The sequence below is a fragment of the Rattus norvegicus genome, chromosome 8 (assembly GCF_021556685.1).
Source record: "Rattus norvegicus strain SHRSP/BbbUtx chromosome 8, alternate assembly SHRSP_T2T, whole genome shotgun sequence".
NCBI lineage: Eukaryota > Metazoa > Chordata > Mammalia > Rodentia > Muridae > Rattus > Rattus norvegicus.
This window is the reverse complement of record NC_141541.1, coordinates 44,117,095-44,189,183: the sequence shown is the minus strand read 5'-3', so window position 1 is coordinate 44,189,183 and position 72,089 is coordinate 44,117,095. Positions and strand designations below refer to the sequence as shown.

Below are 72,089 nucleotides of genomic sequence, written 5' to 3'. Positions count from 1 at the left end.
AAGGAAAAAGAAAAATGCCATTTTGTAGCTCACCCTAATGTGTACCACTTAGTAGGAGACTTTTTAATATATATATATATATATATATATATATATATATATATATATATATTGCCATCAAAGTCTTGTAGATAAATTCTCTGCTATATGCATCTTAACTGGGCTCATATTCTCATAGACTCCCTAGATATTGAATCATCATGATATAATTCTTCAGAAATTTTTGCTGTTATTTTGTAATTCGATTTTTCTTTCCTTCCATTTCATCAGTTACATAATGATCATAATAACTTTTACATTATTATTTCTGTGACCTTTAACGCTCACATATGTTTCATAATACATAAGCTGATTTTAAGTGTTAGAATATGTAACTATTCCATTTCTTTGTGACAGAGATCCCATACAGAAAGAGATAGCGATACATGGGAGGGGAGAAGGAATGTAGGGAGGGAAGTAGTATTTTCTGGTCTTGTGAATCAAACTTACAAATGCAACAAGTATGCATGGTATTAATATCCCTTAAACCCAGATGTGATTCAAAATTCCACAAGTAAGCATCATTTGTTTTTTAATAAAAATAACTGTGAGACAGGGAAAATGAGTTAGACGTTATTATGGCAGTATTAACTAAGAATAAATAATAGAACATTAAAAAATAACCACAGATACAATTCATATATTGGAGGAAAGAGTAACAATTTCAATTTTACTCATGAAAAATTTCAATTTGATGATCTGTTCTCATAACTGTGGAGTCTAAGAAAACTGACAGAGAATTAGATCTAATAAATGCTCAGATAACCATAAAAATAAACTCTCATTTAAACAAATCACACCACTCCATTACAAACTTGGAACTAAAATTCTTAATACAAAATGTTAGCACATTCTTAATGTATATCCCACCACCTCTATGTAGTGTATATTATAGTTAGGTAGATGGGCTGTGGAGCAGAATTCATTCATTATCTCCTATTCAAATCTCATATCTGCCACTTAGCAGTTGAATATGCCATTTAACATGTACATAAACTCCTCTGTGTCTCAGTTTCCTTATTAGAAGATAAAGCAATAACAGTAGCATCATGGATTTAAGGGAATTTAAAAAACAGTCCTTAAATAAAGATTCACCCTGTCTAGCAAACACTAACTGGATAGGTAATAACTGTCATTACTCTTTGTATATTTCTTGTTTGTTCAATGTGGTTCCAATTTTTTACTGCATATAATATTTCCTATATGATTACTGGATATATAAAAATAAATAAAGGTAATACAACATTTAAAAAGAAACTGCTAACAAAGTAACTTGAAAATTACTGAAAATGTGACCATTGTGTTGCCTCCTATCTGTGTGAATGAATCTGTAGAAAATGAACTCATCAAATAATGAAATGCATCTTCGAAATTATTGCATGGTAAAAGGCCAATAAAGAAACCAATTTAAGATAAAGAATATAGGCCCATGGATTTTCGTGGAAAGAAAATATACGCAAAAGAAAGTAGAAGGTAGTGTTGTCCTTCAGAATACTAAGGTAGCAGAGCACAATGTTAAGCTGGGATAGGCAATGGACACCACTTTGAATTTGATTCACAAATGAATCAGCGGATTTTTTCCAAACAGAGAATGGTCTCATGCAAAGTAACACTGCATAGTGAAAGGAGAAATGAAAGGGAAACAGCAGACTAGTAGACACAGATCTAAGAGAAATACCCTTGGGTAGATCAGTTGGTAAGTCTTTCATTGGTTCTCCTCCTAGAAAGTTTGACATCTTTATTCCTCAGACTATGGATGAGAAGATTCATCATGGGTACCAAAATCTATCTTATTAGAAGAGATGTATTTAAGTGTCCTCTAACCAAAGAAATTATAAATACTGAACAACCTAAAAACCCTATGTACTCAGAGTTGATCAGGAGACTGAATACATTGGAAAAGAAAACTTAGAATGTCACAAAAAACAAAAATCGAGTTAACAAAACTCTTTACCCAGGGAAGAATGAGGAATGGAGATTTCAGGTGCCATGGTCATTCTGCCCTTCGGTAGCTCCATTTTTAATACTGACCAAAGCCTAGACATCTTGGTGTCTGCAATAGAAGACAGGCTCAGTTTAGTTTTGCTGCTTCAATAAATTTCATCATTGTATGTAGAACTCTAAGACGTTTTGAAAGTAAAATTGCTAAAGAGAAAAAACTGACTGCTAAATAATTAATAATAATTAATTATTATATAATTTATTTGAAGAAAAATTTTTCTAGTGATAACTAACTCTGATGAGTCTGGAGTTGCTCAGAGATTCACTAGTAAAAATAAAAACAAATTTATTTTTAACAAAGAAGAGTCTTTTATTCAAATTTGGGTCAGATAGGGTTGTGCCTGTAACTCACAAATCCCATGATGTAGTGCCGATGAACATGAGAGCGGGTTTATAAGGCGGTAGAACATAAGGTTACATTCCACTTATGTACAGACATACACCCTGCAGTCTGCAGTTTCCATTTTGTTTACAGAAATGCATATATCTTTGCCTAAGTACACCCACGGCTTTTAGCAAACATAAGGCTTGCAGGTGTCATGCTTGTCTTGAGTGAGCAAGCTTTTGTCACAGAGGCAGAAGCAACAGTTCATACTGTGATGATTATTGTGAAAAACAAGTTTCCTTAAATTACACAAGACCAGAATGTTCTTAGCATTTCTTAACTTTCCGTCTGTCCTTAGGCTAGTAGGGCTTTTAGGCTAGAGGTAGTTTTCTTTTCCATATCTTGTAATCACAGTAATTTAAAATTAAAGCACAATTTTAGCTATCTCGTTCCCCCTTAGTTATATCCTGAATCAAATTACTGAATTTGCAGTAAGTACCTGTTCATTATGGTGTTTAATAACCATAATTTAATGGCCCCCTTTGGGAATTTACATATCTGCTTAAGGCATTAATGACTCAGTGGTCAACAGGAATCATGAGAATCAGAAGTGCTAGGTGCCTTGAAATAGCAAACAACATAATTCTTAGCCAGGAGGGATCTGAAAATAAGAATGGCAACCAATTGCTTGCCTCATTTTAAGTCTTTTCTCTGTGAATGATGGGTTTGTTATTGTTGTTGTTGATGATGATGATGATGATGATGATGTTGTTGTTCTGGTTATAGTTCTGGTTGTTTGTTTTATTTGGAGGTGTTTTGTTTTGGTTTTATTTAGTTTTGTTTTTTTCCATGGAAGATTGGTTGTTTTTGTTTTGTTTTGTTTTGTTTCATTTGATTGTTAGTACAGCCTAATTATTTCTATTGATTCCTGAAGAATTTGTATGATACAACAATTGTCCCTTAAAGCCAAAAAATAACCTGCTTGTTCTGCTATCCTACCAAATTATAAAACTACTTCAGCTAATGAAGCAATCCCTTGATAGACCTTAGTCTATTTGGTTTTAATGGATACTTTCTCAATAAGGATGGTGCTTGGAGGCCAGCACAAGTATTCCATGGTAGTCCAATAATCACTAGAAGTAGCCATTTGTCCCCTGTGCTGGGGAGAATGGAAATTACTTCTCTGGTGGAGGGAAAATTATTTCATTTGAACTTACCATTCCAGCCTTTTTGTTAAGGATAAGGAATAATGTATTCTGTTCTGTTACTGCTTCTCAGCAGAAATTGGGATGTCCTTGTTAGGGCACAGGAAGCCAGAAATGTTAATCAAAGGCAATGGGAAATTTTTCAAAAGCTTCTAGTTCACTGATACAAATGAAGAGACAAGGAAGAATCGCCTTGAGCAGGTTTACATCAGCTTTTAGCAAGTCCAGTTCTCTCTAGTTTTAGAAGACTTCCTGGGACTGGTGGGGTGCAGATCACTTTACAGCTGATTTCTGCATAGTGTCAATCACCTGAATGAAAATCTACCAGGACATAAATAGACTAAGGAACAAGTTAAAGTTAAGGGACTTAAATGCAAATCTTAGATCCTGAGCATCCTCCTCAGGAATAGAAAATATTTGGGGAGCTTAGGTTATTGATTGACATGACAGGAACACTTATGTGGAGTATGTCTGACTTGTGACAGGTGGACCCAAGTTGTGATACCTGAAACTGACAAGAGATCTGTGAGACAGGTTCAGTTCTGGGCACCATCAGAAACCAGAACTGTCTTGTCCCAGACTGCTCCTGGGTTTGTGTGTCCTGAGGCTACCAGGCGGGTTGGTCAGAGCAGAAGAGTTGGTCTTTCCTCTGCTCTCAGGTGTGTTGGTGCCCCTTGTGACTGGCTTTCAGCTCTGGGCACAGGCAAAACCAGAAGGCTCCTGCCCCTCACTGCTGCTAGTTTCCTGTATTCAGATAGTACTAGGCAGGGTTCTCTTGGTCCAGGAATGTGAGCAGAAGTGGCAGTGTTCCCTGAGCTCCCAGGATTTTCAGCACTGCTGAGAGTCCAGCTCTGTCTCCCAGGGGATTTGGGTACAGAGAGCTGGGGGACCAGGTCAGCTCTAGGCACAGTCCAATAGGTTGTCATTTTTTTTCTTTATTGGATTTTTTTACATTTTTTTACATTTACATTTCAAATGTTATTCCCTTTCCCGGTTTCCCATCCATAAGCCCCCTCCCACATTCCCCTCCCCTTCTATACGGGTATTCCCCTTCTCCAACAACCCCTTCTTCCCACCTCCCCACCTTAGCCTTCCCCTCCACTGGGGGGGTCCAACCTTGGCAGGACCAAGAGCTTCTTCTCCCACTGGTGACCAACAAGGCCATCCTCTGCTATATAGGCAACTGGAACCATGTAGTCTTTGGGTAGTGGTTTAGTCCCTGGGAGCTCTGGTTGGTTGGTATTGTTGTTCTTATGGGGTTACAAGCCCCTTCAGCTCCTTCAATCCTTTCTCTAACTCCTCCAATGGAGATCCCTTTCTCAGTTCAATGGTTTGTGGCCAGCATTCACCTCTGTATTTGTCATTTTAAGGGATAATGTGGAAACAGTCATAGTTTTAGATAGGGAGGAAACTAAGTAGAGAGCACAGACTCAGGGATTTCTCTCTTTCTTTTCCTCTTCTCTACCATTTCCTTCTTAGGTAAAAGGAAGGGTTTGAAAAGAAAACAATGGGATGAGTAGTATTATAAGAAATTAGATAAGTGCAGATGGATTACTAAGTTGCTGTTAAGTGAAACATTTTATAAGCATAATCTTACATTGACAGAAATCTTTATATTCTGAGACAGAATTGAAGATATATTTTCTTGCATTTGTAGAGAATTTATATATTGATACAGGCTTAAAGTTTTCATTAGCATAAATCTTTGTACATTGATCCAAAATTTAAAATTAATTTTGTTACTCTTAGATAGGCATTGTGCCTATACAACTCATTTAAGAATGTATGGCTTATTGGCAGTACATCTAGATTTAGTAATGCAAATTAAAAATCATACAGTACACTCATAGTAATATTAGATTCTGATTTAATTACATTAAAGTGTTTTCAGGATTATTTAAACAGTAAATATCTAAGTATAATCAATGTTTAACAATTCAGTTACATAGATGATAGGTAGATAGATAGATAGATAGAGGATCTTCACAAGCATCAGAGGTTCACAAAATATGGCATTTAAAATTATTTTATTAGTAATAGATCCTTTGACTATCAGAAATGTCTGCTACTGACAGTATTCCAATCCTATTTCAAAGAAGATACTGAGCATCATTTCTTCCAATTTGAGTCATTTCTGTTGTGGCAAGCTAGCTACTAGGTAAGAAATACCCTAATTTCATCTACAGACAAAATGCTGTCCAAAAAAGTACTAATGGCGTGAAGTGGTGGGCTGCTAAGCTCTGCCAAAATGAGGTAAGCTATCCTTCATAATTCCTTCTTCTCTTTAGGTCTGTCAGACAGGTGCTCTAATGCACAGTCAGCTGTCTATGTAAATTGTATAAGTTTTGGAAGCTATGTCTTTGTTCTTCCTACATATTCAAGTAATATTTAATTCCTTCTCAGATTTCTGATGGGGTTGAAGATTATAGTCTTATAATTGAACTTAAGTTATTTAGCAATAAAGAAGGTGTTCTAGATTTGAAAGGATGGCTTTCAGATAGTTTTACAAGTTAGAAATCAAACTTCATTAAGGTACAGAATTGCAAACTTTTTAAGTTAGGATAGAAGATAGAATAATTTATCTACATTGTCAAATGTGATGCACTGAATATTATAAGTGTATATACCACTTTACAATTTACATAATTATCATAATTGTGATCAATGAAAAGAGCCATTTTAATTGGACAAAAAGGGAAAAGTGTAGCTGCTGTATTACAAATGCTAATTATGCTTCCCAAAAAATTACTTGCAGGAGAGTGTCTGTAAATAGGTTCTGGGAACCTGCCCCTAGTTGGTTCTGATTGGTAAATAAAGAAGCCAACAGCCAACAGCTGGAACAGAAATAAAATCTTCATGACACATAATAATCAAAACACTAAATATACAGAACAAAGATAGAATTTTAAAAGCAGCAAGGGGGAAAGGACTAGTAACGTAAAAAGTCAGACCTGTTAGAATTAAACCCGATTTCTTATCAGATACTCTAAAAGACTGAAGGGCTTAGGCAGAATTCTTGCAGACCCTAAGCGACCAAAAATATCATCCCATACTACAATGCTCAGCAAATTTTCAATTACCATGCACATAAAAACTAAGGTATTCCATGACAAAACCAAATTCAGACAAGACCTTTCCACTAACACAGGCTTACAGAGGATGCCCAAAGGAATTTTCTAACCCAAAGAGGCTAGCTGTACTTAAGAAAACACAAGAAATAAAAAACTTCACACCACTAGAAGCAATAAAAAAGAAACACACACACACACACACACAGAGAGAGAGAGAGAGAGAGAGAGAGAGAGAGAGAGAGAGTTAACCACCACCACCTTCAACATAACAGGCAATAACTACCATTGGTCATCACCATCATTGGACTCATTTCCAACTTAAACAGCTAACAGAATGGATATATAAACTGAATTCATCATTCTGCTGAATACAAGAAACACGTCTCATCAACAAAGATAGTCATTATCTCAGTGTAAAGGGCTGGAGAAAGGTGTTCCAAGCAAATGGGCACATGAAACAAGCTGGAGTAGGCATTCTAATAATAAACTCATCAAAAGAAAAATCCACCAAGAGACATCCTAATTCTGAATATCTGTGTCCCAAATACAAGGGCAACTACATTCATAAAAGAAACATTGCTATAGCTTAAACTGCACTTGAAGCCATACATTAATGGGGGAGACCTCAACACCCAACTCCCACCAATGGCCAGGTCACTGAGACAAAAACTAAGCAGAAAAATAGCAAAGCTAACAAAATTTATGATTCAAATGTACCTAACAGATGTCTATAGAACATTTCATCCAAACATAGGAGAAGATACTTTCTTCTCAGCATTTCATAAAACCTTCTCCAAAATTGACCATATCAGTCGCAAAGTAAACCTCAACAGATACAAGAAGATTGAAATATCCTTATGCATCCTATCACGTCAAAATGGATAAAGGCTAGACTTCGACAACAACAGAAACAACAAAAAGCCTACATATTCATGAAAATAGAACAACTCAATGATCATTGGGTCAGGTAATAATTAAATAAATGAAAGACTTTCTAGAATTCAATGAAAATGAGGGCACAACGTACCCAAACAAAATAGAAGCAGCGCTAAGCGGAAAGTTCATAGCACTAAGTGCTTTCATAAAGAAATTGGAAAGCTCTCAAACCTAATGAATTAAAAGTATATCTGAAGGCTCAAAGAAAATAGAGGAAACACACCCAGGAGGAATAGATGGCAGGAAATAATCAGACTAAGGGCTGAAATTAATTAATTTGAAACAAAGAGAACAAGACAAAAATCAATGGAACCAAGACATGGTTTTTTGAGAAAATCAACAAGATAAACTCTTAGCCTAATTAGATAAAAGGTAGAGAGATAGAGAATTAACAAAATAAGAAATAAAAAGGAAGAGATAACAATGGACACAGAAAATTCAAAGAATCATTAGATATTATTTCAAAAGCCTGTATTCCACAAAGTTAGAAAATTGAAATAAAATGGATGATTTTCTAGACGGATACCAGTTACCAAATCTAAATCAAGATCAGGTCATCTATCTGTATGTTGTTGTAAAAATATAAAAAATAAAAATCGGTAATGTCTTTTACCTTGCAAGGTCTGCACTGCGGTGCCCCAAGATAGCTGCTAGATATCTTGGCGGAAACACATCCCAGCCGCACACTTTCCTACACTCAAACCCTCACATAAAAGAACACACAACACAATAATCTTAGATCCAATTGATAAGATATAATTGCCCATTTAAACATACAAAGCCCGGTACCATCCATCCCTTGAGAACATTAATAACAACCTGTAAATACACAGAGCAGAATCTTTTTTTTTTAATCTTTATTAACGAGTATTTCTTTTTTACATTTCGATTGTTATTCCCTTTCCTGGTTTCTGGGCCAACATCCCCCAACCCCTCCCCCTCCCCTTCTATATTGGTGTTCCCCTCCCCATCCTCCCCCCATTACCGCCCTCCCCCCAACAATTGCGTTCACTGGGGATTCAGTCTTGGCAGGACCAAGGGCTTCCCCTTCCACTGGTGCTCTTACTAGGCTGTTCATTGCTACCTATGAGGTTGCAGCCCAGGGTCAGTCCATGTATAGTCTTTGGGTAGTGGCTTAGTCCCTGGATGTTCTGGTTGGTTGGCATTGTTGTTCATATGGGGTCTCGAGCCCCTTCAAGCTCTTCCAATCCTTTCTCTGATTCCTTCAACCGAGGTCCCGTTCTCAGTTCAGTGGTTTGCTACTGGCATTCGCCTATGTATTTGCTGTATTCTGGCTGTGTCTCTCAGGAGAGATCTACATCCGGTTCCTGTCGGCCTGCACTTCTTTGCTTCATCCATCTTATCTTAACATCACCTGCCATGGCTTCTCCCCCTCTCCTCTCCCCTGTCTCCTCCTTTCTCTTCAGTCTCCTCCTCTTTCTTCAAACTTCTCTCCTGCCCATCCTTCCTTCTCCTCCAATGACAAGCCTCCTTCTATCCTGTACCTTCTATCCTGTACCTGTACTTTACAAATTCAATGGGGAGAATGTTCTGGTGAAGTCACCTGATTCCTGAGTATGTGACTAGGCAGCTGTCTTTGGGGCAGTGGAATTAGCATCAAAATATAGATAACTTCAGGGCAAACCACAACATCTGTATAGTCCTGTAATCCCAAAGGAATTAATAGAAGCAGTCATTTTTTAAAAAGTAAACCAACCAAAAAAGAGGAAGGCAGGCAGGGCCAGATGGTTTTAGAGTAGAATTCTACAATACTTTCACAGAAGAGGTATACTAATACTCCTCAAACGATTCCACAAAATAGAAACAGAAGGAACTCTGCCACAATCATTCTATGAGGCCACAGTCATTCTGTTATCTAAACCACACAAAGACTCAACAAAGAAAGAGAATTTCATACCAATTTCCCTTATGAAGTTTAATGCAAAAACAATCAATAAAATTCTTGCAAAATGAAACCAAGAACACATCAAAGACATCATCCACCTTGATCAAGTAGGCTTCATCTCAGGGATGCAGGGGTTGTTCAATATATAAAAAATCTACCAACATAATCTAGCGTATAAACAAACTGAAAGGAAGAAAATGATTGTTTCACTAGATGCCAAAAAGGTATTTGACAAAATCCAACACTTCTTCATGATAAAACTCTTGGAGAGAACAGGTATATAAGGGGCATACCTAAAAACAATAAAGGCAATATACACAAAACCAATAGCCAACATCAAATACATGGAGAGAACCTTAAGGCATTTCCACTAAAACCAGGAATAAGACAAGGCTGTTATCCATGCTCTCCACATCTCTTCAAAATAATACTTGAAGTTCTAGCTAAAGCAATAAGACAACTAAAGAAGACCAAGGGGATACAGATTAGAAAGAAAAAAGTCAAAGTATCTCTATATCCAGGTGATATGATACTATACATAAGTGAACCCAAAATTTCTACCAGAGAACTCCTTCAGCTGATAAACAACTTCAGCAAAGTAATCTTTTCAAAGCTATATTTTCTTTTTTTTAACCTTTTATTGATTTTGTGTGTGCTCTGTGTGTAAGGTTCACTCCAGTCCCACTCATCTCCCCATTATCCTGTTGTTGCCCTGTGTCATGGAGATCCTTCATCTTTGAATCAGCAGGCCTTAGACATGTTCCAGCACTTCAAAAATGATGGAGATTTTGGGGTTGGTCAACTCAAAGTCCTGGATCTAAGCTAGTCAGTTGCCCACCTCTCCCATATTAACACCACCAGGAGGAGCTTTCCAGGACTGCTCCTGCTAACCCTCCCAATGATGCCTCTTGCATGAGGAAAGGGCAGCTCTTTGACTCTCATACACTTAGGGCTAGCTCCCCAGTACAGAGGCCTCTGGAGACATCACCATTGTGCTGCCCAGTCCAGGCACAGGCCCACTCTCCCAAGAGCTGTGGCTAATGAAGGCTAAGCCAGCCCTCCTACTCTCACACCCTTGGGATTGACTCACTTGTGTCTTCACTATCAGGGCAAGCTCCACTACATTCCCAAGTACGATACAGCCAGTGAAGAGCAGGGTTAGCTCTTCTGCTCTCACAGGTGCCTCAGATAGCAAGAAGCAAGGGGATAGAGGAGACAATCCCCCAACCCCAAGTCAATCTCACTACAGATGAGTGGCAGGGGTGGTTAACACCCACCACTAGGGCCAACAAATATTTCCAATTTAAAGACTCAGCAAAAGGATGTCAGTACCTGCTAGTGACTATCAGGCTGACAGAAGAAAAAAAAAACTGGTCAGAGGCAAGCATCCCTAAGCTAAGATGACCTGGGCTGATTTGTTTCATGAGACAGCTTCAGCTTCTTTCATTTTCTTTCCTACTTGGTTTTTCTTCTAGACCACCTTTAAATGGATTCCTTAGGTCTAGTCCTCTGTGTCCTGAAAACATGTATTTCGATTACCGCAGGTTTATATCTGGCCATAGCCATCTATTTAAAATAAAAAACAGAATTAGTAAAATTACTAGAAGAATCTCTGCATATAACAAACCAGTGAAGTTTTCAGACCAATTGAATTTGAGGATATTCAAGGACAAACATTTGGTTTTATCCATGGCAATATTCAAAGATAAGTCTAAAACCCAGAAGACATGTTACTTAGCCTTTTTAAATAGAGTAAAAAGAATTACTGAACATAGTAAACAAAACCTCACTTATATTGCCATGTTTGAGAAATAAAAGTATTAAAGACGTTTACTTACGTCTTTAATTACCCTCTTTAAAGTTCTTTCCTAAATGTGACTGATTGTTCTGGTATTTGAGTGAAGAACATTGCAAAGTTTAAAAAGATAAAATTGCCAGGTTTGTCCCACCTGTATTATTTATTTATTTTTATTAACTTGAGTGTTTCTTATTTACATTTCGAGTGTTATTCCCTTTCCCGGTTTCCAGGCAAACATCCCCCTAATCCCTCCCCCTCCCCTTCTTATTACGTGTTCCCCTCCCTGTCCTCCCCACATTGCACCCTCCCCCCACCAATCACGTTCACTGGGGGTTCAGTCTTAGCAGGACCCAGGGCTTCCCCTTCCACTGGTGATCTTACTAGAATATTCATTGCTACCTATGAGGTCAGGGTCCAGGGTCAGTCCATGTATAGTCCTTAGGTAGTGGCTTAGTCCCTGGAAGCTCTGGTTGCTTGGCATTGTTGTTCATAAGGGGTCTCGAGCTCCTTCAAGCTATTCCAGTTCTTTCTCTGATTCCTTCAACAGGGGTCCTGTTCTCAGTTCAGTGGTTTGCTGCTGGCATTCGCCTATGTATTTACTGTATTCTGGCTGTGTCTCTCAGGAGCGATCTACATCCGGCTCCTGTCAGTCTGCACTTCTTTGCTTCATCCATCAGGTCTAATTGGATGGCTGTATACTTATGGGCCACATGTGGGGCAGGCTCTGAATGGGTGTTCCTTCTGTGTCTGTTTTAATCTTTGCCTCTCTATTCCCTGCCAAGGGTATTCTTGTTCCCTTTTTAAAGAAGGAGTGAAGCATTTACATTTTGATCATCCGTCTTGAGTTTCATTTGTTCTAGGCATCTAGGGTAATTCAAGCATTTGGGCTAATAGCCACTTATCAATGAGTGCATACCATGTGTGATTTTCTGTGATTGGGTTACCTCACTCAGGATGATATTTTCCAGTTCCAACCATTTGCCTACGAATTTCATAAAGTCATTGTTTTTGATAGCTGAGTAATATTCCATTGTGTAGATGTACCACATTTTCTGTATCCATTCCTCTGTTGAAGGGCATCTGGGTTCTTTCCAGCTTCTGGCTATTATAAATAAGGCTGCAATGAACATAGTGGAGCACGTGTCTTTTTTATATGTTGGAGCATCTTTTGGGTATATGCCCAAGAGAGGTATAGCTGGATCCTCAGGCAATTCAATGTCCAATTTTCTGAGGAACCTCCTGACTGATTTCCAGAATGGTTGTACCAGTCTGCAATCCCACTAACAATGGAGGAGTGTTCCTCATTCTCCGCATCCTCACCAGCATTTGCTGTCACCTGAGTTTTTGATCTTAGCCATTCTCACTGGTATGAGGTGAAATCTCAGGGTTGTTTTGATTTGCATTTCCCTTATGACTAAAGATGTTGAACATTTCTTTAGGTGTTTCTCAGCCATTCGGCATTCCTCAGCTGTGAATTGTTTGTTTAGCTCTGAACCCCATTTTTAATAGGGTTATTTATCTCCCTGCGGTTTAAATTCTTGAGTTCTTTGTATATTTTGGATATGAGGCCTCTATCTGTTGTAGGATTGGTAAGTATCTTTTCCCAATCTGTTGGTTGCTGTTTTATCCTAACCACAGTGTCCTTTGCCTTACAGAAGCTTTGCAGTTTTATGAGATCCCATTTGTCGCTTCTTGATCTTAGAGCATAAGCCATTGGTGTTTTGTTCAGGAAATTTTTCCAGTGCCCATGTGTTCCAGATGCTTCCCTAGTTTTTGTTCTATTAGTTTGAGTGTATGTGGTTTGATGTGGAGGTCCTTTATCCACTTGGACTTAAGCTTTGTACAGGGTGATAAACATGGATCGATCTGCATTCTTCTACATGTTGACCTCCAGTTGAACCAGCACCATTTGCTGAAAATGCTATCTTTTTTCCATTGGATGGTTTTGGCTCCTTTGTCAAAAATCAAGTGACCATAGGTGTGTGGGTTCATTTCTGGGTCTTCAATTCTGTTCTACTGGTCTATCTGTCTTTCTCTGTACCACTACCATGCAGTTTTTATCACTATTGCTCTGTAATACTGCTTGAGTTCAGGGATAGTGATTCCCCCTGAAATCCTTTTATTGTTGAGGATAGTTTTAGCTATCCTGGGTTTTTTGTTATTCCAGATGAATTTGCAAATTGTTCTGTCTAACTCTTTGAAGAATTGGATTGGTATTTTGATGGGGATTGCATTGAATCTGTAGATCGCTTTTGGTAGAATGGCCATTTTTACTATATTAATCCTGCCAATCCATTAGCATGGGAGATCTTTCCATCTTCTGAGGTCTTCTTCAATTTCTTTCCTCAGAGTCTTGAAGTTCTTATTGTACAGATCTTTTACTTGCTTGGTAAAAGTCACACCGAGGTACTTTATATTATTTGGATCTATAATGAAGGGTGTCGTTTCCCTAATTTCTTTCTCGACTTGTTTCTCTTTTGTGTAGAGGAAGGCTACTGATTTATTTGAGTTAATTTTATACCCAGCCACTTTGCTGAAGTTGTTTATCAGCTTTAGTAGTTCTCTGGTGGAACTTTTGGGATCACTTAAATATGCTATCATATCATCTGCAAATAGTGATATTTTGACTTCTTCTTTTCCGATCTGTATCCGCTTGACCTCCTTTTGTTGTCTGATTGCTCTGGCTAGAACTTCAAGAACTATATTGAATAAGTAGGGAGAGAGTGGGCAGCCTTGTCTAGTCCCTGATTTCAGTGGGATTGCTTCAAGTTTCTCTCCATTTAGTTTAATGTTAGCAACTGGTTTGCTGTATATGGCTTTTACTATGTTTAGGTATGGGCCTTGAATTTCTATTCTTTCCAGGACTTTTATCATGAAGGGGTGTTGAATTTTGTCAAATGCTTTCTCAGCATCTAATGAAATGATCATCTGGTTTTGTTCTTTCAGTTTGTTTATATAATGGATCACGTTGATGGTTTTCTGTATATTAAACCATCCCTGCATGCATGGGATGAAGCCTACTTGATCATGGTGGATGATTGTTTTGATGTGCTCTTGGATTCAGTTTGCCAGAATTTTATTGAGTATTTTTGCGTCGATATTCATAAGGGAATTTGGTCTGAAGTTCTCTTTCTTTGTTGGGTCTTTGTGTGGTTTAGGTATAAGAGTAATTGTGGCTTCATAGAAGGAATTCGGTAGTGCTCCATCTGTTTCAATTTTGTGGAACAGTTTGGATAATATTGGTATGAGGTCTTCCTTGAAGGTCTGATAGAATTCTTCACTAAACCCGTCTGGACCTGGGCTCTTTTTGGTTGGGAGACCTTTAATGACTGTTTCTATTTCCTTAGGAGTTATGGGGTTGTTTAACTGGTTTATCTGTTCCTGATTTAACTTCGGTACCTGGTATCTGTCTAGGAAATTGTCCATTTCCTGTAGATTTTCAAGTTTTGTTGAATATAGGCTTTTATAGTAAGATCTGATGATTTTTTGAATTTCCTCTGAATCTGTAGTTATGTCTCCCTTTTCATTTCTGATTTTGTTAATTTGGACACACTCTCTGTGTCCTCTCATTAGTCTGGCTAAGGGTTTATCTATCTTGTTGATTTTCTCAAAGAACCAACTTTTGGTTCTGTTGATTCTTTCTATGGTCCTTTTCGTTTCTACTTGGTTGATTTCAGCTCTGAGTTTGATTATTTCCTGCCTTCTACTCCTCCTGGGTGTATTTGCTTCTTTTTGTTCTAGAGCTTCTAGGTGTGTTGTCAAGCAGGTGACATATGCTCTCTCCTGTTTCTTTCTGCAGGCACTCAGCGCTATGAGTTTTCCTCTTAGCACAGCTTTCATTGTGTTCCATAAGTTTGGGTATGTTGTACCTTCATTTTCATTAAATTCTAAAAAGTCTTTAATTTCTTTCTTTATTTCTTCCTTGACCAGGTTATCATTGAGTAGAGCATTGTTCAGTTTCCACGTATATGTGGGCATTCTTCCCTTATTGTTATTGAAGACCAGCTTTAGGCCGTGGTGGTCTGATAGCACTCATGGGATTATTTCTATCTTTCTGTACCTGTTGAGGCCCGTTTTTTGACCAATTATATGGTCAATTTTGGAGAAAGTACCATGAGGAGCTGAGAAGAAGGTATATCCTTCTGCTTTAGGATAGAATGTTATATAAATATCTGTTAAGTCCATTTGGCTCATGACTTCTCTTAGTCTGTCTACGTCTCTGTTTAATTTCTGTTTCCATGATCTGTCCATTGATGAGAGTGGGGTGTTGAAATCTCCTACTATTATTGCGTGAGGTACAATGTGTGTTTTGTGCTTTAGTAGGGTTTCTTTTACATATGTAGGTCCCCTTGCATTTGGGGCATAGATATTTAGGATTGAGAGTTCATCTTGGTGGATTTTTCCTTTGATGAATATGAAGTGTCCTTCCTTATCTTTTTTGATGACTTTTAGTTGAAAATTGATTTTATTTGATATTAGAATGGCTACTACAGCTTGCTTCTTCTTACCATTTGCTTGGAAAGTTGTTTTCCAGCCTTTCACTCTGAGGTAGTGTCTTTCTTTGTCTCTGAGGTGTGTTTCCTGTAGGCAGCAGAATGCAGGGTCCTCGTTGTTTATCCAGTTTGTTAATCTATATCTTTTTATTGGGGAGTTGAGGCCATTGGTGTTGAGAGATATTAAGGAATAGTGATTATTGCTTCCTGTTATAGTCATATTTGGATATGAGGTTATGTTTGTGTGCTTTTCTTCTCTTTGTTTTGTTGCCAAGACAATTAGTTTCTTGCTTCTTCTAGGGTATAGCTTGCCTCCTTATGTTGGGCTTTACCCTTTATTATCCTTTGTAGTGCTGGATTTGTAGAAAGATATTGTGTAAATTTGGTTTTGTCATGGAATATCTTGGTTTCTCCATCTATGTTAATTTAGAGTTTTGCAGGATACAGTAACCTGGGCTGGCATTTGTGTTCTCTTAGGGTCTGTAAGACATCAGTCCAGGATCTTCTGGCCTTCATAGTTTCTGGCGAAAAGTCTGGTGTGATTCTAATAGGTCTGCCTTTATATGTTACTTGACCTTTTTCCCTTACTGCTTTTACTATTCTTTATTTTGTGCATTTGGTGTTTTGACTACTATGTGACGGGAGGAGTTTCTTTTCTGGTCCAATCTATTTGGAGTTATGTAGGCTTCTTGTATGCTTATGGGTATCTCTTTCTTTAGGTTAGGGAAGTTTTCTTCTATGATTTTCTTGAAGATATTTACTGGTCCTTTGAGCTGGGAGTCTTCACTCTCTTCTATACCTATTATCCTTAGGTTTGATCTTCTCATTGAGTCCTGGATTTCCTGTATGTTTTGGACCAGTAGCTTTTTCCGCTTTACATTATCTTTGACAGTTGAGTCGATGATTTCTATGGAATCTTCTGCTCCTGAGATTCTCTCTTCCATCTCTTGTATTCTGTTGGTGAAGCTTTTATCTACAGCTCCTTGTCTCTTCTTTTGGTTTTCTATATCCAGGGTTGTTTCCATGTGTTCTTTCTTGATTGCTTCTATTTCCATTTTTAATTTCTTCAACTGTTTGATTGTGTTTTCCTGGAATTCTTTCAGGGATTTTTGTGACTCCTCTCTATGGGCTTCTACTTGTTTATTTATGTTTTCCTGGAATTCTTTTAGGGATTTTTGCGATTCCTCTCTGTAGACTTCTACTTGTTCTCTAAGGGAGTTCTTCACGTCTTTCTTGAAGTCCTCCAGCATCATGATCAAATATGATTTTGAAACTAGATCTTGCTTTTCTGGTGTGTTTGGATATTCTGTGTTTGCTTTGGTGGGAGAATTGGGCTCCGATGATGCCATGTAATCTTGGTTTCTGTTGCTTGGGTTCCTGCGCTTGCCTCTCGCCATCAGATTATCTCTAGTGTTGCTTTATTCTGTTATTTCTGACAGTGGCTAGACTGTCCTATAAGCCTGTGTTTCAGGAGTGCTGTAGACCTGTTTTCCTGTTTTCTTTCAGCCAGTTATGGGGACAGAGTGTTCTGCTTTCGGGCGTGTAGTTTTTCCTCTCTACAGGTCTTCAGCTGTTCCTGTGGGCCTGTGTCTTGAGTTCACCAGGCAGGTAACTTGCAGCAGAAAAGTTGGTCTTACCTGTGGTTCCGAGGCTCAAGTTTGCTCGTGGGGTGTTGCTTATGAACTCTCCGCGGCGGCAGCCACCAGGAAGATCTGAGCCGCCCTTTCAGGGAGCTTCCGTGCACCAGGGTTCCAGATGGCGTTTGGTGTTTTCCTCTGGAATCAGTAATGTGTGCAGAGTGCAGTCTCTTCTGGTTTCCCAGGTGTGTCTGCCTCTCTGAAGGTTTAGCTCTCCCTCCCACGGTATTTGGGTGCAGAGAACTGTTTATTGGTCAGTCCCTTCAGGTTCCTGTGGTGTCTCAGGTGCAGCGGACCTGCTGCTCCTGGGCCCTCCTCTACGGGAACCCAGAGGCCATATACAGTTTCCTCTTAGGCCAGGGATGTGGGCAGGGGTGGGCAGTGTTGGTGGTCTCTTCTGCTCTGCAGCCTCAGGAGTGCCCACCTGACCAGGCAGTGAGGGCTCTCTCCCAAGGGGTTTGGGAGCAGAGACCTGCTGCGGGCAGGGATCCGCCGGTTTGGGACTCCCCTCAGTTTTATTTTTAATCCTTGTATATAAATGTTTGTAGGTACAGTTTATTAAACATGAATTCATTTTATGTGTCTAAAAATGCTGAGGTTTTACTTTACCCTCATCTATTATTTTTATTCTACTTTTATTTTTATTATTTCTAGAACAAGATTTATCATTCAAAGAAAAATCTTAATCCAATATGTCTTACAGACTTTTTATTGGCTCCTTAATTGTCTTATAGCACATAGTCACCCCTTAATCAAGATGGGGGGAAGTTACATAGCTGTTATTTATAAACATTATTTAAAAAAGGAAGAGTTGAATCAAAGATATATATATATGTATATATATATATAGTATATAGTATATGAGTAGTAGTAATGAGGGTTACCTATGTATAGATTTTCAATTATCAACCCCTTTTTATAAGTTTAAGCTAACTTTTTGTTATAGGTTTTACAATTTTTTTTTGCCATACCCAGTGAACTTATAAATCTTGAAGTACAGAAAGTTTATACTACAGTCTTACAAGCCTTGAGATACAGTTTTACTTCAGAATAAGTATTGGAGAATTAAATGAAACCAAACCTGTGAGGAGTAGCAATAATCCCCACTGGGAATAGTCTACCTTACAGCACACAGGGTTTTCTCCTGTGCTGTTTGGTTTTTCTCTCCTTGTCGCAAAGTCAAGTGGTCCACCTGACATCAAACATAATTTTGGAAGAAACGTTTAAACAGTCATACTTGGCATTGGGTAGGAGTGAAAGAAGCTATTTGCAAATTCCAGAACCAGCTTTTCAATAAAGCACAACAGCATAAGGAGACATTTTAATATTCTCCATACCTATAATACATCTGAATCCCTGCAAAACTGAATCCAGTGCCCTAGCCAGGAGTCAGAGATAGAGAAAAGGGTGTGCTCAGAGATAAGACTGAGTTATCCAGTAAAGCGCAGCAGACAGGAGCAGAAAGCAGAGTAGGAAGCTCAGAGAGAGCACATCACTGAGGTTCTGTTTCCTATGTCTGCCTGTAACTGGAAAAGACCAATAAGGACATAGAAACACATATAAGAGACAGAAACGACTAATTACAACAGAGAGATCGCAGTTTGTCCAAGTTTTATGAATGGAAGATTTTGACACTTTGTTTTTATTTTCTCAAGAACAATAAGCAATCTACTCAACATTGCAACAGAATTACTGGCATGCCAGAAAACACAGGGCTAGCAAACAGAAGTTTAACAAAACAAAAGGTTTGTGCAGTCAGAGAACACCATACAAAAACAAACAATTGGTGACCACCTTCATTTATATATACAGCAGTCAAGTTTCATCTCAGCTTTTCTATGGGTCCCTCAAGTATGGGTCTCCCAGTTTCTCAGATTCCATGCCAGGAGCCCTCAGGGAACCAAACAATGGGAGTGAGCTTTGTCCAGGCTGAACCGCTGACAGGATAATTAACTCTGGGTCCAGTTTTTCCTCAATTCAACCACATTCCTGCTTCAGTCAGTGCCCTTACACCTCTAGCTCTTTTCCACATTCTAGGCATGGAGAACCTGCCAGTGGTTTCCCCAAGCACTGAGTCTCTCTGAGGCCCCCAGGTGGAAGTCTGAAGGGACCCAAGAGAGGTCAGAAAAATTGGCAGCTCCAGCAAATGCCCAGATCTCATTGGGACCTCAAAATATTATGGTCTGGGTGCTGGCCAGACTGAAGAAGGAAGAATACATTTTAACAAAGGGCTTTTGTTCAGATACTGGCTGGCCAGGGCTATACATTCTAGATTACCAGTGTGGCACTAAGCCACACAAGACAAGGGTTTATAATGGCTATGAGACATATGGTTACATTCCACTTATGTGCAGACATACATGCTGCAATCAGGAGGTTACATTCTGTTGATGTACACACATGTATCTTTGCCTAAGTGCAGCCATGTCTACGCGCAATCACAGCTTTTAGCAGATGGCAGGTTTCCTGGTTGTCTTGAGCAAGCAAGATTTGTTTACAGAAGCAGAGGCATTGGTTAACATTTTGACCATTATTGTGACTTTCCTTAAAATTGTACAAGAATGGTCATTAACATTCTTTAAGTTTCCATCTATCCTTGGGTCTTTCAGGATAGAGGCAATTTTGTTTCATAGATCTCTTAATCACAGTAAGTTAAATTTAAAACACACTGTTAGCCATCACACAGTAGTAAACTTTCTTATTCATATTATTTCCAATGAAGACATAGCAGGTTCATTTATTATATACCTGCCCTCAAGTTCATGAGGGAAAAATCTGCTATAAGTTCACATATCTTGAATGATCTAAATTACTGTTTTAGAGCAATGGAATCACAATAAATTCACCACCTTCTATTTATCAAACTGCTTTATGACTATGAGAAAAGACCAAAGTGCAAAGAACAGTCTCCCTTCTTCAGTCTTTTCTGAGAAACTAAAACTTTTAAAATGGTATCTTTTATAAATCATCCAAGAGGGTTGTTACTAACTAATCTTGTGAGACACTGTTTCTAAAACTACTGAAATCAACATTTAGTGTCACAGCTATTTAAACTTTGCTAATGTGCCTATTTGAAGTGGTGCTTAAGATGTATCCCTGTGGTAGGACACTTGCAAAGCATGAAAGAGAGTCAGAATACAATCCCCTCAAACACCCTAAAAATAATAAAATAATAAAATAAATATGTACATTTAATAAAAAGTCTCTTGGTTTTTCAATTTCTGAATGGAATATTGACCATCATTTTATACATAAATCCTCACGATTTTAAAGGCTGTAGGAAATTGTACTGGTACATGGTAATTCGAATGTGTTTTGGTTTTTTTGTTTGTTTGGTTGGGGTTTTTTTGTTTTTGTTTTTCTTTTTTTTGTTTTTTTGTTTTTGTTTTCAATACTGAAAAAGATACCTTTGCTTCTAGAAAAATACAGATGATAGGTGAATCATGCTTCACTTTCTTTACATTTGAAATTTCCATAATAATTAATGTAATTTACAAATTTGTTAAAAAATTGGATTCTGCATTATTCTCACCTCAGTGCTTTAAAATACTTATGTTTAGTTTCCTGCATCTTAAACAAACAAACAAACAAAACCTGTGAGTCTAATCCAGTTCTCAGGAATGTAAGCAACTGACAACTTTCACCATTAAGGGTAAGAAATTAATGTGGACATTCAGATCCCCATCACAAGAGAAGTGGGTCATTTTCTTCTCCAGCTTCAAGGAGACAAATAGGCTATTGAGCACACCGCACCCTCAAGCAAGTATCTTACAAAGGATGCCTCTATACCTGTCCTCTTTGAGTAAGGAAAACTGAAGACCCACCCTTTCGGTAGGTTTCCCTCCTTCCACTATTGGACAAAGAGGGATATGATTTCTCCGTGATTTCCTAGAGTGTTATCCATCTCCAATATTGGGGAAAATAACCATTACTGCAAGAATTCTCAATCAAACTGAAATAAAAACTATGAGACAAATCCAGAGCCTCAGAAATGTCAACAAATATTCTGACAGTGAACTACTTCTCCAGTCAGCTCCATAGCTGTAACTTTTACATATCTTATGATTTACATTGATAACAAAAATAGATTCTACTCAGGTAAAAATGCTTTTCCTCAAAGTTTTTCTCAATGCAACATGGACATCCTTATTCCTTATACTATAGATAAAAGGATTCAACATCGGGCCCACAATGGTATAAAAAATGGTTGATAATTTATCTTCATCATCCACAGATGCACTAGGAGGCTTAAGATACATGAACGCTGCAGCTCCAAAGAAAAGAGAAACAGCTATGACATGGGAGCCACACGTACTGAAGGCTTTTGACCTACCTTCTGCAGAATGGATGCTGAGGATGTTGGAAAGGATCAAGGTGTAAGAAATAAAGATAGTCAGGGTGGGAACTATCACATTGACACCCACAACAATGAAAACCACCAGCTCATTGATTGAAGTACTTGTGCAGGAGAGTTTCAGGAGAGGGGGTATGTCACACATGTAGTGATTGATGATGTTGCCATCACAGAAGGTGAGTCTCAACATGCAAACTATGTGGGCTAAGGCACCCACAAGCCCCATCACACACACCCCCACTGTCATCAAGAGGCAGACCTGATGAGACATGGTGACCTGATAAAGCAAGGGCTTACAGATAGCAGCATATCTGTCATAGGCCATTGCTGTCAAAATGTAGCATTCATCAATAACAAAGAAGCAGAAGAAAAAGAGCTGAGTCATGCATTCAGCATGAGAGATTACGTTCTGCTTCACAAAACCCACCAGCATTTTGGGGGTTATGACAGAGGAGTAGCAGAAATCAACAAAAGAAAGATTAAAAAGAAAGTAGTACATGGGGGTGTGCAGGTGAGGATTCAAAACAATCAGAACAATCAAGCCCAGGTTCCCCACCACAGAGACCACATAGATTCCCAAGAAGAGGAAGAAGAGAGGCAACTGGAGCTCTGGCTCTTGTGTCAAGCCCAGCAGGATGAATTCTTTCACTGAAGAGACATTCCCTAAAGCCATTCTTCCCAAGGACATATCTGTAAGAATAGTAAAAAAATATAGCATTAAAATAAAACCCAGCCATTTTCTTTTTTATTGGTTATTTTATTTTATTTATTTACATTTCAAATGTTATCCCCCTTCATGGTTTCCCCTGTGGAAACTCCCTATCCTACCCCCTCCCCCTGCTTCTATGAGAGTGCTCCCTCCCCTACCCACACACTCCCTGCCTCAACACTGTAGCATTCCCCTACAATGGGTCATCCAATTTTCAAAGGACAGAGGGCCTCCCCTCCCATTGATGCCAGATAAGGTTATATATGCAATCTACTACACTAAAGACTAAGAACTAGAATAAGATGTTAAACTCAAGCTCACAGTTCTCTTTGCCTTCTCCCTCCTCTGTTTTATAAGAGTTAAGGCAAAGAAATAATATAAATTTATGGAAGGCACGTCTTTGGGAATAATATGCAGGGAACCAATGACCATTATTGTCTTTGTAGGATCTCAGTTTTCCTTCTACCTTGACAATCCACTCTCTACTTCAGGCTCAGTGGTAATCTCAAAACAGAAAAGAAAAGGCACATCAAAGACTCACTGGGTTGCTCAGGGGAAGTTGGGGAAAAGAAAACCAAGCATCCAATTCAATAATTACCTTTGTAAATGGGGACCTCACAAGTGATATCACTGAAGCTTCTGTCCTCTCAGAAAATGTCATGTACAAATGACAGGGATGAGCTGTAAAGGTGTATAGCCCAGAAAAAAATATTTTCTGTTATTAGGTTTGGCTTTCTGATGGTGAGGGACCTTAATTTCAGATTGGAAAATCCAGAGCTCCCATTCTTCCAGATTCTGAGAAGCCATGTTTCTGGATCATGATTTCTAGTGGTAGATTTTTCTACAATGTCTTCTCTATCACAGAGGTTGGTAATAATAGCACCAACTGATGTCACAAGAGCCACCTGGTAATGACCCAAGGGGGTTTTATGAGTTTGCAATCTTAAGGGCCTGAGTAAAAATTGAAAATGTTATGTTTCCCAGTAATTTACCCTAGAGATCAAGCTTTGCAGCAGTAGTAGTTACAAAGTAGTAAATAGTAAGAGCATTGCTTTATTGGAGATATGCCATATTGTTTTGCTTTGTTGTTATTGTTTGAAATTTTTATACATATATACAATATGTTATGATGAAATTCCCCCCGATTCCATCCACTACAATTCTTTCTCCATTGTCCTGGCACAACTTCCCTCACAACTTTACCTGTTCCTTCCCCTTACTTTTACTTGCCCACTGAATCCACTCAGTACCACCAATATGTATATAAGTGTAGGTCCCTTTGCTGAGTGTAGACATCCTCTCAAGGGGTACATCCTTGAAAAAAGACTGCTATGTTTGTGATTTGATTATTTGTTGGATTTAATGGTTGGGTGGTTGATTGATTGGTTGGTCGGTTAGATGGATGGATGGATGGATGGATGGATGGATGGATGGATGGATGGATGGATGGGTGGGTGGATGGATGGATGGATGGATGGCTGGATGGATGGATTAGAAAACAATATAGGTCATGCTGATTTAGAACTCACTGTGCGGCTCAGGAAGGCCTTGAACTTGTAACTTTCATGCCTTATATGCCTATGTGCAAAATTACCATACATGTCACCACAACTGGCTGTATTTTTATTCATTTGTTTGTTTTTGCTTTTTTTCTCTAGGCTTGTAAGAACATAAATTGGCTGGGCCTAGTGATACATGCCTATAATACTAGCGACTGTGGATACTGAGTTCAAGACCTACCTGGACTCCAGAAAGGGATTATAGTTAGCATATATAACTCACTGAGATCTTGGTTCAAATACAAAAGTAAAAAAGAGGAATGTCTATGCATAATGCAATGATGAAACAACCAATAGCATAGAAGTTCAGTGTTTAAGAGGTGGCACACAAACATTGAAAATTTTATTTCTACCACTGTATCATTTACTTAATTATACCATAAAAAATCATTAAATACTGCAACTGACTAGATGGCTTGAACAAGTGGAGATGATTTCTCACAGCTCTAGAGGCTAAAAGTCCATCATCATGTGTGGGTTCTGTTTCTTCTAAGACTTCTCTGGATTACAGATTCCTGTGCCTTTGCTATGTTCTCACCTGGTTCTTCTTATGTGTCTGTTCATTCTGGATCTATATTTGTCCCCATTTTATTATAAGAACACTAGTCCAATTGATTTAAGGCCCATTTTAACATTGCAAAGTTACTTATATAAGTCTTAAATAGTTACCATCTTTAAGAGCCTCGTACTGTGACTGTCAGTTCATTTTCCCAGGATATGGGACAGCAACAAAAACACCTGCAGGAACACACCTGCATAACAACCACTATTATCCAAGAAAGTGAAGACAGTGTGGAACTGCACTAAGTTGTGTTTCATTTCATAAAGAGACAAAAAGGAGCTGTCAACCTAATATATGAAATCATATACTGCTTAGAATTTTATATAAGGATCAAATCATGTGTATGTATATACTCCTATTCTGTAAATGGCTCAGTAATTTATCCTGTCATCAGAAAAAAGTCTTTAAATATATACACTAGCTTGTGTTTGAGTTTCAGACATATTGACCACACTTGTGTGACTTCTGGTTATCTTGATTTTTTGGGGTATTATTGCTTTGTATTAAATGAGCAAATAAATAAATATTTAAGACTGGTATTATTTCTTCAATAAAATTTGTTCAAAATGAACTCATGAGTACAGGTGCTTGTCTGGCATGAGAATATCCTACATCCAATCCTAATAGTACAAAAAAGTATATTTCCTTAACTATTTTATAATATTGTTTTATTTCTCCATATGCTGATTCATATGTTTTATAATGTGATAAACTATATTTGCATTGTATAATATACTTCAAATTTTTCTTACAACTTGAACAATGTACATGGATCTTATATGAATAAGTATGAATCTTAAATGGCCATGAGTTGACTCAAAGTATGCATTAACATGAGTTCTCCCCTAAATCAATTGCAATAGCTCTAACACAAATAATTATAGTCATATGATTACATAAATACTAGTAATTACAGATATGTTGGAACTTCCAGCAGGCCATCATTAACACCGAAGTTGTAAAGCATGGATTAGTGGTACATGCATATAATCTCAGTGCTCAAGAGATGAAGTTAAGAGGATCATAATTTTATAGCCACCCCGAGCTGCACATTGGTATCTTTCTCTAGGCAAAGCAAGACATAGAGAAAGGTTATTGAGTATCAAGGAAATATTGAGAAAGAGAAGTTATGTGAACAAAAAAAAGCATGCTTATTTATCTATAATATGACAGCATATAGTGTTTTAAATGTGTATCATTTATTTAAAGTGTACCACAGTCTCTATTTAATGTGTACCATAACTGTTTTATTATTAGTTGTCCAGAATATGAAACTTAGAGGGCAAGAGTCAAAACCTGCAGAAGCCAGACTCAAACCCAGACCTATTTCACTGGTGTTTCAATTTGACCCCACTAAATGAGGGCATGAAGAGATAGGATCAAGGAACTCCCAACTAACACCATGTAGAGGGCCGCAATAACATTCGCCACCACTAGATGGCGCCGGCTTCCACTGTGCCCCATGTGGAAGGCCAGGATAGCCTCCGCCATTACCCCCTTTCAGGAAGTTAACTGTGCGCATGTGCAAGAGTGCCTTCGTGCCAGGTCTTTGCCCACTCTGGGGCGTGCCTTATAAGGTCATGGGTAAACAACCAATCAGGTGTGGATGCGTCGCACTAGGGTGTTTATAAGCGCGCCATGTTGGCGCGGCGGGCGCTTCCTCTTCTAAGATTAATAAAGTTGGTCACAGTAAGGATTTCTATGTACCCGCGTATTTCTTGCTGGCAGGAAGTCACGCGCGGGACAACACCAATTGCTATTTCACCTAACATTGATCAAATATTGACCCACTCTCTCCTATAATTATCATTAGACAGGAAGACAAGAATAATCATCCTATCCAATGAACATGAAAGCTTTTTCTTTAAGACTTGTTATGAATTATACTACAAATTGTTCATGGAAACTTAGATTAGTTATATATGAGCATAAATTGAGCCTCACAATAAAGAAGAAAGAAAAGGCTTTCTGTTGTTTGATATCACCAAGATTTTTATTGCGCTTATTTACATCCATTATTTTCCCTTGCAGTGTCTCAGTTCAAGTCCATATGCACATCCTTTGGCTTAAACTTCTCCCATACCAAAGCCATTCCTCTTCCTCATCAAGATCCTGCCACCTCCTCAGAAAGAGCCCCAGCAAAAGAACAGAAAACAGTTATTCTCAGTACAGTTGCATTCTTCCAAGACTTCTTGCATCGTTCCTTCCATACAAATTCAAAGATACTAACATTAATATTCTGTACCCTTCTGAGATCACAAGTATCATAAGCCTTCTAAACTATATTATTTATTGGTTATTTTGTTTATTTACATTTCAAATGTTATCCCCCTCCTTCCCGGTTTCTCCTCTGAAAACTCCACATTGCACTCAGCCTATGCCTGCTTCCACAAGGGTGCTCCCTCATCCACCCACCCACCCACTCCTGCCCCACCGCCCTATCATTCTCCTACACTGGGGCATCAAGCCTTCAGAGGACCAAAAGTCCCTCCTCCCATCGATGCCCAACAAGGTCATCCTCTGCTACAAATGCGGCTGGAGCCATGGGTTGCTCCATGTATACTGTTTGGTTGGTGGTTTAGTCCGTGGGAGCTCTGGGATGTCTGGTTGGTTGATGCTGTTGTTCTGTGAGATTACAAACCCCTTCTGCTCCTTCAGTCATCTCCCTGACTCCTCCGTTTGGGTCCCTGTGTGCACTCCGACGGTTGGCTGCAAGCATCCACATCTGTATCTGTAAAGCTCTGACAGAGCCTCTCAGGAGACATCCATATCAGGTTCCTCTTATCAAGCACTTCTTGAAATCGACAAGTGTCTGAGTTTGGTGACTGTATATGGGATGGATCCCCAGGTGGGGCAGTCTCTGGAAGACCTTTCCTTTAGTCTCAGCTTCACTATTTGTCCCTATATTTCCTATAGACAGCAGCAATTGTCTGGTCCCGTTCCTCAACGGGGGGGCCATGCTTAACCTCTGAATATGGTCTCTAGATTCTCTCTCCCCTTTGTTGGGTTTTTCAGTTAAGGTCATTCATATTGCGTCCTGGGAGCCTCTTGCTTTTCTGGCAACTGGAACTTTCTGGTGGCTACCCCCCCAGTTCCCCATCCATCATTGATAAACACCTCTGTTCAATTTCCTGACCCTCTGTACGTCTTGCCCATCTCTTCCCACAAGCAATCCTGCCCCCCCCCATTTTCCCCCTCACCCTTTCTCTTTCTCCCAAGCACCTCCCACTCTGGACTTCCTGTGATTATTTTGTTCCCCCTTCTAAGTAGAACTGAGGCAACCACACTTTGGTCTTCCTTTTTCTTCATATGGCCTGTAAATTGTATCATGGGTATTCCTAGCTTTTTACTTAATATCTATTTGTCAGTGAGTACATACCATGTGTGTTCTTTTGTGACTGGTTTACCTCACTCAGGTTAATTTCTAATCCCATCCATTTGCCTAAGAATTTCATGAAGTCATTGTTTTTAGGCGCTGAGTAGTACTCCATTGTGTAAATGTACCACATTTTCTGTATTCATTCTTCTGTTGAGGGGTACTGGGCTGTTTCCAGCTTCTGACTATTATAAGTAAGATTGTTGTGGACATAGTGGAGCCTATGTCCTTGTTACATGTTGGAGCATCTTTTGGGTATATGCCCAGGACTTATATAGCTGGGTTGTCAGGTAGTACTAGGTCCAATTTTCTGTGGAACCACCAGACTGATTTCCAGAGTGGCTGTACCAGTTTGCAACCCTACCTCTTTCTCCACATCCTTGCAAGCACTTGCAGTCACCTGAGCTTTTCATCTTAGCCATTCTGACTGGTGTGAAGTGGATTCTCAGAGTCATTTGGATTTGCATTTCCCTGGTGTCTATGAATATTGAGCACTTCCTTAAGTGCATCTCAGCCAGCAGATATTCCTCAGTTGAGAATTCTGTTTCACTCTGTAGCCCATTTTTAATAGAGTAGTTTGGTTCTCTGGTGTTTAATTTCTTGAGTTTTCCCCTGTGCCCAAGTTTTCAAGGCTCTTCCTCACTTTCTTTTCTATTAGATTCAGCATATCTGGTTTTATGTGCTGGTCTTTGATCTACTTGAACTTGAGTTTTATACAAGGAGGTAAGAATGGATCAATATGCATTCTTCTAAATGCAGACTGCTAGGTGAGCCAGCACTATTTGCTGTAAATGCTGTCTTTTTTCCACTGGTTTTAGCTTCTTTGTCAAAAAATCAAGTTACTATAGGTACATGTGTTCATTTCTATGTCTTCAATTCTTTTCCATTGATTTCCTTGCCTGCTTCTGAACCAATACCATGCAATTCTTATCACTATTGCTGTATAGTATAGCTTTACTCCCCCAGAAGTTCTTTTATTGTTGAGAATAGTTTTCACTATCCTTGGTTCTTTGTTATTACAAACGAATTTGAGAATTGCCTAGATTAAATGTATGATTTTCTAGAGAGATACTGGGTATCAAAGTTAAATCAAGATCAAATAAACCATCTAAACTGACCCATAATCCCCAAGGAAATAGAAGCAGTCATTAGAAGTCTCCCAACCAAAAAAGGACCAGATGGTTTTAGTGCAGAATTCTATCAGACCTTCAAAGAAGATCTAATTCCAATACTTCTCAAACTATTCCATAAAATAGAAACATAAGGAACACAACCCAATTCTTTAAATTCAATAAAGTTACACTGATACCTAAATCACAAAAAGACCCAACGAAGAATATGAACTACAGACCAATTTCCCTTAAAAATATGCAAACAAAAATGCTCAATAAAATTCCTTCAAATAGAATCCAAGAACATATCAAAACAATCATCCACCATGATCGAGCAGGCTTCTTCCCAGGAATGAAGGAATAGTTCAAAGTATGTAATCCACTATATAAACAGACTCAAAGGAAAAAAAATATGACCATAACACTAGATGCTGAAAGGCCTTTGACAAAATACAACAACCATTCAGGCTAAAAGTATTGGAGAGATCAGGAACTCAAGACTCATACCTAAATATAATAAAAGCAATATACAGCAAACCAATAGATAATGTCAAACTAAATGGAGAGACACTCAAATCAATCCCATGAAAATTAGAGACAAGACAAGGCTTCCCACTCTCTCCCTAGCTATTCAATATAGTTCTAGAAGCTCTAGTCAGAGCAATTAGACAACAGAAGGAGATCAAAGGGATATAAATTGGGATGGAGGAAGTCAAGATATCGTTATTTGCAAGTGATATGATAGTATATACAAGCAACCCAAAAATTTCTACCAGAGAGTTCCTACAGCTGAAAAACAACTGCAGCAAAGTGGCTGGATATAAAGTTAGCTCAAACAAATCAGTAGCCTTCTTCTACTCAGAGGATAAAAGAGCTGAGAAAGAAATTAGGGAAAAAACACCCTTCACAATAGTAAAAAATAATATAAAATATCTTGGTGTGACTCTAACCAAGCAAGTGTATGACAAGAACTTCAAATCCCTGAAGAAAGAAAGAAATCAAAGAAGACTTCCGAAGATGGAAAGATCTCCCATGCTCATGGATTGGCAAGGTTAATATAGTAAAGATGGCCATCTTACCAAAAATAATCTACAGAGTCAATGGGATTCCCATCAAAATTCCTACTCAATTCTTCATGGAGTTAGAAAGAACAATTCTTAAATTTATTTGGAATAACAATAAACTATATTTTTAATGTTTGACCAAAATCCAGATATCTTGATGTCCAAAATAAGAAAGGCCCTCGGTTTATATTTGCTTTTTAATAAATTCCATCATTATATATAGATAATTTATGACATGATGAAAATAAAATCATAAAAGGAAAAGTATCAAGTGCCAATAAATGGTGGTAATATAATTTATTTGAGGGAAATACCAGATAACTTTAACGATAACTAGTAAGCTTGTTTAGTCAAATTCTTTGCAATGAAGACATAGAAGGTCCTTATGTTCACATGCCTACCTTCAAGTCCATGAAGGAAAAGCCTAATATAAGCTCCCTGTTTCCTGAATGACCTAAACAGTTCTTCACAGCAGATTCATCAACACCTTACCAAACTTATCTTAGATTATAGAGAAAAGACAAGAGTGGATAGGACATTTTCCCTCAATCCTTGATCTTTTGGAGAAACAAATGACAGTTTCATAATGAAATCAGGTTATTGACTGAACAAATCAAATTATTTGTCTATAGGACTATGGAAATAAGTATCTCTGTGGCTCCATAACATTAAATTTCTAGATGTACTCTAATCAAAGATACTACCATTGTGCTTATGATGTAGTTCAGTGAAAGAATCTTAGTATTAACGACACGCTAAATATGAATAAACATCACACACACACACACACACACAGAGCAAAGATATATAAAAAGGTACATTTTAAAAAATATGATTTCACCATTTCTGAGTATAAGATCATTGAGTATTTTCTACTTATATTCTTGTGATTTCTAAGACTATAGGTTACTGTACTGGTAGATTGCTGCAAAAACTTATTTGTTAAATTTTCAATACTGAAAACAAGTAACATAAGATTTTGGAAAATTACAGAGTAACCTATTCTCTCTTCACTTAAAGGACAGTGGGTCAATCATCCTTCACTGCCTTCTGAATATTTTTTTTACTTCGAAGCTAACATTATTTTAATTGACATAGGTTTGACTAAAATAAGGAGATGAAGATGATGTCAAGATGGGTATTAGTAACTGTTGGCACTCAGAAGCTATATTTCAATTCTCAGTCCTAAAAATCCTACAGAGCAGAATATCAATACTTACTATTTTTGCTGTCAAAATTGCTGACATTCCCAATGAATTTAAGTAGCAGTAGGTACAAATAATTCTCATCATTTGAAAAATCATCTAAAAATTATCACCAGAATAAAGATGAAAGAAATTAATTGTACAAATATCTATGAAATGACAGGGACTGGGAAAGTTCAAATATTATTAAATCTAGACCTCTCTCACAGAACTAGTCAGGAACTACACGAATACGCTTCATATATTGAGTAATTATTAATATGCTTAAGCAACAAAACAAAATTAAACATGGAAACACAAATATTTTCAGTGAAATCTTCATAATATTCTAATTACTTTTGTCAATATTTCCCAAGAATGTTGTATATTATTTACATTTTTTCCTTTTCAGAAAGAACTGGGACATGTATAATTAATTACATAAACCTTTAATAGCTAATTACATATTACAATAAACCAACAACTCTTGTGTGACATTTCTTAGAGAAACAATGGCAAACTTATAATTTACCCCAAATGTGGCAAAAATGATATACCAGGTAAATGATTCTCTAAGTCTAGTCTTATGGATCAATAAAGTTACTAAAGTCACTTCTGGAGCATTGGTGAAATTTTCTCCTAAATTGACTGAATTTTACACAATAGTAAATAATTTTGATTCCATATTCTTACCATAATTATTTGGATTTAGAGTTGTTTTACTTGGTTTTGCCATTGAAACTTTTCAAAACTGTGGTCCAAATCCAAGGCTTTATGCTTCTAAACAAATGCTCTGCCACGAAGTTATTCCTTCAGTACTAGTAAATATGACATACCATAAAGTATTCCTCTCATAACAAGTACAGATTCTTTTTAGATAAAGATGCTTTTCTTCAAGGTTTTTCTCAGTGCAATGTGGACATCCTTATTCCTTAAACTGTAGATGAAAGGATTCAACATGGGGCCCACAATGGTATAAAATATGGTGGATACTTTATCATCATCGACAGATGCACTAGAAGGTTTAAGATACATGAACGCTGAAGCTCCATAGAAAAGAGAAACAGCTATGACATGGGAGCCACATGTACTAAATGCTTTTGATCTACCTTCTGCAGAACGAATGCTAAGGATGTTGGAAAGAATCAAGGTGTAAGAAATAAAAACAGTCAGGCTGGGTATTATTACATTGACACCCACAACAATGAAAACCACCAGTTCATTGGTGGAGGTGCTTGTGCAAGAGAGCTTCTGGAGAGGAGGTATGTCACACATGTAGTGGTTGATGATGTTTCCGTCACAGAAGGTCAGGGTTAGCATGCTACCAGTATGGGCCATGGCGCCCACAAGCCCCATCACATACACTCCCACCATCATCAAATGGCACACCTGATGGGACATGGTGACCTGGTAAAGCAGGGGCTTACAGATGGCAGCATATCTGTCATAGGCCATTGCTGTCAAAATGTAGCATTCATCAATAACAAAGAAGCAGAAGAAAAAGAGCTGAGTCATGCACTCAGCATGAGAGATGATGTTCTGCTTCACAAAACCCACCAGCATTCTGGGGGTTATGACAGTGGAGTAGCAAAAATCAATAAAGGAAAGATTAAAGAGAAAGTAGTACATGGGGGTGTGCAGGTGAGGATTCAAAACAATCAGAACAATCAAGCCCAGGTTCCCTACCATGGAGACCACATAGATTCCCAAGAAGAGGAAGAAGAGAGGCGGCTGGAGCTCTGGCTGCTGTGTTAAGCCCAGCAGAACAAACTCCTTCACAGAAGAGTCGTTGCTGAAGGTCATTCTTCCCAAAGTCATGTCTAAGTGAGAATAGTAAAAATAGTAACATTAGAATAAAATCCTAGCCTTCTCCCACCAATTTCTTTAAAATAAAACTAAACACCAGAATGGAAGAATAAACGCAATGCCATCTGTCTTGGTACTGGTTTTCAATATCTATGAGACTTGTACCAAATGAAACAAAAATATGTGACAGGTCATTTCTTTGGGAATATTATTCAGGGCACTAATGATCATTCTTGCTTCTGTAGCATCTTTGTTCTACTTCTACTTTGACAATTACCTCCCAAGTGATAATCTCAAATGAAGGAACAAGGCACATCAGAGACTTAAAGGCTCACTCAGGTGTACTTTAAGAGGAAAGGAAAATCAAACAAGCAAGTATGCCTTCAATACTTACCTTTGTACATGGGGACCTCAAAAGTGAATTTACTACCCTTTCTTCAATACTCGTATATTGGCAAGTACTCGTGTCATTGGAGAACTGTAAAGGTGTATAGCTCAGTGGGAAAAAAAAAGAAAAAAATTCAATGTTGTTACTACATTTGTTTTTCTGGTGATGAGGAAAATTAAATTTGGACTCATGAAGTCAGACCTGTCATTCCTCCAGATTAAGAAAAGCCATGATTCTACATTATCATTTTTTGGTGGTGGCTTTTCCAAGAATGTCTTCTCCAGTCCTGAGGTTAGTAAATAGTATCTACTGATATCTCAAGAGCCTGCTGATTAGGACCCAAGAGAGTTTTATGTGTTTGTAATCTTGGAGACCTGATTAAAGATTGAAAAGCTTCTGTTTCCCAGTTCTTTTCCCCCAGAGATCAGACTTTGTTGATGTGGATCTTGCAGACTAGTTCAGTACTGATCTCATTGCGATATTGGAGTTAAACAGCTTTGTTTTATTTTTATTGTTTGATATTGTTTGATATATATTTATATATAGTGAAATTTATGTGTATATATATGAAATGTATTTTGACCATTTCACCCCTCATTCCTCCTTCTACAATCCCTCCCCCATTCTCCTTCGACTATCCCTTCATTTTCTCTTTATTCTCTTCTCATTTTTTACCCCTCTAAAGTCCATTCGGCACTGCCACTATGTAATGGTACCTATGGGAGTTTAACTACCCTCTCAGGGGCCATTCAAATTTTTTGAAATCATTCTGGTTCTTCCAGTAACCATCAATCATCAATAGTTTCTTGGCTAGAGATAGAAATTTATGACCATATTCTCCTTCAATGATGCCTGTGATTTGCTTGACTTTATACAGGTCTTATATATTCTATTGCGATCAGTGAACCTGTTGAGTTCCCAAAACATTGTTTTAGTGCATTTATCTATCACCTCTGTCTCATACAATCTTTCTATTTCTATTCACCTTGTGATTTCTGTATCTTGGGTGAAGGGATGCGGGTCATATACGGGACTGAATATGCTCAGATTCTTCATCACTGCCTAGTTCTAGTTATGTATATTTGTGTTACTCATTGTCTCCTGCCAAAAGATGCATCTTTCATGAAGAAGAGAGATTTACTAATCTATAGGTATAATGTATAATGGAAATTTATTAAGAGTTTACTCAGTTTAATACTGTATCCACAGCAGAAAAACAGTCTTAAGTACTTCATCAGGGCCTGTGACCTATCTATTCTCTAGTTGGCTATGAGAACCATGTTAATTCTGTCTATGAAGCAAGCCTGAAATATGAACAGAAAGTGGTTGATTACTCTAACAACACTTATACCAAGTATGGCATAAGAGTGTGTATCCTGCCACTCAGCCTTTATTGTAGCTTTCAGAAGTCACAGCTATGTAAAATTGATTATTACTATTCACCTGTGATGGCATGCCTAGACATTAAGCATTATAGAAGCTAGACAATAAAGATAAAGCTTGTGGGCAGATACAAGATTTATGACTTGAATGTATAGTATCTTCAGCACTATTATCTCGCCATAAGTTATGGGAATAATCAACAACAATGACAATAGTCTGTAATATTGGGTGTAGGGGCTATGAAATACAACTGGCAAACAACTCCAAGAAAGGTAGCCCAATCCTGGCTTTTGGTTTTATTAGACACCTATGGTATCTAGGAGAGACACTGTCTCACGTTATAGAGTAACTTCACTTAAACCTATTTTATTCATGAGAATAGTTTGCAAAGTTTGCACAGTAGTATGTTTACACATAAGTTCTCAAAGATCCTTAATTTAATTATCCCTCCTCAAACTTGATTCTTGATTCTACCCTCCTATCTCCTGTCCTATGTCAATCCTTCCTACTTTGTTATTCTCCAGTCTTCCTTGATATCAGCAGTGCTCTGGATTTACATAATTTTATTCTGGCTGATGTAGAAACTCTCCAAATAGAAGAGCAGGAAAGCATGTCACATATACATGGATTCTCCATTCTTTTGATCACTAGGTGAAATCCTACATGCTTGTTTAGACTATTTTCTTTCATATATATCACACATTCTTCTTAATCTAAGTCCACAATATCAAGGGGATTTTGTTTTCCTTCTTTTTTTAGAAGTTAATTAAAAGCATCATTTTATTTCCCCCCAAATTCTCTAAGTCTGATGTTTCTTCAATTCTGGATGTCTGTACCTGAGCATTCCTTGAAATGCAGATTTTTGGTCCCCACATTGATCTGAATAGAAAACACTAGGGACAGAGCAGAGAGTCTTGGACTCAATTCCCCTGAGACAATGATACAACAAAACCTGGATTCACCTCCCCAACCCTACCACTGAGCTATAAACTATTGTTTCTTTTTTTCTCTCTTCCTTCCTTCCTTTCTTTCTTTCTTTCTTTCTTTCTTTTTTAGATTTTATTTTTATTAGATATATTTCTTTATTTATATTTCAAATGTTACTCCCTTTCCTGGTTTCCTATCCATAAACCCCCATCCCCTCCCCCTTCCCCATTTAGGTGTTCCCCCCATTCACCCTCTCTTACCGCCCCCCCTTTCCAACATTCCCCTGTACTGAGGGTCCAACCTTGGCAGAACCAAGGACTTCCCCTTCCACTGGTGCTCAAACAAGGCTATTCTCTGCTACATATGCAGTTGGAACACTGGGTCAGTCCATGTATAGTCTTTGGGTAGTGGTTTAGTCCCTGGAAGCTCTGGTTGGTTGGCATTGTTGTTCTTATGGGGTTGCAACCCCCTTCAGCTCTTTTAATCCTTCCTCTAAGTTCCCCAAAGTTCAGTGGTTTGCTGCTAGCATTGACCTCTGGATTTGACATACTCTGGATGTGTATCTCAGGAGAGATCTATATCCTATCCCTTTCAGTATGTTTTTAGCTTCATCAATCCTATCTAGTTTTGGTTGCTGTATATGTATGGGCCACATGTGGGGAAGGCTCTGAATGGCCATTCCTTCAGTCTCTACTCCAAACTTTGTCTTCGTATCCCCTTCTATGGATATTTTTGTTCCCCCATTTTAGAAGGGATGGGAGCATCCGCATTTTGGTCATCCTGTGGTCTGTGGATTGCACTTTGGGTAATTCGAGCTTTGGGCTAATATCCACTTATTAACGAGTAAATACCAAGTGTTTTGTTTAACTCTGTACCACATTTTTAATAGGATTATTTGGCTCTCTGGAGTCTAACTTCTTGAGTTATTTGTATATTTTGGATATTAGCCCTCTATCAGATGTAGGATTGGTAAAGATCTTTTCCCAATCTGTTGATTGCCATTTTGTCCTAATGAAAGTGTCCTTTGCCTTACAGAAACTTTGCAGTTTTATGAGGTCCCATTTGTCAATTCTTGATCTTAGAGCATAAGCCATTGGTGTTTTGTTCAGGAAATTTTCCCCAATGCCCATGTGATTGACTCTTCCCCCACTCTTTCTTCTATTAGTTTAAGTGTATCCGGTTTGATGTGGAGGTCCTTGATCCACTTAGACTTAAACTTTGCATAGGGCAAAAAGAATGGATCAATTTGCATTCTTCTACATGCTGACCTCCAATTGAACCAGCACCATTTGTTGAAAATGCTATCATTTTTCCGTTGGATGGTTTTAGCTCCTTTGTAAAAGATCAAGTGACTATAGGTGTGTGGGTTCATTTCTGGGTCTTCAATTCTATTCCATTGATCTACTTGCCTGACTCTGTACCAATACCACACAGTTTTTATCACTATTGCTCTGTAATACTGATTAAGGTCAAGGATGGTGATTCTCCCAGAAGTTCTTTTTATTGGGGGATAGTTTTCTATTCCTGGTTTTGTTATTCCAAATGAATTTGCAAATTGCTCTTTCTATCTATATGAAGAATAGAGTTGGAATTTTGATGGGGATTGCATTGCATCTGTAGATTGCTTTTTGCAAAATGGCCATTTTTACTATATTAATCCTGCCAATCCATGAGTATGGGAGGTCTTTCTATCTTTTGAGATCTTCTCCAATTTCTTTATTCAGAGACTTGAAGTTCTTGTCATACAGATCTTTCACTTGCTTGATTAGAGTTACGCCGAGGTATTTTATGATATTTGGGGCTATTTTTTTTCCTTTTATTTTTTTATTAACTTGAGTGTTTCTTATATACATTCGAGTGTTATTCCCTTTCCCAGTTTCCCGGCAAACATCCCCCTCCCCCCTCCCCTTCCTTATGGGTGTTCCCCTCCCAACCCTCCCCCCATTGCCGCCCTCCCCCCAACAGTCTAGTTCACTGGGGGTTCAGTCTTAGCAGGACCCAGGGCTTCCCCTTCCACTGGTGCTCTTACTAGGATATTCATTGCTACCTATGAGGTCAGAGTCCAGGGTCAGTCCATGTATAGTCTTTAGGTAGTGGCTTAGTCCCTGGAAGCTCTGGTTGCTTGGCATTGTTGTACATATGGGGTCTCAAGCCCCTTCAAGCTCTTCCAGTTCTTTCTCTGATTCCTTTAACGGGGGTCCTATTCTCAGTTCAGTGGTTTGCTGCTGGCATTCGCCTCTGTATTTGCTGTATTCTGGCTGTGTCTCTCAGGAGCGATCTACATCCGGCTCCTGTCGGTCTGCACTTCTTTGCTTCATCCATCGTGTCTAATTGGGTGGCTGTATATGTATGGGCCACATGTGGGGCAGACTCTGAATGGGTGTTCCTTCAGTCTCTGTTTTAATCTTTGCCTCTCTATTCCCTGCCAAGGGTATTCTTGTTCCCCTTTTAAAGAAGGAGTGAAGCATTCACATTTTGATCATCCGTCTTGAGTTTCATTTGTTCTAGGCATCTAGGGTAATTCAAGCATTTGGGCTAATAGCCACTTATCAATGAGTGCATACCATGTATGTCTTTCTGTGATTGGGTTAGCTCACTCAGGATGATATTTTTCAGTTCCAACCATTTGCCTACGAATTTCATAAAGTCGTTGTTTTTGATAGCTGAGTAATATTCCATTGTGCAGATGTACCACATTTTCTGTATCCATTCCTCTGTTGAAGGGCATCTGGGTTCTTTCCAGCTTCTGGCTATTATAAATAAGGCTGCGATGAACATAGTGGAGCACGTGTCTTTTTTATATGTTGGGGCATCTTTTGGGTACATGCCCAAGAGAGGTATAGCTGGATCCTCAGGCAGTTCAATGTCCAATTGTCTGAGGAACCTCCAGACTGATTTCCAGAATGGTTGTACCAGTCTGCAATCCCACCAACAATGGAGGAGTGTTCCTCTTTCTCCGCATCCTCGCCAGCATCTGCTGTCACCTGAGTTTTTGATCTTAGCCATTCTCACTGGTGTGAGGTGAAATCTCAGGGTTGTTTTGATTTGCATTTCCCTTATGACTAAAGATGTTGAACATTTCTTTAGGCGTTTCTCAGCCATTCGGCATTCCTCAGCTGTGAATTCTTTGTTTAGCTCTGAACCCCATTTTTAATAGGGTTATTTGTCTCCCTGCAGTCTAACTTCTTGAGTTCTTTGTATATTTTGGATATAAGGCCTCTATCTGTTGTAGGATTGGTAAAGATCTTTTCCAAATCTGTTGGTTGCCATTTTGTCCTAACCACAGTGTCCTTTGCCTTACAGAAGCTTTGCAGTTTTATGAGATTATTTGGGGCTATTTTAGAGGGTGTCATTTCCCTAATTTCCTTCTCAACTTGTTTATCTTTTGAGTAGAGAAAGGCTACTGATTTATTTGAGTTAATTTTATATCTAGCCACTTTACTGAAGATGTTTATCAGGCTTAGAAATTCTCTGGTGGTACTTTTGGATCACTTAAGTACAGTATCATATCATCTGCAAATAGTGTTATTTTGACTTCTTCCTTTCCAAATTATATTCTGTTGACCTTCTTTTGTTGTCTGATTGCTCTGGCTAGACTTCCAGTACTATATTGAGTAAATAGGGAGAGAGTGGGCAGTCTTGTCTAGTGCCTGATTTTAGTGGGATTGCTTCAAGTTTCTCTCCATTTAGTTTGATATTGGCTACTGATTTGCTATATGTTGCTTTTACTATGTTTAGGTATGGGCATTGAATTCCTGATATTTCTAAGACTTTTATCATGAAGAGGTATTGGATTTTGTCAAATGCTATCTCAGCATCTAATGAAATGATCATGTGGTTTTTTCATTGAATTTGTTTACATAGTAGATTATGTTGATAGATCCACGCATCAGAATATGAGAAGGTCACAGCTCATTTCTCTATATACCAAAGCACAGGATCTATAAAGTCAATGAAAAATGTAAATAATATAGAAGAAAGAAGAAAAATGGAAATTCCCAATTACAGATTGTTCTTTTCAAACCAAAAGAAATACAATAACTGTTCAAATGAATCTCATTTTTTCTGACTCTCCTAATTTACTAATGGATCAAAACTTCCTTAGGGCAAATGCAAAACATGCCACACAGGAAATATATTCTTGGGGTTTCATGGTGATCAGGACTTCCTAATTGATTAAAATATGTACTATATAAGATGCTAAGAACATTTTTGTTTGCTTGGTTTTATTTTGACTTTCTTTTTGTGCTCCTCCTGTGGCATTCATATAGTAAGTTCTAAGTCTATGAGTGCTAGTCAGTAGAAGTGAAGATTCTAGCTGGGTACGGATTATGGATCTCCATGTTCAATAATATAGCTGGTGTTAGAAATAAGATGTCAGGTTGTTAAAGGAAGAGCCTACAAATCTTCACTTATAGATGTTCAGTAAAATGATTCTGGATTCAGTCATACCATCAATATTTGATCCTCACTGGGCCTCGTTCTAGTCATACTGTTGTTGCTCTGTGTCATGGAGATCCAGCAGCTTTGGATCATCAGAACTAGCTCTTTCATTTGTTCTGAAACTTCACAGATTATACATATTTTTGTGGTAAGCCAACTCAAAGGACTGTATTTTGGAGTGGGTCAACTCAAACTCATGGATCTGAACAGTTCATCTCCCCCAAGGATGGGTAGTATCTGAGTTGGTCAGCCTGCTGCTTCTCCCACATCAGCACCACCAGCAGAAGCTCTCCAGTACTGCTCTGACCAACCCTCTCAATACTGCCACAAGCAGGAGGCAGGAGCAGCTCTCCTGTTCTCATGCACATGAGGCCTGCTCGCCTATACTCAGGCATCCAGAGCCAGCTGTACTATATGCCAAGCCCAGGCATGGGCCCCACTTTTCCAAGTTCTATAGCCAGTGACTGATGTGACTACCTCTCCTCCTATAACTTCCAGGCCAGCACTCCTGAATGCCTCAGGTGGATAGGGGTAAGGGGAAAGAAGGCATAATCCCCAAGCCCAAGCCACCTAACTGCCTATGAGTGGCAGGGCTGGCTAAACCAGATACCCACCACTAAGACCAGCAAGTATTTTCAATTAAAAGACTGAATTAGACATGTCAGTGCCTGGGGGGAGGATGGGGAGGGGAACATCCATAAAGAAGGGGAGGGGGAGGGATTAGGGGGATGTTTGCCCAGAAACCAGGAAAGGGAATAACACTCGAAATGTATATAAGAAATACTCAGGTTGGGGTTGGGGATTTAGCTCAGTGGTAGAGCGCTTGCCTAGCAAGCACAAGGCCCTGGGTTCGGTCCCCAGCTCCGAAAAAAAAAATGAAAAAAAAAATACTCAGGTTAATAGGAAAAAAAAAAAAACTGGCCAGAAACAAGCATCCTAAATCCAGGAGGTAAACTTGAATGATTCTTTAATGAGTCGGCTTCTCATTTCATTTTCTACTTAGTTTTACTTCTAGCAATACGTTCTGTTTTGATAATTTTTAAATGGATTCCTTAGGTCTAGTGCTGTGGGTTTTGAGCAGGTGTATTCTATTAACTCAAGTATGTATCTGGCCATAGCCCTCTATTTAAAGTTAAAAACAGAATTAGTAAAATTACTAGAAGAACCTCTGCATAAATCAAACCAGTGACGTTTTGAGACCCTATAAATTTTGAAGATATTCAAGGACAAACATTTTGGTTTAGTCCATGACACTATTCTCAGATAAATCCAACACCCAAAAGACCTGTTGTTTAACCTTTTTAAAATAAAGCAAAAAAAAATATTGAACATAGTAAACAAAACCTCATTTATAGTGTGTTGTTATAAAAATATAAAAATAAAAAAATGTAGTTGTCTTTTACCTCTGCTAGATATCTTTGCAGAAACTCATCCCAACTCGTTGGCGGCCCAGTGTCTCCTGCCGCCGCAAACTTTGCTACACTCAAATCGTCAAATAAAAGAATACACAACACAATAATCTTAGATCCATTTGGTAAGCTATAATTGCCCACTTAAACATACAAAGACCGGTACCAACCATCCCTTTGATAACAACCTGTAAATAGCAGGATCTTTACGTCAGCCTCCATTGTTCTGCCACGACTTCTCCTCCCTCTCCTCTCTTCTCTTCCTTTCTGTTCTAGTCTCCTCCTCTTCCTCCAAACTTCTCTCCCACCCATCCTTCCTTCTCCTCCAATGACAGGCCTCCTTCTATCTTGTACCTGCCCCTCACCTGTATTTTACAAATTCAATGGGGAGGTTTTGGTGAAGTCACCTGATTCCTGAGTACCTGACTGGGCAGCTGTCCTTGGGGCAGTGGAATTAGCATCAAAACACAGATTACTCCTTGGCAAACCACAACAATAGTGCCCAGTTTTAGGAATAAAATTATTAAAGTTTTTTATTTCGTTTTTGATCACCATAGATTCTTTAATGTTGTTTCCCAAATTTTACTGATTGCTCAGGTATTACAGTAAAGAACATTGGAAATGTAAAAGGGAGAATTATCTATATTCCCCACCTGAAAAGCTTTTCATTTTTATTTTTAAACCTGTATATAAATACATGTCAGTGCAGTTTTGATGTTAAACATGCATTGTATTTAAACAATGTCTTTAATAGTTTTTATGATTTTGTTCTCATCTGTTATTTCTATTTCTAGGGCAAGGCTTATCAAACAAAAACTCATCCTAATTTAAAATATCTTAGTGAACTGTTGTTGCTGCATTATTGTCTTAAACCATGTAGTCTTCCTAATCAAGATGGTGGTGAAGTTCCATAGCTGTTATTTAAAAACATCTATTTTTTAAAAAGTGTTGAATCCAAGTCACATACATAGTATGTTTAGTAAATGAGTATTGCGAATTATAAATTTTCAATTGTCAGTCCTGTTGTAAAAAGTTTAAATTAACTTTTGTTATAGATTTTATAATTTTTAACTATCCCCAATGAAATTAAAAAATAGTTTATAGAGTAGTCTTCAAAATCTTGAGACAAAGTTCATACTGCAGCAAAAGTCTTATCGAGTTAGGGGTGTGTGTGTGTGTGTGTGTGTGTGTGTGTGTGTGTGTGTGTTCAGTATTAGTAATAGCACTAGCAATACCAGTAGCAGTAGCAGTAGTAGAAATAGCTTCCATTGGGAATAGTCTACCTTTTCACTTATCACTGAGTCTACTTGATTTACATCCAAGTCACCAAGGTAGAAGCAAACAGGGCCCCCAAAACACTACAAAAATTATCAGCTTCAATTGAACACCCAGATATCATTGGGACTTCAAAAGGTTATGAGCTTACAGGGTTCACCAGTCTGACAAAGAAAAGGCTTTTATTCAGATACTGGTTGGCCAGGGCTATTTTTGGGTATCAGGATTTCAATGATGTAGCCCCAAGCCACAAAAGACCAGGAATTTATAATGGCAGTAAAACATAATGTTACATCCCATCTCTACCAGCATACATCCTGTAGTCAGGAGATTACATTCTGTTTATGTACACACATGTACATTCCCCTAAGTGCGACTATGTCTATATGCAATAGCAGCTTTAAAATGAAATCCTCTGAGAGGTTTACTAACTAAAGTAGTTAGACACTGTTTCTAAGAAAAGCACATAAAATGTGTAATTGTACCTAGTTGCAATGGTAATTGAGATGTACCTCAGTGGTAGAACACTTGCCTAACATCAAAGACAGTGGGGATATGATGTTCCCAAACACACACTACAAAATAATAAAATAAATACGTACATTAAAATAACTTCATTTCACCATTTCTGAGAATGAGATGATCTAGTGCTTTATACTTAAATCTTCAGGATTTCCAAGGCATAAAGATACCTATTTGTAGTTAGCTACACAAATGTTCTGTTCCATTCTCAATACTGAAAAAGATATGAATGTTTTGGAAAATTACAGATAACTATTCTATTTACCCTGCAAAGGTGATACATTCATTATTTCTCATTGTCTTTATTTCTGAAATTTTCTCCATAGTTAATTTAATTTGCATGATGTCAAAGAATTTAGATTTTATTCTCAACATGGCATTGAAAACATTTATGTTATACTAGTTCTTGTTATTGTTGGTTCAAAAAACTGCAAGTCAAATCCAGAAACACCTGAATGTATTAGTTACTACTCCAATCAGCCATTTGAAATGTACTCCACACATGCTAAGATTTAATTCCATAACAAATACAGATTCTACTTAGGTTAGCATCTTTTTTTTCAAAGTGTTTCTCAATGCAATGTGGACATTCTTATTCCTTATACTGTAGATCAAAGGATTCATCATTGGTCCCACAGTGGTATAAAATATGGTTGATAATTTATCTTCATCCACAGATGCATTAGAAGGCTTAAGATACATGAATTCCACAGCTCCAATGAAAAGAGAAACAGCTATCACATGAAAACCACAGCTCATTGATGACTGTGCTTCTGCAGGAGAGATTCAAGAGAGGGAATATATCACATATGTAGTGATTGATGATATCACTATCACAGAAGGTCAGGCTTATTATACAACTAGTATGAGCAATAGCTTCCAAAAATCCTATCATATATACACCAACTGTCATCAAGACACTGATCAGTTGGCACATGATGACCTGGTAAATTAGAAGCTTACAGATGGCAGCATATCTGTCATAGGCCAAAATATAAAATGTTGTCAAAATATAGCATTCATCAAGAAAAATGAAGGCAAAGAAAAGAAGCTGAGTCATGCACTCAGCATGAGAGATGATGCTCTGCTTCACAAATCCTACCAGCATTTGGGGGTTTTGTGATAGTGGAGTAGCAGAGATCTGTGAAGGATAGGTCGAAGAAAAAATGATACATGGGAGTGTGCAGATGGTAATGCAAAACAATTAGGACAATAAAGCCCATGTTCCCTACCATGGAGACCTCATAGATTCCTAAGAAGAGGAAGAAGAGAGTCAGTTGGAGCTCTAGCTGCTGTGACAAGCCCAGTGGGATGATTTTTTTCATTGAAGAGGCATTTCCTAAAACTATTCTTTCCTAGGTCCTATCTGTAAGACAAGTAAAAATATGTAACATTAAAATGAAATCCCACCCCTTTAGACCTGTCCACATTCAGAGACATTTTGATCGTCAAAATTTCTTACACTCCCAGACTCAGGTGATTCTCCCACTCTGCCCCAATACCTGCTCTAACTGTGAACCCCCTGCCCCTGGGATCCTGCTAGAAATGAGCATTCCTTCTGATTCACATGTGCACCCAGGAGTAGATCCTTTGCTCTAACCCCCTTTCCCACCTCTCCCATACACAGAGACAAACTGACTCAATGGTCAACATAACCAGGTTCACAGGACGGAAAAGATCCAGTCAGAGATAGCAAGGCCAGTTAACACCAGAGATGTTGAGAGGCAAGCACAAGAACATAAGCAACAGAAACCATTGCTTCTTGACAACATCAAAATGAAGTTCTCCCACCACAGCAAGTACTGGATACCCTAACACGCCTGAAAATCAAGACTCTAATCTGAAATCCCATCTCATGAAGATGATAGAGGACCTTAAAGAGGACATAAATAATGCCCTTAGAGAAATATGGGAGAACAAAGGGAAACAGGTAGAAGCTCTTAAAAAGGAAATACAAAAATCCCTTAAAAAATACAGGAATACACAATCAAACAGGGGAAGGAATTGAACAAAACCAGCCAGGATCTAAAAATGAAAATAGAAACAATAAAAAATCACAAAGAGAGACAAACCTGGAGATGGAAAACCTAGGAAAGAGATCAGGAGCCACAGATGCAAGCATCACCAACAGCTATAAGACATATTAGAGAGAATCTCAGGCATAGAGAATACCATAGAAGACATTGGCATAACAGTGAAAAAATACAAAGTGCAAAAAATTCCTAACCCAAAACATCCAAGAAATTCAGAACACAATGAAAGAAACAAATCTAAGATTTGTAAGTATAGCAGAAGTGAATATTTACAACTCAAAGGGCCAATAAATCATTTTCAACAAACCCTAAAGAAAGAGATGCCAAAAATATTGCACCAGAAAAGAAATTCCACCTGTCATACAATAATCAAAACACAAAATGCACAGAACAAAGAAAGAACATTGAAAGCTGTAAGGGAAAAAGTCTAAGGAGCACATAAAGGCAGACCTATCAGAATTACACCAAATTTCTCAACTGAGATTGTAATAACCAGAAGATCCTGGGAAGATGTCATGTGGACCCTAAGAGATCACAAATGCCAGTCCAGGCTACTAAACCCAGCAAAATTCTCAATTGCTATAAATTGAGAAACCAAGAATTCCATGTCAAATTTAAACGATGTCTTTCCAATAACCATCCCTACAGAGGATTATAGAAGAAAAACTTCAACACAAGGAAGAAAAACATACCCAAGAAAAAACAAGGAATTAATCCCCTCACAATAAGTCCCCCAAAAAGAATCACACAAACATAATTACAACATGAAGAACAAAAATAGTAGGAAGCAATACTCATTGACCTTTAATATCTGTCAGCATCAATGGACTCAATTCTTCAATAAAAAGACAAACCGGGAAAGGGAATAACACTCGAAATGTATATAAGAAATACTCAAGTTAATTAAAAAAAAGAAAGAAAGAAAGAGAAAGTCAATAAACAGCACTGTAGGCATAAAAAAAAAAGACATAGGCTAACAGACTGGATAAGTAACCCAGCATTTTGTTGTGTACAGAAAACATACCTCAGTGACAAACACAGATACTACCTCAAAATAAAAGCCTAGAAAAAATTCCAAGCAAATGGTCCCAAGAAATAAGCTGAAGTAATCATTCTAATGTCCAATAAATTAGACCTAAATTAAACAAAAGTTATCTAAAAAAGATAGGGAAGGACACTTCATAGACATCAAACGAAAAATGCATGAAGATGAACCCTCAATTTTGAACATCTGTGCCCTGAATGCAAGGGCACTCACATTTGTAAAAGAAACATTACTAAAGTTCAAAGCACACACTGAACCTCACACAATAATAGTGGGAGACTTCAGCAACTCATTCTCACCAATGGACAGATCATGGAAACAGAAACTGAACAGAGACAGAGTAAAACTAACAGAAGTTATGAACCAAATGGCTTTAACAGATATCTACAGAACATTTCACCCTAAAACAAAAGAATATACCTTCTTCTCAGAACCTCATGGTACCTTTGCCAAAATCGATCATTTAATCAGACACAAAACTAGCCTCAACAGATACAAGAAAATTGAATTAGTCCCTTGCATTTTATCAGATGACCACAGAGTAAGGCTGTTCTTCAATAACAAAAAAAACCCAACCCCCTCCCCCCCCAAAAAAAACCCAAAAACAAAACAAAAAACAACAGAAAGCCCAAATACTCATGGAAGCTGAAGAACTCACTACTCAATGATAACTTGGTCAGGGAAGAAATAAAAAAAGAAATTAAAGCCTTTGTAGAATTTAATGAAAATGAAGGCACACCATGCTCAAACTTATGAGACACAATGAAACCAGTGCTAAGAGGAAAACTCATAGCTCTGAGTGCCTTCATAAAGAAATTGAAAAGATGCTTCAATAGCAACTCAACAGAAAGTCCTACAGCTCTACTACAAAAGGAAGCAAAAAGAATAAAGAGGAGTAGATGGATGGAAGGAAATAAACTCAGGGATGAAATCAACGTAGTAGAAACAAAGAGTTAACAAAACTAGGAGCTTATTTTTGAGGAAATCAACAAGATAGATCAACCCCAAGTCAAACAAACTAAGGGCAGAAAGACAGTATCCAAATTAACAAAATCATAAATGAAATCAGAGATATAACAACAGAAACTGAGGAAATTAAAAAAAATCATCAGATTCTACTTCAAAAGTCCATACTTAACCAAACTTGAAAATCTATATAAAATGGATGATTTTCTAGACAGATACAAGGTACCAAAGTTAAATTAGAATGAGATAAACTATCTAAACAATTCCATAAACCCTAAGGAAATAGAAGTAGTCATTAAAATCCCCCAAACAAAGAAACACCAGGGACAGATGGTTTTAGTGAAGAATTCTATCAGACCTTCAAAGAAGACCTAATACCAGGTTGGGGATTTAGCTCAGTGGTAGAGCGCTTACCTAGCAAGCACAAGGCCCTGGGTTCGGTCCCCAGCTCGGAAAAAAAAGAAAAAAGAAAAAAGAAAAAAAAGACCTAATACCAATAATTCTCAAACTCTTACATAAAATACAAACAGAATGAATACTATATAATTCATTTTGTGAAGCCACAATTAGGCTGATACCAAAACTTCATAAAGACCCAACAAAGAAAAGAAGCTTCGGACTAATTTCCCTTACGAATATCAATACAAAAATACTCAATAAAATTCTTGCAAATTGAATTCAAGAACACGTTAAAACTATCATTCACCATGATCAAGTAGGCTTTATACCAGGGATGCACAGATGGTTCAATATATGGAAATCCATCAACTTAATCCACTATATAAGCAAACTCAAAGAATAAAAAAACCACATGATCATCTCATTAGATACTGTAAAAGCATTTGACAAAATATAACACTCCTCCATGTTAAAAGTCTTTGAAAGATCAGGAATTCAAAGTACATACCTAGATATAAATATAAGATACAGCAAACCAACAACCAACATCAAATGGACATCCCACTAAAATCAGGGAAAAGACAAAGCCATCTACTCTCTCCCTATTTATTCATTTGAAGTTCTAGCTAGAGAAGTTAGACAATAAAAGGAGATCAAAGGGATAGAAATTGTAAAGGTAGACCTCAAGATATCACTATTTGTGGATGATATGAATACACATTATATAAGTATGTATGTATGTATGTATGTATGTATATATGTATGTATTTTACCCAAAATTTTACCATGGAACTTTTACACCTGATAAACCACTTCAACAAAGTGATTAGATATAAAATTAAGTCAAACAAATCAGTCTTCCTCTACACAAAGAGAGGCTAAATGAGCTAAGAATTAAGTAAATGACACCCTTTCCAATACTCACAAATAATATAAAATATCTTGGTGTGACTCTAATCAAGCAGATGAAAGATCTGCATGACAAGAACTTCATATCTCTGGAGAAAGAAATTGAATAAGACCTCAGAAGAAGGAAAGATCTCCCATGCTCATGCATTGGCAGGATTAGCATAGTAAAATTTGCCATCTTACAAAAAGCAATCTACAGATTCAATGAAATACCAATCAAAATTTCAACTCAATTCCTTCAGAGAGATAAAAAGAGCAATTACAAATTTATTCTGGTATAGTCGGGGAAAAAAAGAGCAAAAACAATTCTCAACAATAAAAGAACTTCTGGGAGAATCACTGTCACTGACTTCAAACTCTACTGAACGGTAATAGTAATAAAAACTATAGGGTATTGGCACAAAAACTTACAGGGATATCAATAGAACAGAATTAAAAACACAGAAAAAAAACCCCACATACCCATGGTCACATGATCTTTGAGAAACAAGCCGAACCCATCCAATGTTTAAAAAGACAGTATTTTCAACAAATGGTATTGTTTCAACTGTAAGTCAGCATGTAGAAGAATGCAAATTGGTCCATAATTACCTATTTGTACAAAGCTCAAGTCCAAGTGGATCAATGACCTCCACATTAAACCAGATACACTGGAGCTAATAGAAGAGAAAGTGGAAAAGAGCCTCAAACACATTGACAAGGAGAAAATTTCCAGAATAGAACAACAACAGCTTAGACTCACAGGTCAACAATGGACAAATGGGACCTTATAACATTGAAAAGCTTCTGTAAGGCAAAAGATACTGTCAAGAGGACAAAATGATAGCCTACAGATCGGAAAAGATCTTTACTAACCCTACATAACCAACATAACCCACAACCCATAGCATAATCAACATACAAAGAATTCAACAAGTTACACTCCAGAGAACCAAATAACCCTATTTTAAAATGGAGTACAGAGTTAAACAAAGAATTCTTAACTGAGGAATCTTGACTGATCAAGAAACACCTAAAGAAATTTTCAACGTTCTTGGTCATCAGGGGATTACACATCAAAATGACATTGAGATTCTAGCTTACACCATTAGAATGGCTAAGATCAAAAACTCAGGTGACAGCAGATGCTTGTGAGGATGTCGAGAAAGAACTCCAACACTGCTGGTAGTACTGTAAGCTGGTATAAGCACTTTGGAAAACAATCTGGTGGTTCTTTATAAAATTAGAAAGAGCCAGCTATACCACATGTAATGGCTGTCAACTTAACTATATCTGGAATGAACTACAATCCACAACTGGAAGGCTCACCTGTGATCTAGACCTTGAGGCTGGGTGATACAAGTTTCTAATCTGGATATTGATATGAAGATCTTGAGGCATAGGAGACTAAGGCAAGGAGATCCCTGAATTCAAGGTCATCTGAGATAAAGCAAGTCCCAGATCCAGGCCTGGTGGTACCCAACTTTAAGTTGGGTCACACCTTCTGCTGGAGACCTAGATAAAGACATTGAAAGAAGGAAGATTTGTTTTTCTTTGTCTGCTTGCCTGGTGGGACTCAACAACTATTAGATACTTGGATTTCCATTCACAACTGAACATTGTTAGGGAGTTTGGGTATAGACTGTAAGTAATCATAACAAATTCCCTTACTATATAGAGATTACCCATAAGTTCTGACTCTAGAGAACCCCAACTAATGCACCACTATTGGGCATATACCCAAAAGATTTTCTAACATATAACAAAGACACATGCTTCTCTATGCTCATAGTAGCCTCATTTATAATAGCCAGAAGCTGAAAACATCCCAGATGTCCCTCAACAGAAGAATGGATACAGAAATTGTAGTACATTTGCACAATGGAGTACTACTCAACTGTTAAATGCAATGACTTCATAAATTTTGTAGCCAAATGGTTAGAACTAGTAAATATCCTGAATGAGATAACCAATACCCAAAGGGACACACATGGTATGTACTCAATGATACGTGGATATTAGCCCAATTGCTCAAGATACCCATGATACAATTCACAGACCCTATAAAGCATAATGACAAGGAAGACCAAAGTATGGATGCTTCAACCCTACTGAGAAGGCAAAACAAAATAATCATGGGAGGCAGAAAGAAGAAGGGACCTAGGTAGGATAGGGGAGAGGGAGAGAAAAAGGGGAAAACCAAGTATAGGAAGAGACTGGAGAGAAATCCAGAGGACCAGGAGAATGACTAGAAATAAGTAGCAGTGGGAGTGGGGAACTGGGGAAAGCACTAGAAAATTCAAGATGCCAGAAAACCAAGAGGTTCCCAAGACACAAAAGGGATGACATTAGCCAAAATACACAACAGATGGAAGATAAAACATAAAGAGACCACCTTCAATAGGTAGGCATGTCCACTACCCTGTTGCGGGATGGGGACACCCACCCATCTCACAATTTTTAACCCAGAATTGTTCCTGTCTAAAGGAAACACAGGGACAGAAAATGGAGCAGAGACTGAAGGAAAGGCCAATCCAGAGACCACGCCACCTTGGGATCCATCCAATCTGCAGACCCCAAACTCTGAAACTATTGCTGATGCCAAGAAGTGCTCCCAGACAGGAGCCTAGTATGGCTGTCTTCTGAGAGGCTGTGCCAACATCTGACTAAGGCAGATGCAAATACTCAACAGCCAACCATTAGTTAAGCCTGGGACCTTAATGGATCAGTTAGAAGGACTGAAGGAGCTGAAGGGGATTGCAACCCCATAAGAAGAACAACAATATCAACTAACCAGACCCCAAGAGCTCCCCAGGATTAAATCACCAACCAATGAGTATACCTGGATGGGTTCATGGCTCCAGCTTCATATAGAGAAGAGGATGGCCTTATCTGGCATCAATGGGACAGGAGGACCTTATTCCTTTGGAGGCTTGATGCCCCAGAGTAGGTGGATGCTAGAGGAGTGAGGCAGGAGATGGTTGGTAGTGGGTGTGGGAGGAGACCCTTTTAGAGACAAAGGAGAGTAGGATGGTGGTTTTTCAGAGGAAAGTCTGGTAAGGGGGACAACATTTGAAATATAAATAAATAAAATAGCCAATTAATAAAAATAATAAAATAAATAAATATCATTAACCAACTGGAAAATATCTAGTCAGTAAGTGGGCAAATTATATGATCTTAAAGTCTCAAAAAATAAGGTACAAATAGTCAGCAAAATTATGAAAAAAAATACTATTTTCAGCCATAAGGAAATCTAAATCAAAACTACCACAAGATTCCATCTTACTGTAACCAAAGCCACTATCATCAAAATAGAAACATACAACATTGTAAAATTGATAAGTACATGTGCCCAAAGGAACGCTGTTAAACTCTCATAGGAAATGTAAATTAGTGAAGCTATAATAAAAAACAAATATAGGAAGACCTTCGATGGTGTAAAAACTTGAATTTTTAAATGAGCTAGAAATATCTCTGCTGACGCTGTGTTCTCCAATGTCAAAGTCAGGATCTATACGATGTAGATTTATATTGGGCATCATTCCTAAAGCCATTTTATGTGATCAGTCTACATGTCAATATGGATCAAGAAAATGGATTGAGTTGGGCATGATGGAAAATGCTTATCACCTCAGTGTTTTAAAGAACCGCAGATGCCCTTCAACAGAGAAGTGGATACAGAAAATGGGGTACATCTACACAATGGAATATTACTCAGCTATCACAAACAATGACTTTATGAAATTCATAGGCAAATGGATGGAACTGGAAAATATCATCCTGAGTGAGGTAACCCAATCACAGAAAAACACACATGGTATGCACTCATTGATGAGTGGATATTAGCCCAAATGCTCAAATTACCCTAGATGCACAGAACACATGAAATTCAAGAAGGATAACCAAAATGTGAATGCTTCACTCTTTCTTTAGAAGGGGAACAAGAACACCCTTGGGAGGGAATAGGGAGGCAAAGATTAGAACAGACACAGAAGGAACACCCATTCAGAGCCTGCCCCACATGTGGCCCATACATATACAGCCACCAAACTAGATAAGATGGATGAAGAAAAGAAATGAAGTCTGACAGGAACCGGATGTAGATCTCTCCTGAGAGACACAGCCAGAATATGGCAAATACATAGGCGAATGCCAGCAGCAATCCACTGAACTGAGAACGGAACCCCCATTGAAGGAATCAGAGAATGGGCTGAAAGAGCTTGAAGGGGCTCGAGACCCCATATGAACAACAATGCCAACCAACCAGAGCTTCCAGGGACTAAGCCACTACCCAAAGACTATACATGGACTGACCCTGGGCTCCAACTTCATAGGTAGCAATGAATAGCCTTGTAGGGGCACCAGTGGAAGGGGAAGCCCTTGGTCCTGCCAAGACTGAACCCTCAGTGAATGTGATTGTTGGGGGGAGGGTGGTAATGGGGGAGGATGGGGAGGGGAACACCCCTAGAGAAGGGGAGGGGGAGGGGTTAGGGGGATGTTGGCCCGGAAACCGGGAAAGGGAATAACAATCGATATGTAAATAAGAAATACTCAAGTTAATAAAGAAAAAAAGAAAAAAAAGTAATAAAAAAAGAAATACCCAAGTTAATAAAGATGAAAAAATGTAAATAAGAAATACCCAATTTAATAAAGATGGAAAAAAGTGTAAAAAATATATTATATCTTGTTTAGATAGCAGCAAACATTTACAATTATAACTAACAATAAAATTTAATATATAATTTAACTTTAGATATAGACTACAATGGCTTATAGCATCAACTCAGCTCCCCATCAAGGGGAGGAACATGGTTGGCTGTAAATCTGTAACCAAGGCTCTTTCACATGCAGTCTTTGGCTCATTTTGCCATGATTCCAATGTGTCACTGTACGCACCGACTTACTCGAGCACATGAGTTCACTTTCTGGTCTGCACTAACCCCAGTCTGAACTTTCCACATACAGTTTCCCCATGCCTCTATCATATATAAGATTTTCTCTTAATCTGAGATTTTCTCCACTGATCCTGCCTCACTAAATTTTATCTTTTACAAATAGTTACTGCAATGTCTTGAACTCCACATAATATCTTGGATTCCACATTTTAAAAAACTGAATGATGACATTTATATGAACAGCTTCTAAGATTGGGATAATATGACACTCACAACAAATTGCTTTTTCTGTAAGAATACACATACACATAGGATGTAATAAAACACTCAGAAACAGATTTACAGGTAAATATTTCATTGATTTATAACAAATCAACATACTAATTCCATAAGAAAAATAAAATATTTTAAAATATTTTTCTGAAATCACAAATATAGACAAAGAAAATGATTTAAAAGAATTGAACTCTCTAAAATGAATCAAAAATCATACAAAAAAGTTATATAATAAATCCTTAGAAAATATTTTTTGGGCTGCTAAAAGCCATCGTTTAGAAATCATTAAACCTAGAAGAAAAAATATGTAGCAAATAAAATTCATTAACCTGAGAACATTGTAACAATGAGATACTTTTAGTTTTGTCAGACTTGATGATTGCTTGCAGGTCATATACCAGATAAATGCATATCCAAAATAAATGGTTAACAAAGTGATGTATCAGTAACTGAAGACCATTTAATAAGCGAAGGCAAGAACATGGGGCTGAGGCAGAGAAAATGGAGTGATGCCATGGCCCTCCCTCCCTTCTCCTTGGAAGCTATTGATCCTGTAATCCAGCTATAGACTAAGTGACTTTCCTTACAGCATTTTTGAGGTGGGAAAGGCTGATTAGTCATAACATGGGCTCATTCACATGGTAGGAAGAACAAGGTGGGACTTATGTGCTGAATCATGCAGCACTTGAATATCCTCACACATGAGCAGCAAAGACTTTACTCACTGAACCAATCTCTCAGCCCCTGAAGCAATTTTCTGAAATGTAGATCATTTTTCTCAGGGCAAGTTCACAAAGGTATATTTATGCATTTTTACATAACAAGGCATATCTGAAAGAAATGATTACTATTCCAGCACGTAGCCATTTTCAACACTTTGGAATTTATATTTTTATTTTATAAAAATCACCTCTTTGTGTAAATTAGACAAATTTCCCAGAGTTTTATTAAGGCCAGTTCATGAATAGTTATAAATTCTACCCAAAGCCCAAACTCATATGAATTTAGGTAATTTTATATATAAGTATATGTGTGTGTATATATGTACACACACACACACATACACACACACACACACACACACACACACACACACACACACACATATATATATATATATATATATATATATATATATATACACGTGTGTGGGGGTGCCCATGGGTTTTCAATTTTTGTGGAGAATTGTATTAAAATTTTGGTGAGGTTTCATTGAATCTATAGTTCTGGTGTACTTCAGTATACTAAGGAGATGATAAAAATGTAGTTTATGCTGGCTTAATTGCACCTATGTATGAAAATTCTGACTAGCAAAAATATAATACATTCCATACAGGTGAAAAACTATTTATATGTGGTACTCCTTACAGAGCCTTGCATATGTTTCACATTAGCAATTAAAGGAAATACAATGCCTTCCAGTAGAGGATGTACAGAAGAGGACATTACATTCGAATTACATTTCAGAAACTTGTTAGTGCAAAATAAGGAACAGTGTGAACAATAATAAAATGCAACCGTAGCATAGATTTACTGTATCATTTGAAGAACTATTTTCCATAATTTGACAACAAATAAAGTTCTAAATAAAAATAGGAAAAACAGTCAAGGATTTAATTAGCCTTATTTATAAATAGTACACATATTACACAGAATGAGAAATTGAGGAAAAGGTAAAATTGTGTTTTGACTTCTTCCAGCAGTACTTCAGATTCTATTCATGTATATCTGTCCATCTGAATGAGGTGTTAGTGAAAGCAGTTTCTTTTGAAACTCTTAAAGTGAATATGCCTTGGCAATTTAAACAGAGGACAAATGAATACACTCATTATAAGCAAAAAAAAAAATAAAGAAAATATGTTCCCCTGTCACATTCTCTCTAAGTTAAGGAAAAAGACAAGGCAAAAGATCTTATAAGTTTATGTCTTTTTTAGTGGGGCATTACATACCCACTGAGAATTGTGGGAGTTGTTGACTGTGTGAGTCAGCAAACCTGACCCTTCTTAACCAATATGATTGCAAAACTCACCAATATTAGCAGGCCCCAAAAGATGGAGATATTGGCTTACCTTTACTGGAAAGGCTGATACATGAAAATTTATGGAAACAGGTAACTTTTATAGTTACCAGATATTAAAACTCTATTTAACTATCTGTTTCTGTATCAAGCTATCGAGCCATCATTTGTGTATCTAGCTATATTGAATAAAAGTTCTTGTGCTACCAGTTAACCCAAATAATCCACAAACTTCTGTGATTTTTATGTTATGTTCTTTAAAGATAAAGATGGTAGGATCTCAATTTGGTCAATTTAATGTTTTATTTTTTACATATTGAAGTTAAAACAAGTAGGGGACATTTAATAGCTTCTGTGAATTATAAGTTTTTAGAGTTCACACACTTCAAATAAAACAAATCAGTTTACTTTGAAATTATTAATTTCTCTGCACAGATTCTCTATAAAGTTGGCAACCCTAGGAGAGTATCATGCAGGATTTCAAGTGAGTGCAATGGGTCATACTTTGTGACTTAGATGTGCACCATGTAAGATAGCAGCCTTCCCTTGAGTGCAGTTATGGTTGGGCCAGAGGAAAATCTTTCAAGATAATATTTTAAAAGTAATAATATAATTTTCTTTGACTATTTAAAGAAACCACAGACTCTTCAGTTGCTATTTAAAATATTTCATCCATGTATGGCAATGAGGACACGATTAGATGCTATTTAAAGTCAATGGAATCCAACATATGTTGTATCCTTATCCTCTCTCTTAACTTCGACTCAGTCTTAGATGGATGTCCTAAAGCCAAAGAGTTTAGGAAATAGCCAGGGATCAAGCTTTGCCCAAAAGCTAAATGAGGACATGAGAAAGAGTTTCTTGAAGAAGAATTCATAAAAGACAAATGATCTGCCAATCAATTTCATCATTGTAATGTAAAATACCTACCAGTAGAAAGGCCAACTTTAAGTGTCACAGTTTTACTGAATCTGTAGAGATAAAAAAACTGTCTTTCATCTTATAAGAAAATCTTTTATATCCTGATTAATGTACTTTTCTTGCATGGTTTAAGCTCCAAAAATTTGAAATATATTCTGCCTATATGTGTTTCCAAGTACATACATTTTGTCTGCAGTCTTCATAATAAAAATACACACATTTTATAAATCTGGACTTTTTGAAATATTAAAAGGCTTATTTTTGAATAATTGAAATGTTTTACATTTGATAAAAGGCTTTGAAGTTTTTACATATGAATATTTCATGTATACTATTAAATACATAACTTTAGGTCAAGCTTATTTCTTTTCAAAAATGGCATTGTATATATTTATCATAAACAGTAACATGAGACATGGAAAATTTCTGCATAAAAGTGACTCATTAAACATATTTCCTGTTATATCTTCTTACATTTCATTTGACATTTGACCTCTGCACCCCAGTGTTTATATGCCCTTTTTGTACCCTACATTCCTGTCATATATACATATTTAAATGCATTATGGATATGCCCAAAAGATGCTCTCCAACATATAACAGAGACACATGCTATGTCCATAGCAGCCTTATTTATAATAGCCAGAACCTGGACACAACCCAGATGTCCCTCAATTAAAGAATGGTTACAGAAAATGTGGTATATTTAGACAATGGAGTACTACTCAACTATTTAAAATATTGGCTCCAAGAAGCATAGCCACTGCTATGCACGCAGCTCCGGGCCTGTGGGGTGTTTGTTCTCGCCCTCATAGCCCTCTGTCCAGCCGCCATGATAAGCGCCAGCAGAGCCGCGGCCAAGAATGTCCTGGGCACCACAGGGTCCCGGAGTCCCGCCGCCAGTCACCAGGATGGCTGGAATGGCCTTAGTCATGAGGCTTTTAGATTTGTTTCAAGAAAGGATTATTCGTCAGAAGCAATCAAGGGTGCAGTTGTTGTGTACCAATCATTATTAGGTAAATCTGGTTTGTGCTGAAGTAACTGTTTTCAAGATGGAAGCCCATTTCACATGCAGTAGAGGTGATCTGTCAGGACCTTGAATTGACATGCAGTAGAGGTGATCTGTCAGGACCTTGAATTGACATGCAGTAGAGGTGATCTGTCAGGACCTTGAATTGACATGCAGTAGAGGTGATCTGTCAGGACCTTGAATTGAGATCATATGCAGATGCTTGGTGACCAAGAGCACTGCTATAAATGACCTGTGTGTACATTTGCTCCTTCAACTGACGCCTTGCAAGACTAAACTCTCTGTGCCATGGTCTATAGGTGCAGAAGCTAGGTCAATGGATAACAGCTGTGTTAGCCATAGCTTAAAGTGATCTATCGAGAATGATACAAGCCTCTCATGGGCCTAAGGCACACTTCTCCAGCTACCCTCTTAGGTGGCCAATGTCTAGCATCTATATTCTTGATGATTGTTCCTTTTTCATCCATTCTGGATTTTTTTTAAAAAAAATAAAATTCTGAAAGCCTCTTGAAAAAAAAATATTGGCTTCATGAATTTTGCAGACAAATAGATGGAACTAGAAAACATCATCCCGAGTATGGTAATGCAGACATAAAAGGATACACATGGTAAGTATTCACTGAGAAGTGGATATTAGCCCTAAAGCTCAGAATAACTATGATACAAATCACAGATGATATGAAGCTTAACAAAAAGGAAGACCAAAGTGAATGCTTCCAACCTGCTTAGAAGTGGGGACAAAATAGTCATGGGAGGCAGAGGGAGTAAGGGACCTGGGAGGGAGCAGGGGACAGGGGGAAACAGGGACAGGATTGTGTGTGGGAAGAGACAGGAGAGAAGTCCAGAGGTTCAGGGAAATGAAAAAAAAATATGTAACAGCAGGGGTTTGAGAACTGGAGTGGCCACTAGAAAGTTCCAGGTGCCAGGGAAACAAGAGGTTCCCAGGACCCAATGGGGTTGACATTAGCCAAAATACTCAACAAATGGGGAGACAGAACCTGCAAAGATCACCTCCAGTAAGTAGATAGGAATGGACTCCAGGTGAGGCATGGGGCTATCCACCCATCTCAATATTTTTAACCAAGAATTGTTCCTATCAAAGGGAAACCCAGGGACAAAAAAATGGAGCAGAGACTGAAGAAAAGGCCATCCAGAGACCACCCCATCAGGAGACCATCCCATCTGCAGACAACAAACTCCAACACTATTGCTGATGGATGCTAAGGATGCTAAGAGGCACTCTCAGACAGGAGCCTGATACAGCTGTCCCCTGAAAGGTTCTGCCAACACCTGACTAATACATATGCAGATAGTCACAGCCAACCATCTGACTGAGCCTGGCGACCTCAATGGAACAGTTAGGGGAAGGACTGAAGGAACCGAAGGGGATTGCAACACCATAAGAAGAACAACAATATCAACTGACCCCAGAGCTCCCAGGGACAAAACCACCAACCAAAGATTATATACATGGATAGGTCCATGGCTACAGCTACATATGTAGCAGAGGATTGACTTATCTCTCATCAATGAGACAGAAGACCCTTGGTCCTGTGGAGGCTTGATGCCCCCAGAGTAGAGAGATGTTAGAGAGGTGAGGCAAGAGTGGAAGGGAGGGCAGCACCCTCTTAAAGACAAAGTGGAGGGGGGATGGTATGGGAAGATCGAGAAGGGGGACAACATTTGAAATGTAAATAAATAAAATAACCCAATAAAAACAGAATGTAATCCCAGCACTCACTCTCCAACCTACCACTTTAAAATGGGACTAAGAACCACAATTGAATGATAATTCAAGATGACCTTTTCTCTCTGCATTTTATGGGTGTTAAGGTACAGAAATAACCCTAAATATATTGAAGCCGTTTTTGGGGGAAATAATATTTCCCTAAGACCTATAACATGTCAAGTCTCTATCTCCAAGAACCATGCTAACAATAATTACTATTTGTAGAGCATGTGTGAAATCCAATCCTTAAACAATTATTCAAATATTGTTCCAGTGATATGTCCTTCCAGGCCAGCCATTAATTAATTCTCATGACTGACACCTGGGTAAAATTGATTATTACTTCTCTTTTTTGATAGTGTGTATAAACTTTTAGCACAATAAAAGCTATACAATACTAGCTTCATTTCCCAAATTACACAAAACATGAACAATTTTCAAGTAATGTTGCAGACTGCTCTTTAATTGCACAGGAGAATTGAAAAGCAGCTATTAGAAAAGAATTAGCTTCTCACAAGCCTTTAAATATTGAGGGAAATGAGTGTTTATGATGAGTTTATGTAACACCAATATATCATATCAGACTACCTTGGATTAGAGCTGGGCCTCAACAACAGCAGAAACAACAGAAATCCTACAAACTCAAGGAAACTGAACAACTCTCTACTTAATAATCACTAGGTCAGAAAAAAACTAAATGAAAAAATTAAAGATTTTCTAGAATTCAATGAAAGTGAATGCACAACATATCCAAACTTATCGAGTACAGTAAAAACAATGCCTTTATGAAGAAATTGGAGTATTTTGATCTAGCAATTGGAAGGTAAGTCTGGAAGATCTAAAAAAAAAAAAAGCAAACACACCCAAGCAGAGTAGTCACCAGGAAATAATGAAACTCAGGGCTGAAGTCAATAAATTAGAAAGGAAGAAAAGAAAAGAAAAGAAAGGAAAAGAAAAGAAAAGAAAAGAAAAGAAAAGAAGGAAAACAAGAGTTGGTTCTTTGAGAAAATCAAGAAATATAGAAGTACCCTTAGCCAAACTAAAAAGCAGAAAGACAGTATAAAAATTAACAAAATCGGAAATGAAAACGGAGACATAACAACAAACACTGAGGAAATTCAAAGAATCACTAGGCCTCACTTCCAAAATCTGTGTTTCACAAAACTGGAAAACCTAAATGAAATGAATGATTTTCTGGATAGAGATCACTTACCAAAGACAAACCAAAGTCAGGTAAACTATTTAAATAGTCCTAAGGAAATAAAAACAGTCATTAAAAGTCTTCCAATCATATATATATCTCCCAGGGCCAGATGGTTTTAGCCCAGAATTCTACCAGCATGTTAAAGAGCCAATAACAATACTGCTCAAACTATTCCACAAAATAGGAACAGAAGGAATATTGCCAAATTCATTCTCCAGGACCCTTGCCACCTGATCTTTCGTTATTAGACTGAGTTCACTTATTTCGCTAGTTTACATCCATCTCCTCCTCAGAGTTTCAGGTGAAATCCTGACTATGATTCTTTCCCGTAATTCATTTTCTCTCTCTCCCTTTCCCTGCTTCCCGCCAAGATGTTTCACCTTCTATTTCCTGCCTGAACTCGTTGGCCAACAGGTTTTTTTTTTATTGATAGGTAGTACTTATAAGTGATTCTTTCTATTTTCCTGATGTTTTAATAATTCTGATGTTTACGTTTTTTGAATTCTAAGTAAACCCTATAGCTTCTCTTGCTTTGAGTTAACTTCAGAATCACTAATGTTGGTTATTGTGCAAGTAAACAATATAATATATATCCCCTCACTTTGATTTGTTGTAAATATTTTGCTGATTTGTGGGTTATGGCGATGATTGTTTCCTTTTAACTTTTCATGGAGTTTTGCTGAAATCACACACTCTTCAGCTGGGTCCATGAGCAGAGTCCTATGTATCTGCACAAGAGATAGTCTGACATGTTGTCATGTCATGGAGCACAGCTAACAAGACATGGGCATTCATGAGTGTTGATGGTTGCTAGATGTGAGGTTTATTTGTATAAAATATATTTTTTATTTCATGTTCCTCTTTTGGGAAATATTCTCCTGCCAAGATTATCGGGGAAGATTCTTTCTGTTAAGTTAATGAGTCCATGATAATAAGAAACAGCACAAGTCTGGGAGGTGAGGGTGTGTTTGTGTTCCTGAGTAAGGTGGTAAAAGCTGAGACCTTCAGGACAACCCTCATGTGTCAGGAACCATAATGGGACAAACTAATAACTAGGAGGTGGTCTTCCTGAGATCATCTGCTTCAGATTATTATATAATCTGCAACAGGTTTGCCCTTATTCAGCAAGGCTGTAGGGAATTCATTTTAGGAAAGATTCTTGCTATTAATATGCTTTTCCTGTTATTATTAAGCATGTATAACAATCATTAAGTAATAGCTCACCCCTTTGGAGCAGATCTCTGCAGATCTATGAAACATATTATCTTGTAATGATGCTATGTAGATAAATAGATGACTTCTTAGATTTTAATGATCATCTTACAAGATTTCCTAAAATTATATCAGTGATTATTAAGCTCTTTTGTAGTGGTACTGCTATTAGGTCATTTTTCTGATAGTCAAAACTTCAATGAGAACTCTACCAGTCTTCTAAGTGCCAGCAGATAATTGCTCTTAGGTAGTAACCAGACTTTCTCCTACTCAGTGCACATTTCAAGAGGTTGGAAAACAATTAATCAAAGGTCATTAAAAGGGAACTAGCAATTTATTATAGGTGCTAGGACAGAAGATAAAATAATGACTGAGTTTATCTATACAAAATTCACTAACTTAGTTATGGTTTTAAACCTTCAGTGAACCTGTGGAGTTGATACAGGTGACAGATCTTTAACCAGATAGCTACTCCTAATAGATATGCATGTAAACATCCTCTGTTGTAAACTTCTATTTCAATTTATGATTTGATTTTTGTGTGAACTGGTGATGAACTTTGTAACACGTGATCGTGTATTCTGAAAGATGTATAAGTGCTGAGGACAAAACGATGGGAGAGAAATAGAAGAAACTTTTTTCCCTTAGAAGAATTTTTTTTCCTTTTTACACTTAGGATCTTTCCACTTTCCCCTTTAGATATCTTTTATAGGCTGTCTCAAGCAGAAGACAGGGCTGCCAGCTTGAATCTGCAAATTGACTTTGATTCCTTTGTGCCACTCCCAAACATCCCTTCCTCAGAAAGCCCCTCACCAACCCAAGGCTGGTACTCAGCACCTGTGGATTGTTAGAGGATCATAAACTAGGACATAAGCTTCACATCTCTGCATTTGTACAATATGTGTATCCTGTTATCTTGCCTTTGGGTCAGATTATTTTTGTACAGAAACAGAGTAGACATTCAGAAATGGCAGTAAGAGATTGATATATGGAAAATTAGCATCGTGAGCCACACACTGTGAACAGCCAGCTTTTACACCTTCAGAGTACTATCTACAAGGCTCTATTCACCAGCACTTTCCTAACATAAACACGTTTGTCCTCGCAAAGCCAAATGGAATTTAAATTAACACTGAGTTAAGATCCTCATAACTGGACCATTCCAGCGATTTTCATTCCAATATATCACCCTTGATTCCTTGGGCTCCTTTCTCAGTAACCAATGTATATGGACTTTGATGCAGTGAAAAATAATGACATGTCAGGGGAAAAAAGATTATCCATCAGTAAAAGTAAATGTAATATTGTGTTTTGACTATTTGACATATGTCATATATAGCATATTAAATAAGATGTTTCTATCATGTATGTAGCATTATTTTGTAAATCTAAATTAGACATCTGGATGTTTTATGTCCATCTACTTAATAAAATAAGAGTTTTCCAAAATTAATCAAAAAAGGATTCATTTCAATAGTTTTAATCATCCCTTTTACGTAAACTGTAAAAATAAATCATTAGTACATGACATCTTCAAAATGAATGTTTGAAATTGAAAAATCAGAGTAAATGCCTTGGGCTTATATTTTATTTTAAAGAGTTTGAAAGGTTTTTAATGGGCTTTTCCCCTAAATGGGATAGCTTTTCCCACCAAAATTTATCCTACTAGAAAAAAAAAGTGTTCAAAGTTTCTCTATTCAAGAAATGATAGGTACAAGTATAAGAAAATATTAAATACTCTGACTTGATTAGTATACTGAATATATTGAGAAAAGCAAAGATAAAATGTCACAAAGATGTGATCATTCTTTACCTACAAAACATAAGACATTAGATTTTAGTCACCAAAGTCATTCTGGCATAGACTATTACACCTGGCATAGACAGAGCAAATGGCCTATGATATATCAGCATCCAGTGTTGATTCAGAAATCAGCGTGGTGATAATGAACTGTGTACTTGCTAAAAGTTTGCAACTGCTGCTGCTGCTGCCACCACACCACCTTTCTCCTCCTCCTCCTCCTCCTCTTCCTCCTCCTCCTCCTCCTCCTCCTCCTCCTCCTCCTTCTCCACCACCACCACTGCAAATTTTCTTATATAAGTTTTAAACTAAGAACTGAAGGAGCTGAAGGGGTTTGCAATCCCATAGGAAGAACAACAATATCAACCAACCAGACCCCACCAGAGCTTCCAGGGACTAAACCACCAATCAAAGAGTACAAATGGAGGGACCCATGGCTCCAGCTGCATATGTAGCTGAGAATAGCCTTATCTGGCATCAATAGGAGAGGAAACCCTTGATCTGTGAAGGCTCAATGCCCCAGTGTAGGGGAATACTAGGATGGTAAGGGGGGAGTGAGTGGGTGAGTGGAGGAGTGCCCTCATAGAAGCAGTGGGGAATGGAATAGGGAATTTGGGGAGGGAGAACCAGGAAACGGGACACTTAAAATGTAAATAAGAAAAGGGCATCTAGAGAATGCACCACCTGGGGATCCATCTCATATGCAGCCACCAAAATCAGTCACTATTGCTGATGCCAAGAAGTGCTTGCTGATAGGAGCCAGATATGGGTGTCTCCTGACAGGCTCTGCCAGAATCCTACTGATACCGAAGAGGATTCTGAACAAGTGGACCCCAATGGAGGAGTTAGAGAAACGACTGAAGGAGCTGAAGGGGTTTTCAACCCCATAGGAAGAACAAAAATATCAACCAACCAGACCCCACCGGAGCTCCCAGGAACTAAATCACCAACCAATGAGTACACATGCAGGGGCCCATGACTCCAGCTGCATATGTAGCAGAGGGTGCATTATCCAGCATCAGTAGGAGGAAAAACCCTTGGTCCTGTGAAGGCTCATTTCCCCAGTGTAGGGGAATGCCAGGGTGTTGAGGTGTGAGTGGGTGTGTGGGAGTGAGAGCATCCTCATAGAAGCATGGAGAAGGGGTAGGGGATATGGGAGAGGAGGGAAACGGGTTAACATTTGAAACGTAAATAAATAAAATATCCAAGAAAAGTAAAATTAACAAATAAATAAATATTCTAATAGCAACAACAACAAAGAAATGTAAATAAATAGCATAACCAATTAAAAAAGAGCCTAGTACTGTTACAGTCAGTTCACTGTTCTGGGAAAAGGGATACCAACCAAAGCTTCTTCAGATACACACCTGCACAGTAACCACGATTCTATGAGGAAAGTAAGGACTATATGGAGCTGCAATGAAATAGCAATATCAAGATTAGTAAGACTTGATGTTATGTTTCATATCAATAAGAGACAAAAGAAAGCTTTCAAACTACACTGACATAAAATAACCTACTGATTAGAATTTCTACTTTATTCTTATTAAAGGGATCCAATTATATGTATATACTCACCCCTATTTTACAAATGACTCAAAACTTTATCCTGTCTCCAGAAATAAGGAGATATATATATATACGTGTGTGTGTGTGTGTGTGTGTGTGTGTGTGTGTGTGTACACCATTTCATCAGGAATCGCTGATATAATGACCTACCTTCTATGCCTTGTTATTACCTTCATTTCTGGGTATTATTATTTCCATTAAATGTGTGTGTTGTGTGTGTGTGTGTGTGTGTGTGTGTGTGTGTGTGTGTGTTCCTATTTCTCCAATAAAAATTATTTCATGCTGGATGTACCTTCAAGGGGACTTGTCTAACATGGGAAGATAATACTACATCCTATCTCAGTAGTACAAAAGTATGTTTTCTTAAATATTTTTAATATGACTTTGGTTCTTTTCCCCATATGCTGATTTATATTTGTCATATGTAATAAATTACATTTACATTCTAGAATATAGTTTGTATTGATCTTACAATTGTAACAATAAATATATTTACATGGATATAAATGAATCTTATTTAACTCCAAGTGTATATTAACAGAAGTTCTCACTCAACTCAATTTTAGTTATGGTAACATCAATAACTCTGATCAGTTGCTTCCACAGATACTAGCAGTGGCAGCTACATGGAACTTCCAGCAGACCATCATGAACATAGAAGTTGTAAAGCATGGAGGCGTGGTACATGCAACCAATCTCAGTACTCAAGAGAAAACATTAAGAGGATCGTAATTTCACAGTCACTCTGGGCTACACAACAGAATCTTTCTCAGGGCACAGCAAGGCATAAATAAGCAGTGAAAACCTGTTGAGTATCAAGGAAATACTGAGCAAGAAAAGGTATGTTTTAAAAAATTAACTGTATTTACCTGGAATATAATATTTAAAACACAGTATGTAGTGCTTTTGAAATGTGTATCATTTATTTAATGTGTACCACAACACTTTTATTACTGGCTGTCCAAAATCTAAGACTGAGAGGACAATGAGTCAAAACTTGTAGAATCCAAAGAGGAACACTCTTCCATTGTTGGTGGGATTGCAGACTGGTACAACCATTCTGGAAATCAGTCTGGAGGTTCCTCAGAAAATTGGACATTGAACTACCTGAGGGCCCAGCTATACCTCTCTTGGGCATTTACCCAAAAGATGCCCCAACATATAACAAAGACACATGCTCCACTATGTTTATAGCAGACTTATTTATAATAGCCAGAAGCTATTATAAATAGATGCTCTTCAACAGAGGAATGGATACAGAAAATGTGGTACATCTACACAATGGAATATTACTCAGCTATCAAAACCAATGACTTTATGAAATTCATAGGCAAATGGATGGAACTGGAAAATATTATCCTGAGTGAGGTAACCCAATCACAGAAAACACACATGGTATGCACTCATTGATAAGTGGCTATTAGCCCAAATGCTTGAGTTACCCTAGATGCACAGAACACATGAAACTCAAGATGTATGATCAAAATGTGAATGCTTCACTCCTTCTTTAAAAGGGGAACAAGAATACCCTTGGCAGGGAATAGGGAGACAAAGTTTAGAACAGAGGCAGAAGGAACACCCATTCAGAGCCTGCCCCACATGTGGCTCATACATATACAGCCACCAAACTAGATAAAATGGATGAAGCAAAGAAGTGCAGGCCCACAGGAACCGGATGTAGATCTCTCCTGAGAGACACAGCCAGAATACAGCAAATACATAGGCGAATGCCATCATTAAACCACTGAACTGAGAATGGGACCCGCATTGAAAGAATCCTAGAAAGGACAGAAAAAGCTTGAAGGGGCTTGAGACCCCATAGGAACAACAGTGCCAACCAATCAGAGCTTCCAGGGACTAAGCCACTACCCAAAGACTATACATGGACTGACCCTGGACTGCAACTGCATATGTAGCAATGAATAGCCTAGAAAGGGGAAGCCCTTGGTCCTGCCAAGACTGAACCCCCAGTGAAAGTGATTGTTTGGGGTAGGGTGGTAATGGGGGTAGGATGGGAAGGGGAACACCCATATAGAAGGGGAAGGGCAGGGGCTAGGGGGATGTTGTCCGGGAAACCGGGAAAGGTAATAACAATTGAAATGTAAATAAGAAATACTCAAGTTAATAAAGATGAAAAAAAAAAAAACTTGTAGAATCCAGACTCAGATGGAGACCCATTCCATTGGTCTTTCCATTTTACAAAGGTAATGAAAGCAGGAAGTGATAAGATCAAGGGACTCCCATCTAATTCCTACTGCTGTTTCAGCTGACTCTAAGCAAACGTTGACTAATTTTTTCATTACACAAAAAATCATCGTCCCTCCCATTGAACATGAAACATTTTGTTGTTTAAGATTTGTTGTTTTATGAATTTTACTGCAAATTGTTCATGGAACCTAGGTTAGTTTTAAAAGAACATAGATTGAGCTTCAGAGTAAAGGAGAAGAAAGGAAAAGCTTTCTGTTGTTTGATTTCACCAAAGTTTTTTTATATGACTTATTTATATTCATTATTTTCCCTTGAAATGCCTCAGGTCAATATTATATCAATTATTCTTCACACATAGCTTTCTTACATAGCATTTATCTCTTTTCCAAAATCATTCCTCTTCCTCATCAAGAATTTTGCTGCCTCTAAATCTCTTCTAGGCTCCTCCCCCTCTGCATATATGTTCTGCAGGCAACCCTGTCTTCACTCAAGTCACCTGCCACCTCTTCAGAAAAAGCCCTTTCTAACACCCAGCAAAAGAAATAAGACAGTTATTCTCAGTACAGTTACATTTTTCCAAGACTTTATGTGTCATTTTTCCACACAAATTTAGACACAAAAATTCATATTTTCACCACCTTACTAACCTGTAGTCATACACCATCAGTTTATATTTGCTTTTTAATATATTCCATCATTGTATATAGAAATTGTAAGAGGTTATTAAAGAAAAAATATAAAATGGAAAATGCCAAGTGCTAATAAATGGTGGAAATATAATTTATTTGACAAAAAGACAAGATTCCTTTAACAATAATTAGTAAACTTGCTTAGACAAATCCTTCTCAGTGAAGACATAGAAGACCCTAATATTCACACACCCACCCTCAAGACCATGAGGGAAAAACCTAATATATTTTCCCTGTATCCTGAATGACCTAAACTACTGGTTTATTTTCAGTCTGAAATACAGGAATCGTAACAGACTCATCAACTTCTCTTTACCAAACTGATTTTATGCTCTACAGAAAAGAGAGCAGTAAAAAGGACATTTCCTCTTGATCCTTCACCATTTGGAGAAACAAAGGACCCTTCAAAAATGAAATCTACAAGTGTCTCCAGAATCTTATTAGCTGAATAAATGAACTGCTGTCACTAAGACTACTGAAATCAGTATTTGTAGAGCACTGCAACATAAGACTTTTGAGAGCCTTGATTGTACTCTGATCGAAGATCCCACACATGTGCTTAAAGCATAGATCAATGAAAGAGTACCTATGTACACACACACACACACACACACACACACACACACTGGTAAATACATTTTAAAGGAGTGCATTTAAATTTTTTTCAGGACTTTACCATTTTTGAGTATAATAACACTCAGTTTACTGTTCTTAAATCCTTCTGAATTCTAAGTCTAGAGTGTACTGTACTAGTTGGTGGCTGCAAAACAGTGTTTGTTCACTTTTCAATACTGAAAACAGATACATAAAAATTTGGAAAATTACACAATAAATTTTTTTCTCTACCCTAAAGAGATGATTGGTTAATCATCCTTTACTGTCTTCTGAAATGTTCTCCCTAATTAACTTAATTTTACATAATGTTAAACAGTTTTGATTCCAAAATATACTTACCATATTTATTTGGATTTTGAGTTATTTTAGTTGTTGCTACCATTAAAGTTTCGAAAACTGATCAAAACGAGGGCTTTAGGCTTATAAGCAAAAGCTCTGCCAATGATCTATTTCTCTAGTCCTTTCCCTAATTGTAAACATCACATATCATATGATTTTACTCTCATAACAAGTAGAAATTCTTCTTAGGCAAACATACCTTTTTTCAAAGTTTTTCTCATTGCAATGTGGACATCCTTATTCCTTAAACTGTAGATGAAAGGATTCATCATTGGGCCCACAATGGTATAAAAGATTGTGGATATTTTATCTTCATCCTCAGATGCACTAGAAGGCTTAAGATACATGAATGCTAAGGATCCAAAGAAAATAGAAACAGCTATTACATGGGAACCACAGGTACTAAAGGCTTTTGACCTACCCTCTGCAGAATGAATGCTGAGGATATTGGAAAGGATCAAAGTATAAGAAATAAAGATAGTCAGAATGGGCACTGTTACATTAAAACCCACAACAATGAAAACTACCGTCTCATTGATGGAAGTGCTTGTGCAAGAGAGCTTCAGGAGGGGAGGTATGTCACACATGTAGTGATTGATGATGTTGTCATCACAGAAGGTGAGTCTCAGCATACAAATGACGTGTGCCACGGCACCCACAGATCCCATCACAACTACACCCATCATCATGAAGTGGCAGACCTGATGGGACATGGTAACTTGGTAAAGCAGGGGCTTACAGATGGCAGCATATCTGTCATAGGCCATTGCTGTCAAAATGTAGCATTCATCAATAACAAAGAAGGCAAAGAAAAAGAGCTGAGTCATGCACTCAGCATGAGAGATGATGTTCTGCTTCACAAAACTCACCAGCATTTTGGGAGTTATGACAGAGGAGTAGCAGAAATCAACAAAAGAAAGATTAAAGAGAAAGTAGTACATGGGGGTGTGCAGGTGAGGATTCAAAACAATCAAAACAATCATGCCCAGGTTCCCCACCATGGAAACCACATAGATTCCCAGAAACAGGAAGAAAAGAGGCAGTTGGAGCTCTGGCTGTTGTGTCAAGCCCAGCAGGATAAATTCTTTCACCAAAGAATCATTTCTAAAACCCATTCTTCCTTAGGTCATATCTGTAAGAAGAGTAAAATTAGTAACATTAAAATGAAATTCCAGCCCTCTTCAACCTTCCACATTAACATGAGATTAAGAACTAGAGTAGAAGAACAAAATCAATAGTATGTTTTTTGAGACTTTGCTGTCTATATCCTATGGTACAGAACAAGCCATAAATATATTGTAGTCATTTCTTAAGAAATAATATTCATGGAAGCAATGGCCTCTGGAGCATCTCAATTCTACTTCTACCTTAACCATTTACCTCCTACTTCAGGCTTAGTGGTAATCTCAAAAGAGAAGAGACAAAGCACATCAAAGGCTCACTGTATTCTTCAGAGATAGTTAGGTGGAGAGAAAATCATACATCCAATTGAATATTTACCTTTGTATATGTGATCTCAGAAGAGACCTTACTGACTCTTCTGTACTCTCACAGAAGGGCAAGTACAAGTGACATAGATGAACTGTAAAGGTATATAGTCCAGGTTATTAAAAAGACAAAAGCAAAGACCAATAATCCTTCTGTTCTTATTGGTTTAGCCTTTTGGTGGTAAGAAAAATTAATTTTGGAAAGGATAATCAAGAGCTGTCATTCTCCCAGGTTCTGAAAAGCCGTATTTCTGGATAACGATTTCTGGTGTTTGCTTTTTCTACAATGTTTTATCACAGAGGTTGGTAAATAGCACCTACTGATGTCACAAGAGCCAACTGGTAATGACCCAAGAGGGTTTCATGAGTTGGTAATCTTAAAGGCCTGAGTAAAATGTGAAAATGTAATGTTTCCTAGTTATTTACCCCAGAGATCAAGCTTTATAGCCATAGTACTTACAAATTAGTTAATAGTAATAACAGTTATTTAGAGGTATACAATATTTTGTTGTTGTTGTTGTTACTCTTTGAAATTTTTATAGACACATACCATGTGTTTTGATTAAATTCATCTATGATTTTTCCCTACAATTCTTTCTCCCTCTATTGAACCACTATTCCTTCACAACTTCATCTGTTCTTTTCTCTTATTTTATTTTTGTTATTCTTATTTTTAAAAAATTTTCCCTATAGAGTCTATCAGTACTGCCAATATGTGTATAAGTGTAGGACTATTCACTTAGTGTAGGTTGCTTCTCAGCGGCTGCAGTCTGGAAGAAAAAAATACTATGTTTATCCTACAAACCATTCACTACAAATATTTCCTCAGCTAGAGATGGAACTTCAAAACCACATCAACCCTTCCTGCTTGGATCTTGGCAGGCTTAATCTTACCCAGTTCTCAGGGATACTGTTGCAACCACTGTGAGTTCATTTAAGCAAGGAACTAGTTGAGTCCTGAGAACATTGCTATAATGTAGTCATCCAGCACATCTGGAAATTACAGAATTCACAGCCCTACTTATCTTAGGTCCCTGTGACTTGTGAGATAAGTGTGGAAGTCCCATTTAAGAATGAGAACTCACAGTCTCTTATTTTCTAACTGTTGACTATTTATTACTAAAAGAGGCATCTATGGTGGAGGTTTTTAAGATTCACTAATCTATGAAAATAATGGAAAGTCATTAGGAGTCGGTTTAATGCTCAATCTGCAGCAGAGAAACAGTCATGGATACTTCCCCAGGACCTGTGACATATATAGTCTTCAAGAACAATGTTA

At 37.7% G+C, this 72,089-nt stretch overlaps 2 protein-coding genes and 2 pseudogenes across 2 annotated transcripts; all 4 read right to left on the bottom strand.

Moving 5' to 3' along the window:
* Nucleotides 1-21,505: 21,505 nt before the first annotated feature.
* Nucleotides 21,506-22,438, bottom strand: Olr1214 (olfactory receptor 1214). Its single transcript, NM_001000438.1, is given in 1 exon segment — nucleotides 21,506-22,438. A coding segment is annotated over 1 exon segment (933 nt).
* Nucleotides 22,439-32,204: 9,766 nt separating this feature from the next.
* On the bottom strand, nucleotides 32,205-33,149 carry Or8b101 (olfactory receptor family 8 subfamily B member 101). The gene is given in 1 exon segment (NM_001000815.1): nucleotides 32,205-33,149. A coding segment is annotated over 1 exon segment (945 nt).
* On the bottom strand, nucleotides 44,025-44,809 carry Or8c22-ps1 (olfactory receptor family 8 subfamily C member 22, pseudogene 1; annotated as a pseudogene).
* Olr1210-ps (olfactory receptor pseudogene Olr1210-ps) lies at nucleotides 69,609-69,938 on the bottom strand (annotated as a pseudogene).